The sequence below is a fragment of the Hibiscus syriacus genome, unplaced genomic scaffold (assembly GCF_006381635.1).
Source record: "Hibiscus syriacus cultivar Baekdansim isolate YM2019G1 unplaced genomic scaffold, ASM638163v2 tig00111210_pilon, whole genome shotgun sequence".
In the NCBI taxonomy this organism is placed as follows: Eukaryota; Viridiplantae; Streptophyta; class Magnoliopsida; order Malvales; family Malvaceae; genus Hibiscus; species Hibiscus syriacus.
The window spans coordinates 1103069-1175157 of record NW_024063021.1 but is presented as its reverse complement, the minus strand read 5'-3'; the positions used below and the strand labels follow the sequence as shown (position 1 = coordinate 1175157).

Below are 72089 nucleotides of genomic sequence, written 5' to 3'. Positions count from 1 at the left end.
AATATAGCCTTTTCATGGAGTTATCAATATCCTTGCTTTAGATTTTGCGGGAAGATTAATATCGACACATAGAGACTAGTGTCATGATCTTAATGTAATCATATTCATAAAGTTAGGGCTATTTACATGGCCCATTACTTTAGAGAATACTCTTAATTAAAGGATTCAAGTGTTAAAAAGTCTTTAACTTGACAACTTGAACGAACTCACTTCATAAAGCTCGGACATTACCTCCATATCTTCTTCAGACATTACCTTCGAAGATTAACAGCTTACTACTTTCAACGGAGTGCCCGAAAAATGTTAAAATTAGCTTTAACTAATATCATATTATTCCTCGATTCTTTGATTTCAAGATTTTCTAAGTTTTTCAAGAAGAATATGTTATAATCTGAGTGTCAGTAAAAGTCAAGAAACTTAATCCTTATAGATCAATTTCCCAGCAACTATCTAAGCCAAATTTGTCTATTCCACCATTCCATTTGTGAAGATTGTATATAGCCGTGGAACACCATTAACAAATATGTAAGATAATCAGTCTTGCATTTTCATACATCAAAGTTTCCCCATTTTGTCCGGTTTCACTCTTACCTGAGTATCTGATGACTTCATTGTGTGTGAGAATGTTTCTTTGGGTCAATGGTAATTGAATCTTGTTTTTTTCGGAGTTTTTATCTTGTCATATGTCAAAAGGATATAACATCGATTCCAAAATGTGTTTCATTATATTTGATATTCACTAAATTTCAGAAATGTTTTAGTTCTCATTAAAATGTTCATATAAATAGACAACTTTAAACAATACAAATTATTCTTTCGGGTATGACAACACTATGGTGAGTTGGCGAATACCTCTTTTTGTCTCGTTCAAGATGTCTCATTCTTCGATTACCATATTAACTCTGTAGGAGTCCTCCTCCCCTTTAACAATTTTTATCCGGTCTTCCAATTGTCTTATTTTCTTCTCCAACTTTCGAGACTTGTCCTCCTCATCAAAGTCTGAAATGCGATGGTCATTTGGATTTGTTATCGAAGCTTGTACTTTCATGGCATAAGAGTCTCTCGGGTACCCTTGAAAGTTTTTGGGTGTGATTACCAGTTTTGATGGTGGTAGCGAAGCCACTATTTATTATAATCCTTCTATCCCAAGGACGTTTACAAAGTTTAAGCTTGTCACCATGGCCACAATCTGATCAACCAGGCTAATTTGGTTCTTCGTGATGATGTCCTTGTGGTTCTGGCTAATTTTGTTTTCCATATCCTTTTGGCAAAATTTTCCTCGATCTCCTTTATTATAGTTTCCATTTGCTTCGATTTGATTCGAGTATTATATGTTCAAGATGGGTCCAATTATTTTCTTTCTTCGACGGATCAAATACTTTTTAGCAGTTACTTATGTTTTAATAATGGATGCATGTTAGTACGCTTGTTAAATTAAAGTGTAAGAATGTAAAAATGCATGAAGATTTGGAAGCATTTATCCAAAAATTGTATGTCATGATAAAATGACCTTCATTAAGACAAAAGTGTTATTAGAATGAGGCCAAAAACATTTTGAGGTACACTTGCTAGATTGTTCGGACTTTAGATAGCTTCTAGCACGTCGATAAGCCTTCATACTTTGTTGGTCATTAGTTGGGTGCCATATCTTACTGCTTTAGTGTCTCTCGTTAAACCCTACAAGTAATAGGTGGTGTACTTCTAGGAACTCCCAGAATATTGCTTCACTTTTTTTAAGTATGTTCCCTGCTAAATTCCTCCATTTGGTGCTCACACATTTTCTTGTCTCTTCCCACGACATTTTGTGCTTTTTTGGGGCTCCAATTTTAATGATTTCTTCACGCTTGGGAGACTGTCCTAATTTCCTTTGACTTGATGCATTCCTACAATCTTTGATAGATTTTAAAAAGACTCAACCTATTCAAGTTCACTCGTAAAGTCATGCATCATGTCTTCTATTGTAACCACAAATTTCAGAACCATTTTAGGGCTGCAAAAATGTAATAGCACTTCCTCTTATTTGCCCCACATGTTTCAAAGTTCATGGACTTCATTATGCTCGATCTAACGTGGTCGCCTTGCATCATGCATAATCACTAACGTAGTCGCCTTGCATTTTGTCTCTTTAATCAAGTCTTCTTATATCACAATCGTACCCATGCATTTTTAGCCTCTTGAGTCACAACCCCTTTGTCCATTAATGAAAGCTATTTGGAGTTTGACGAACACTTAGTGGATCAAAACCTCTTATGAAATGATACATATAACCGTACATAAAAAGGGAAAGAAAAAACAAAAGAAAATAAATTAGTACGGTAATTAATAATTATAGCAAAAAAATCAAAACAGATCATAACCCTCATGATATCTAACCCACATGTTTTTTTCCTACCCGATCATGATTTTCTATCCCGCGTGCTTTTCAATAGACAATAATCTAACCATATGAATTTCTATTTCGCATGCTTTGAAAAGTAAAATAAAGGCAATAAATAAAGCAACAATATCCTAGGGTTTGTATGAGGTTTAGGGGTAGGCTCTAATTCCTGTAGCAACATGGTTTGGGTTTTAAAAACGGGATTTGAGTACTCCTTGTTGGTGGCCCCTTGGGCCTACCAGATCCTCGATCCTAAACCTATCATAGGCTTATACGGACTGAGTTAAACTCGATCAGACACATTGCCCTATGTCTGACACGAGGAAAAAATTCTTACAAAGATATAAGGTATATGAATCCCGAGGGCTAATTGCTAGGCCTGACACGAAGAATAAATTCTCATGAATATTTCACTTTCACCCCCACTTAAACGGGTTTAGAGCTTGGGTTTGGAGCATGGAATGAATATTTTTGAAGAATCTGAAAACAATGTAAGAAAACGTCAATACAACTATTTATTTGAAAAAAAATAATCAAAGGTAAGTAAAAGGGATCAAAAATAAATTAAAATTTAAACTTACAATTTTTTTCCTAAAGAGATAATTGGGTAATCGATTTTTCGCATTACTCTATTGTGTCCCTAGCGAATTCGCCAAGTTGTCGCAACGGTTCTTCGGGTTGTCTCGGGTTCATGCTTTGACTTGGAATCATGTGATGGAGTCGCCACCAATCACTTTCGAGTTAGGTGGATCGGATACCTCATTTTTGCCCATTTACCAGATCAATGGCTTAATTAAAGTTTCCCCTTCAATACCACACAATTATCGAGGACGGATGAGCACCCCCAAGTTTTCGTTTCAATACCACACGATTATTGAGGTGTCTTAATTATGAAAATTCAAGTTTAAAAAAATTTAAAAATTGATCTGAATCATTTACCTTTGACGATGATTTTAGGACTTTAAGAAATTCCTTAAAAATAAAATGGTTGTAAAAAGTAAATAAATAAATAGAAATAATTAAATACTGCAAAATAAAAAAAACAAGTCAATGTATAAAAATATAATAAAATAAAGTGAAAGAATGATTAAAATGAATGAAATTAAAATTCAAGGGTAAAATTACAAATGGTGACCAAAATGAATTAAGCTTCAAAGCTAAAAGGACTGCGAAAATAATTTTAAAAACATGTAATTGCAAACAAGTCCCTCATATATAAATCCCCTTTAACCCACTTTTTTCTCATTTGTAACCTTTCTCTAAAACTCCATCTTCTTTGTCTCTCAAGTTCTCTACCAACTAGCCCTCTCACTGGCTACAAGTTCTCCCCAACCATTGTATCGTCGTCAATCAACTGCCGCTCTTATCGCCACCCACGGTGGCCGAAGCACTCTAAAGCTACCCAAAATAGCGCCCTCTTCATCCTAAACCCAAAACCCACTATCAAATAGTCGTACAAAACCCTAGTGGCGTGGATCTAGGCAGAAAGTGTTCGATTCCTCAGCTTCACCAATGTCTGTTCTCCTGCCCGGTGACGATTCTCCTCTCCAAAAGCTGAGCCTTTTCTTGTTCTTTTTTTCATGAGTTTTTTAGTGTCTAATGCCTCCCTCACTGATGCTTTCTTCAATCTTTGCAAGGGTCTTTCTAGGCGGTTCAAATGAGACAAAATCCATTTCAATCCAGCGATCTGCTTCCATCTTTGGTCCGAAAATAAAGGGATTATTCCATTGTTGCTTCGGGTTTGATTCTGCTACCTTTTTCATGTTTAAGGAAAAATATTTCCTTTTCGGGGCGATTCTTGTTGCCATTTGTGTTTTTGGGTTACCATTTTGTTCGATATGTGGGATTCTTGGATGATTTTATCTTGATTTGGTTTCGATTTGATTTCCTAAAAATACTTGAAGATCTTCTATTCGATGTCTTCTTTGGCGCGTGGTACTCACACACTGCTATCTAACCAGTGAGTGACCCTTCGGTTCCCTTAAAGCGTTCCGAAATGTTCTGGGACTTTTAATCTTGGTCGTTGTATCATCAAGCAGATCCAATAGCTTGCGCAATGCGACGCCTGAAACATAATGTAAAAACCCTAATTTGCATGTGGGTTGGGTCAGGCCCTCTTGCTTGGCTTGCATTTGGTCATCTGCTAAATCTGGACTAGACTACTTCGCCCGACTGCTTGCTCATTGGGTCTAGTGAGCTTGTTGTTGGGCTTCCCAAACTTGGATCCCCTTGGACTTTTATTGGACCTAAAAACAAAAATAAAATAATAATAATAATTAATAACTGCTAATGAATATAATATATATTTTATATATAATTTTTCAAAAAATATATTTATAATATATATTATGATATATATATATATATTATAATTTTAAAAACAATATATATATTGTATAATAATATACTATACTATATATTATATAAATGTTTTCAAAAACTATATGTATAACATATAATATATATACTATTTATATTTTCGAAAACTATACATATATATATATATAATGAGTAAAATTCGAAATAAAACCTCGGACGAAAATAATTAATGTTATTCCTTCTCTGCTAGTTCTAATGACAAGTTGTGTGTTGCGTGTCAACTTGGAAAATGTCACAATTTACCTTTCAACAATTCTCATTCTAAGTACAATGAGCCATTTGAATTAATATTCAGCGATTTGTTAGCTCCAGCTCTTGTTGCTTCTAATGGATATCGGTACTATATAGCGTTTGTTGATTCATGTTATCGGTACACATGGGTATACCTGTTGAAAGAGAAGTGTTAAGTTTTACAAGCTTTTCGTCTGTTTCAATAATTGGTAAAGAATCAGTTTGGGAAGACTCTCAAAGCCATTCAAAGCGATTGGGGTGGTGAATTTCGACCCTTCGCCAAACATCTCCTTGAAGAATGAGTGCATCATCGTCTCACATGTCCTTACACTTCACATTAGAACGGAGTGGTTGAGCGTAAGCATCGCAATGTCATTGATATTGCCTTAACGCTTCTAGCTCAAGCTTAGTTATCGTTTAAATATTGGTTGTATGTTCGGGTTACAGCTACTTACCTGATAAATCGCCTACCCATAGTGTTCTTAATCGCAGCAGCCCGTTTGAGAAGATGTTTGGTGAGCAGCCTGATAAAAGGTATTTGTTAATGAATCCCCGCAAACTGTCAATGAGTCTGTAATGGAAAAATAGGCACAAGAATTTTTGAAATTTTTGAAACATAACGAATATAGTGTAGTTGAACAGCTACATAAGCAGCAAGCGCGAATTTCAATTCTTGACCTGTTGATGAATTCAGAAGTACACAGAAATGCCTTGATGAAAATGCTTAATCAAACATTTATCCTTGAAGATATATCTCTCAACAAGCTTGACAGGATTGTGGGGCATATAGCCGCTGATAATTACATAACGTTCAATGATGATGAAATACCTGAAGGTGGAATGGGATCAGTGAAAGCTTTGAATATTACCACGCATTGTCACGACCATGTGTTGCTATGAGTACTAATTGATAATGGATTTTCTCTTAACCTGATGCTATTGGTTACACTGCAAAGGATGCCAGTAGATAAATCGCACATGAAGAATTATCAGAATATAGTGCGAGCTTTTGATGGCACTAAAAAAGAAGTAATGGGAAAAAATTGAAATACCATTATTGATCGGACCAATAATGTACAATATTGACTTTATGATAATGGATATCCACCGTACATATAATTGTTTATTAGAGAGGCCATGGATTCATTCTGCATGAGCTGTTCCTTCTTCGTTGCATCAGAAACTGAAGTTCGTTGTTGACGGTCAACTGATATGTGTTCGAGCTGAGGAAGAAATCATTTCTTCTGTAACAAGTGATGCTCCGTATATTGAAACAAATGATGATGCTCTCGAGTGCTCTTTCTGAGCTTTGGAATTTGTTAATACAACCTTTATTGTTGATGGAAGCAAAATTTCACATCCCAGATTGTATGATTGTACTAAAATGATTGTATGACAGACTTTAGGCATAGGAACTAAAACTGGGAAAGGTTTGGTAAAGAATCTTTAGGGAAGCTCAGTTCCTGTAAGTGTGAAGATGAAAAAATATCGTTTTGGTCTTGGATTTAAGCCCAACTTTCAACAAAGGAACAAAGAGATGAAAAGAAGAGGTGAAGATAGAAAGGCAAGAATAAAAGGAGAATAAATTCCTTGGGAACACGTGTCTTTCCCTCATCTGAAGTCCACATTCAAATCCCGAGGAATAATTAATGTAGAACAACAGCTGGTTGATGCTCTTAAAGAAGAAAAGTTGACAAAATTTCAAAACATAGTTGAAGAAGCTATGGAAGGGTTATTTATCAACATGATGACCACAAGATTGGAAAATACTTGGCTGGAATTCGCCCTTGCCTTCCTGGGGAGAAACACTCAACAATTATACTGATGAAGATCTCCCTGTAGTTTTTAGTATTAACTCAGAGTAATACTTAGAACTAATCTTTATGCATCAGCCCAAGAATATAAAAAGTTTTTTATCTTGTAAGAGCAATTATGTTAAGTTCACTTAATATCAAATATAAGAAGTTTTCTTAAAATTCTCAAATGGCAATCATTCTTTATACCTTACATTCTTTACATTTTTACATTCATTATTTCTCATTCTTTATATTTATTTCATAAATTTACTATATCCTTTCGGAAATATGTTCGACTTAAATTTGCAGGTGTCATAATGTTAATAGCATGATTATTCCTAAATTTAGTCATGAGATAAATTTAGAGTGGCCTATATGTTTGGAGAAAATCAATGAGTGTGAGGATGAAGTAGAATGTGATGTTCCTACCGAATTGTTAAGGCTGGTAGAAAAAGAAGATAAACAAATCTTACCTCGCAAAGAAGATATCGAGACTGTAAATCTGGGAACCAATGACGAAATGAAAGAAGTGAAAATTGGTACTACTTTGTCAGCCCAGATAAAACAAGAATTAATAAATCTCATCCAATAATTAAAGATATCTTCGCCAGGTCTTATCAAGATATGTCTGTTTTGAGTATGGATATGGTGGTCCATAAACTTCCAATCAATCCATAATATAAGCCTGTTTAACAAAAGCTCAGACGAATGAGGCCAGAAATGGTGTGGCAGATTAAAGAAGAAGTGATGAAGCAGATTAATGCATGTTTCCTACAGGCAGCCAAATACCCAGAATGGGTAGCCAACATAGTTCCAGTACCAAAGAAGAATGGGAAAGTTCGAATGTGTGTGGATTACAGAGATCTCAACAAAGCTAGTCCAAAAGATAGCTTTACGTTACCTCACATAGACACAGTGGTGGACAAGACTGCAGGACATGCATGGTTTTCATTTATGGATGGCTTTTCAGGATATAATCAGATAAAAATGAATGTCAAGAAACTTTGAATATTATTAAGAAATATTTATCCAATGCCCCCATTTTAGTATCACCAGTCCCTGATAGACCATTAATTCTCTACTTGACAGTCTTTGAAAATTCGATGGGATGCGTACTGGGACAGCATGATGAATCTGGAAGAAAAGAGAAAGCCTTTTATTATCTGAGTAAGAAATTTACTGATTGTGAAATTCGATACCCACCAATACAAAAATTATATTGTGCTTTGATGTGGGCTACTCGAAGACTTAGACAATATATGTTATATCATACCACTTGGCTGATATCTAGACTAGATCCTTTAAAGTTCTTAATAGAATCACCAGCTTTGACAGGCAAATGGCTAGATGAAAGATGTTATTATCCGAGTTTGATATCGTATATGTCAATCAAAAAGCAATAAAAAGAAGTTTCATAGCTAATTTTCTGGCCAGTCGTGTATCAGACGATTATCAGTTTCTGAGTTTTAATTTTCCATATGAATTTGTTGTGTATATCCATGAATGATGAAGTCTGAACAAATGATGAATCCTGGAAGCTTTATTTTGATGGAGCATCCAACGCCTTGGGACGAGGAACTGAAGCAGTATTAATTTCTCCAGAAAATATATATTATCCTTTTACAAGCATGTTGTAGTTCTTTTGCACCAATAACATGGCAGAATATGAAGCTTGTGTCATGGGATTGAAGGCAGCCATAGAAAAGAAAATTAAATCTCTTAAAATATATGGAGATTCATCGTTAGTGGTGTATCAATTACGAGGAGAATGGGAAATGAAAGATCCCAAATTGCTGGAATATCGAGATTTTACCCTCGAATTAGTGAAAGAATTTGAAAATGTCAAATTCAATTATCTCCATCGAGAGGAAAATCAGATGGCAGATGCTTTGGCTATATTAGCTGCTATGTTTCAGGCAAATAAAAAAGTTGATATTATGCCAATCAAAATGCAAGTATATGAAATTCATGTACATTGCTACAGTGTGGAAGAAGAGGCATATGGCAAGCCATGGTATTATGATATCTTGCAATATATCAAGTATCAAAGTTATCTACCAAATGCATCTGAGATTGATAAAAGAACATTAAGAAGAATGATTACTGGATACTTTCTTGATGGTGAGACTTTGTATAGAAGAAGCAATGATCAAATGCTATTGAGATGTGTAAATACTAGCGAAGCCAGAATCATCATGGAGGAAGTACACAGTGGGATATGTGGAACACATGCAAATGGTCTTTCCATGGCTAGAAACATAATGAGATATGGGTATTATTGGGCTACCATTCATACAGATTGCATTGATTATGCAAGGAGATGTCATAAATGCCATATATATGCAGATAAAATTCATGTACCTCCATCACCATTACATGTAATGACTGCAACTTGGCCATTTTCTATTTGGAGAATAGACGTCATTGGGGCAATCACACTAAAGGCATCAAATGGACATTGTTTCATCCTAGTGGCAATTGACTATTTTACCAAGTGGGTTGAAGCTGCTTCATATGTCAATATTAAGAGGTCTACAGTTTACAAATTTATAAAGAAAGAAATAATCTACCGGTATGGGCTACCAGAGAGAATCATTACAGATAATGCTCTGAATTTAAACAACAAAATGATGACTAAACTTTGTGCACAGTTTAAGATCAAGCATGGAAACTCAGTGGCGTATCGTCCTAAGATAAATGGGGAATTGGATGAGTCTGAATGGATCCAAGCTCGATTTGATCAATTGAACCTTATTGAAGAGAAGATATTGAAAGCTATTTGCCATGAGCAGATGTATCAGAAATGGATGATGAAGTCTCAGGACAAGAAAGTACATCTAAGAGAATTCCAAGAGGGTGATCTAGTGCTGAAAAAGATCTTGCCTATACATAAAGATTTTCATGGGAAATGGATGCCTAATTGGGAAGTGTCATATGTTGTAAAAAAGGTCTTTTCCAGAGGAGCGTTGATCTTGGCAGAAATGGTTGGAAAAGTTCTGAGAAACCCAATAAACTCAGATTCTGTCAAGAAATATTATGCTTGAAAAAGAAGAAAATGAAAATAAAAAGAATGAAAAATAATAATAAATAAAAAAAAAAAAAAGAAGAAGAAAAATAGAAATGAGGGTCAAGATGAAAACCTACAAAGGGCGTCTTGCAACCAAATGAAGGATTTGAGTTGAAAACCTGAAAGGGTTGCTCAAATGCATGTTGATATTAGGCATCTGGAAATTAAAACCTCTTAAGAGTTTGATATTTTGGGAGGAACTTTACACCTACAAGCATTTTGGAAACGTTTGAGATCTTCTAGACATAAGCTTACCTCAGTGCTCTAAATTATATCAAGTTGATTAGTTTAGAAATACTTATGCTAATAATTTGTTGAGTCATTTGATTTTTATCATTTCTATGTTTGCCATGACTTTGAATACATTTCTATCTATTTATTAATAGATTCCAAGTTTATCTTTTCGAAATTCAATTTATTCTTTTATATAAACATCTTGCAAATAGATTAACATAATTTCGATATAAGCAAAAGATTTTTGGTTATCACTTTATTTTAATACTTTTAAATGCATGAAATTCAAAGTAAGTCTTATCAACATTTGCAATCATTGTTGAAAAGCGAGCAAGTTATTACTATCATAGAGTCATTTGGAAGCAAGTAAAATAGAAAAATAGAAAAGAAATTCTGAGCAGAAGCCACAGGAAAGGATGAATGTGTTGTCAAGTGTTTTACAAACCAATAATTATGGTGTTGAACCAATGTTGCGATCATATGGTGTTTTCATTTATTGATCCAAAATGAAGTTTGTTTTCTTCAACACCAAGCTTTGAAGTGAGATATGATGAAGATTTTTTCCACAAAAGGGGAGTTGACATTTTAACAACAAGAAACTAGTGGAGCCAACTAAGATTGAACAACAGATTGTTGTTAAGCATCTCGACATAATATGGTCTGAATGGCTTTGTTCAAGATCTAATTAGATGTGGAGACATGAAATGAATTAAGATAAATCCTCCTTATGATGTGTTTCAAGAGTCAAATCAGAACATAATGATATCTTAATTTATATCTACTAAGTTTGGCATATCTACATCTACACTCTTCAAAGATGATATATTATCTCTTCAAAGATGATAGATTATCTCTTCAAAGATGATAGATTTTATCTTCAAAGATGATAGATTCTCTTTTCAAAGAAGAAAGATTTATTGGATTTCTACGCAAGTTCAGAAAAAGAAAGTTAGTTTTATCAAAGACCAAAAGGGCATCAAGGTCATAGTTCTAACTATGACGAGAGTTCCAGTTTGAAATAATTTTAAGTGAAAGAAAACAGAGTTCGCCACTTTGAGATCAAATAAAAATGAACTTAACATTTATGCATCATATTTAGACATTTGCAAAATAGGGGCATTTACATTCATTTTATCCATGTTGAATATTTGACATAAATTTCAAAGATTTTAGCAAAGATTCGAATCCATCATTCAATGGATCAACATTTCCGGAAGAGTTCATAATGAGAATAACTTATCTGAAGAAGAAGAAAAAGTTCATAATGAGAAGAACTTGTTCAACCTTTTGCTCGAATTCATCACTCGATGGATCAACATTGCCAGGTAGAGTTCATAATGAGAAGAACTCATCTAAAGAAGGGAGAAGAATTTGTTCAACCTTTTGCTCGATTCTATCACAGAAGGAGATAGATCAGCATCAACATTTACAGAAGAAGCTCATAATGAGAAGAACTCATCTGAAGAAGAAATAAGAAGTTCATAATGAGAAGAATTTGTTCAACATTTTGCTCGATTCTATCACAGAAGGAGATATATCAGCATCAACATTTCCAGAAGAAGTACATAATGAGAAGAATTCATCTGAAGAGGAAGAAGAAATTCATAATGAGAAGAATTTGTTCAACCTTTTAGTCGATTCTATCACAGAAGGAATTAGATCAACATCAACATTTCCAGAAAAAGTTCATAATGAGAAGAACTCATCTGAAGAGGAAGAAGAAATTCATAATGAGAAGAATTTGTTCAACCTTTTGCTCGATTCTATCAAAGAAGGAGATAGATCAGCATCAACATTTACAGAAGAAGTTCATAATGAGAAGAACTCATCTGAAGAGGAAGAAGAAGTTCATAATAAGAAGAGCTTGTTCAACCTTTTGCATGACTCTATCACAAATAGAGATAGATCAGCACCAACATTTCCAGAAGTGTTCATAATGAGAAAAACCCATCTGAAGAAGAAGAAGGAGTTCATAGTAAGAATAACTAACTTGAAGAAGGAGAAGAAGTTAATAATAAGATGAATTTGTTCAACCTTTTGCTATATTTCATCATAGAAGGAGATGGATTATCATCCCTAGTGGAAGAGTTCATAATGAAGAACTAATCCAAAAGAAGAACTTGTTCAACATTTTAATCTTAATCAAGAAAAGTCAAATGAAAAAAACTCATTGTCTTCTTTCGTCTTTGTCATATTCTTGTTAACACAAGAAAAAGCAAAGAGGGGCAGCTGTAGACATTAGTTTTTTTTTCATTTCATTTTTTTTATTATTTATTATATTATTTATTATTTATTATTATTATTAATAATAAAAAATATTATTACAAACAGGCCCAACCAAAATCGGACCGGCCCAGTTACAAGAGTCCAACCCAGACCAGCCTAATAAGAAACCTTAAACCTATTTAGGGTTTTCATCTAACCCACCATCACAGATCCTCAACCGTTGGATCTAACCTTGATCCAACGGTCTAGATGGTCCCAGCAGAAACCCTAGGGCTATAAAACCCTAGGGCCACATGGCGCCATTCGTCAGCCAGCCGCTACCACCGCCTCGATCTCTACTGCCACGACGCCAATAGAAAATGCCGTCCACGTCGCAGCTATGGAATGAGTCACCGCATAGTTTGGTGACTCACCAAAAACCGTACTATTATCTGATCCGATGAGAGCCTCATCGAGGCCTATAAAACCACCGAACCTGCGAAACGAGGGGGGAAGGAAAGCAACCAGAACATAGAAAAAAAAAGCAACCAACAAATACAACCAGCAACAACCATTCGAAAAAAAAGAAAAGAAAAAGGAGAGAATACTTACAGCGTTCATCGGAGTCTTCACGTGAAGCCAGAAAACCAAAAACATCGAAGGTAAAAACCTTTAGTTTTTTTTATCTAGGGTGATCTAGGGATTTTTAGGTAAAAAAAGAGGCCATATTCGAGATAAGGGAAAAACCGGGTTCGATTTAGAAAAATATTTAGTTCCAGCCACCATGTACGGTGGCCGGCGACGGAGGTTGGCGGCGACGTAAGGCTGCCGGCCGATGATCGGATTCCCTCCGGTGAGGGAATTCTAGAGAGAGGCGAGAGAGTTTTAAATCTCTCTCAGTTAGAGAGAAAACGAAAAGGGAAGAAATGAGAAATAAGGCCCCACGGCCGGCTATATTAGGGTTTAAATACCCTTTCCCAAATGACACCGTTTTAGGGAGGGGTATATGCGTAATTTTAAATTGGTAAATTATACCCGTTGTCATCCTATATTTGTAAACTTCTATTTTAGCCATTGAATCAAATTTAAGATCCTTTTAATTCGGTCTATGAATTATAATTTATTATAATTTAGTCCTTTACATAATTATATATATTTTAGGTAAAATAACCGAGTTATCCATTATAATTTTATTAATTAATATTTTAACCCCGAAATAGATTTTAATTTGATATTCAAATTTGATATAAGTTTATTTTAGTCACTAAACTAATAATTGGTAAAATAGCATGTTTAGCCAATGTAATTTTAAATAATTAATTACAAATTAGGGTATTTTAATTTTAATATGTTATAATTTAATCACTAGTACTTTCATTATTTTTATATTTTTAATAATATAGTTTTAATTTTACTTATTTTAGTCATTGTTTAGTTATATTTTAATTTTATGTATTTATTTTCAATATATTTAATTATTATTATTATTATTTAATCATATAAATATATATATATAATAATATTTATTTAAATATTTAATTTTTTATAATAAAAATCCTATTTATAAATTTAATTTTATATAAATTAATTTTAGGAAAAATAATCATATTTTAATCTATATTTTTAATATTAAGAAAAATGTTGTCTTAAAGCAACTATAAGTCCTTTTCTGATATTCTTAAATAAACAAATATCCTATTTTTATAAATTATATATTAATCTATTTTTTATTAGTTTTTGAGAAATGTTTTATTAATATTTATTTTTATATTAAGAAAGGGGTTGTCTTAAAGCACCTAGAAGTCATTTTCTGATATTTCTAAGTAAATAAATATTTTATTTATAATATTATAAAAAATATATATTTATAAAAATTAATATATTTTCTTAAAATTATACTAATAAATTTGAAATAACAGGATTATGAATTAAATATATTTTTGAATTTTTAAAATTTCCAATAATAGAGACAATTTATAATTAATGAGTACCAATTTTGGGCGTTATAGGGGTGTTAATCATTCCCTAAACGTAACTGACCACGAAACCCTTCTTTACTATTTTTTTTGTTATACGCAGATCGGTTTATCTTTTAAATTATGATTTCTTAAAATCTATTTTAAAATATTGTTTTTAGGTATTTAACCTACCTAACCCAAAAAGGTCAATGGCGACTCCCAAAATATTTTTTAAAATCAAAATCATTTATTTATTCATTCTATTTTTCCCGCTAAGTAAAAATTCGTGCCCAGACAAAAACGGGTTTTCACCTTAGCCACCTGCAAGCCGCCTTCGCTCACTCCCAAATCTTATTACCGTCGTCGCCGCTGTTTGATTCAATTATAAAGTTGTCACTGTAGATGATTAGCCGATTCAACAACCTCATCATCATCATCTCAACAAAACAGTAGAAATGAGGGAGATCTACCAAACCAAATCAAAGCAAAGCAAAGCAAAACCCCATTAAAAAAAGGAAAAATCCTGAAAAATCTAGAGCATTGAATATGAGTTTAGGGAAATCATTCCTTCTACCATAGCTACATCAGATCATCACCAAATGCCTAAGAAATTCAGAGATATAACATTCAGCAGAGCCATTTAGAGCGGGATGCTTTTCAGAAAAAAAAAGAAAAAAAAAGGAGAGAATAAGAGAAAAAACGAAAAAAGAAAAGAGAGAAATCGAACGAAAAACCAAGAGAGAAGGGAGGGCTTTGTAATAGTTTTCTCTGGGCTTGTAACATCTTCATTGGAAATATATAAAAAAAATTGAAATGTATATTTTTTTCAAACTTCTTCATTAGTTCTGTTGCATTTTGTGGACATATTCAAGTAGAGAACTAAAAGAGGAATAAAAAAAAGTTAATTTTTCTCTTTGAAACTACCATCGACAACGGCAGTCGTCATCGATTAGTGGTGGTCCGCACGATGGTTGTTCACCGGAAACTTATTTTTTTTAGAACCGGATGAACATGAAGAACATATGAAGAACAATTGAGAGAATTTTGGGATTAGGGTTTTTAATCTAAAAAATTTTAGAATGAAAAATGAAACGTATTTTTTGAAAGAGAAAATAACCTCAGTGACCGGAAATGCCTTATAATATACGATTTTAATCAACGTTTTTTGGATTTGCGAAAATGACAAACAAATTCGCAACGCGAACTCTAATTTCACAACCCAGTTTACAAATTTGCAACGAGAATATGTAAATCGCATTGCGAACTCCAATTTCGCAACCCAATTTCCAAATTCGCAATGCGAATATGTAAATCGCATTGCGATTTTCCAAATTCACAACGCGAATTTAGAAACTGGGTTGCGAAATTGGAGTTCGCGTTGCGAATTTGTTGGTCATTTTTGCAAATCGCAACACAGAAGTCAAATTCGCAACGCGATTTCCAAATTTGCAACACTGAATTTCAAATTCACAACTCGATTTTCGAATTCGCAACACGAATTTAATTTCGCAACAGGTTTTAGTTTCGCAACACAAATGTTTTGGGTATATAACTACGCAGCAGCAACAACTCATAACTTAATTCCCTAAATCACAACTCATTTCATCTCTATCTATCACTCTCTCCGACGACATTCGTTCCTATATCCAACGACATCCTTCCCCATCTCTAATTTTTTTTACATAATTTTATTTCTATATAATTTTTTCAATGATTTTTCTCCCAAATTATCAACTATCAACTTAATAAAGGTATGTTTTTCTCTAAGTTAGTGATGATAACTAGTTTATAGCTCATTTGTTTAGTAAATTAATTTACAATTTGTAGAATGAAATCATCTAATGTTGATCATGTTTGGATAGATTTGTGTTTTGGAGGGTCATTGGAGAATGTTCATGGTGTTTTACAATATGTGCCTTTACCCATGAATCTTCAACTAAAACTGTCATTAAAAAAGTTAACTTATGAAACTCTAATGTTACTTGTTGCAAAGAAATTGAATTTAGAGCCTCTAAGTGGATTTAGGCTATCTTATCAGAGAAAATGTAAAGTTTATTTGTTAACCGACAATGAAGATGTTGAACGATTCATTGCTTACATTAGTTTTTCGCAAGAAGATGATGTTTCATTGTATGTTGTTGAACCTAGAAGTAGTGAAGTTAGGTCAGTAGCGGTTAGTAATCAACTAAGTTCTTCAACCCCAGTTTATGGTGCTCACAATGTACAACGTTGTTATCAACCTCAAAATTTAATGGTTCCACCACAATTTCATCACCAATAAAATTTTGTTTCACCACATTTCAATACCAAACACAATATCAAACACAATCTCGAAACCCACAACCTTTTCCTAATCCAAATCCCAATCAACTTTCAGCACCAAATTCCAGTTTTCGTATTGACCAGTTAGACGATTATGAGCCAACAAAAAAATTGTGAGTACTAGTCAGTATTCGAAATTTGATCTTGGTCAAAACCCGGACTTTGATCTTGGTCAATACTTGGATTTTGATGATGTTTCAGAAGAAGAAATAGACCCTGCATGTAATGATTTTGATATTGGTCAATACCCGAATTTTGATGATGAAACAGCCGCTGCCGAGAAAGATGTTGTTGATGATAATGAGGAGGAAGTTATGACTGTGAATGAACATGTTGAACATTCCATTCTGTAATTCATATAACCCTGAAGAATAAAAAGAAGAAGAAGAAGTCCCCAAAGAAAAGAAAAAGAAGAAAATACCACGGGAGTATAACTAGAATATGCCAGAATTACTTCAGATACCGGAAGAAGAGTTGGTAAAGATAGCAGTTGATTGTTACACAAAAGTTATTCGTATCAAGAAAGATGATTGTTTTGATACAAAGGAAGACTTGAAGATAGCTTTGTATACGAAATGTGTGGAAGATGGCTATCAACTAAAAGTTAATAAATCAAGCAAAGATCGTTTCGAAACAAGGTGTATGATTGAAAAAAACTGTACGTGGTGTATGATTGCAAAGAGGATAAAAGATTGTGAAATGTTTCAAGTTAGGACTTTTATTGATAAACATACATGTTCAAGAACCCAAGTTTTTCCTCACCATAGACAGACAAACAAAAAGGTGTTGGGTAGTTTTCTGGCTGAGTTAATGTTTTTGAATGGCAGGGTATATCGGGGACATGAAATTATGACTTACATGAATGCTCGGTTCAAGATTAGTATCTCATATTCTCAAGCTTGGAGAGCCAAATGTTATGCCTTGGAATTATTGAGGGGGTCGCTAGAAGCATCGTTTGCCCAATTGCCAGCTTATTGTCACAATTTAAAGCTGAAAAATCCTGGGTCGGTAACTCATATCAAAACAGATAGAGATGGACGCTTTGAGTTGCTGTTTATCGCCATTGGTGCTGCGGTTAGTAAATCATTATCATTTTGTTGACCTCATTTTTGTTAATTGCATGCATTTCACATTTAAATGATTATATTTCTTGTGTATATTATTTTGTAGATTCGTTCGTTTACTACTTGCATGCGCCCAGTTATTATAGTTGACGGAGCACATTTGAAAGGTCGATACCTTAGAGTAAACTTATTAGCAGTAGCCATGGATGCTAATAATGGGATACTACCAATAGCTTACGGGTTGGCAAATCTGAAACCTTTGATTCATGGACATGGTTTATGGGGCATCTTAGGGATTGCATAGGTCCTATTAACAATCTGACAATCATATCCGATAGGGCAAACTCAATTGACAACGATGTTAGCAGGTGTTTCCCAGATGCTTTTCATGGAGTTTGTGGTGTTCATTTGTACAGAAATCTAAAATCAAGGTCTGCTGGTATAAAAAATCACAAATGGACATACTGGAAGGCTGTAAAAGCTTATCGGGAAGTGGACCTTCACGTTACGAATTTGACTTTCGCGTTGCGAAAGTGTACCTTCAACAGGTAGTTTTTACCTTCAACATAATGCAGATTGAAAATTAAACAACAAATCAATTAAATATTATTGTGGGTACATTATTTGAACATTTTTATGGGTACATTATTTGGAAAATAATGTTCCGGACTTCGTTAGAAATAACCCTTTTTCATCGGATTAATTTCGTTGTTGTGGGTACATTATTTGAACATTATTATGTATAAATTTGTTGTGTATGTATGTTTTGGTTTGATTATATTGTATATATGTATATTTTCATTCAGATGGTATGGGTTGTGTATAACAAAACAATCTATCTCTTCCATGTGAGTACTTGATTCCAACCATGTGACAAGTATGACAACCCCATCAACTCACAACTCAACTTTGAACTCAATCAATATTTTCTTTTAGCTTGATGGTTCATAAAGCATGTTACTTGAACAATATGAATCAATTATGCAATTTCCATGTTAAATTTAACACTGCATTTCAAATTCATTTTATATGTAATTGGAGTTTGAATTTAAATTTCAATTTGAGTTTGAATTTCAATATATATAAATTTCGGCTCCACTATAAATATTAGCCCAAGCCTTTGTTCCATCCAAACAACAACTTACTCAATGGAATAACTTAGCCAATATGCATGTTATCATTGATTATTCCTAATTTCCATTGTTTTTTTCCAACTTTAAATGCGATGGAAATCCCGACCATCGTAATTTTTGGTTAACAAGCAGGAATATTGGATATCCGAAGAATGCCTTTCGGATATTATCCATTTCAGTCAGCTCACTGAGGTAGGTTAACCCTAAACCGAAACTGTCTTAGCTAAACATACTTGATGTAAAAGCAGTTGCAGATTTAAAATCTCAATGGTGATGCATTTGGTTCTCAAACAGTTAAAGTGTCATAAACGTTTCGGACGTATAATCTGGGTGGTATACGAGAAATTCAACAAATGGCAACTAAAAATCTCGATAATTGAGGGCTACAACTTGTAATAATAACAAAAATAATAAGTCTGAAATGTTTCCGAGTACCACCCAAATCATAAGTCCGAAATATTTCCGATGCTTTAAATGTTTGAGAACCAAATGGATCGCCTTTGAGGTTTTATAAATATGCAGTTGCTTCTACATCAGCTATGTTTCTCTCAGACTGTTTCGGTTAACGGTTATCCTATCTTCATGAGATGGATGAAATGGATAATATTCGGAAGGTATTTTTTTTACATAATTTTATTTCTATATAATTTTTCAATGATTTCTCTCCCAAATTATCAACTATCAACTTAATAAAGGTATGTTATTCTCTAAGTTAGTGATGATATATAGTTTATAGCTCGTTTGTTTAGTAAATTAATTTACAATTTGTAGAATGAAATCATATAATGTTGATCATGTTTGGACAGATTTGTGTTTTGGAGGGTCATGGGAGAATTTTCATATGGTGCCAAGCAAAAGGAAATCAAAATCGCAATAAATCTCAATCAAAACCGGCTTCACCTTTTGGGACTTATTAACTTAGGTGATTTTTAAATGCAAACGTTGTATTATGTGTATTTTATGTGTGAATGCATTAGACATTCATTAGTAACTTGAGTTTGAACATTGCTATGATATGTTCAGTTGTTATCACTTATCAGATTTTTTGTTGCAATTATTGCAAAAGTCAAATAAGAAACGTGAAATCGCAACATGAAAATCGCAATGCCAATTTGACTTTCACGTTGCGAATTTGACTTTCACGTTGCTAATTTGACTTTCGCGTTGCGAATTTGACTATCGCAACTCAAAAATCGCAACGCGAATTTGACTTTCACGTTGCGAATTTGACTTTCGCGATGCGAAAATCGCAACGCAAATTTAACTTTCGCGTTGCGAAAGTGTACCTTCAAGAGGTCTTTTTTGCCTTCAACATAATGCATATTGAAATTTAAAACAACAAATCAACTTTTACAAATCAATTAAACAAGCAAAAAATAATTCTTATTTACACATCAATTAAACAAATCAACTTTTACAAATCAATTAAACAAGCAAAAAATAATTCTTATTTCCTCATCAAATTAAACAAATCAACTTTTACAAATCAATGTAAAATTCAATTAAACAAGCAAAAAAAGTGTACCCAGACAGTTTGTTTATGCACAAATATATCAATTTCACGCAGCTTACTTCAGGATTAACCTGCAGAAACCAAACATTTGCTCAAACAACACTTTCTACACATCTAAAACAAACAAACAACAAATTATTGAATTCTAGGTATTTAATCAAACATTTTCAAACCAACAAAGAGTATATATGTTAACAACACTTGCTCAAACTTATCAATTGTTTATGCACACTTTCAGCACGCAGATGCAGGTAGGCAACGTCTCGCATATATCGCTCGAGCCATAAAATGACGAAACCACAACCCTACTGCACCTCTATCTCTATTTGTGGGAGGTAGAAACTGTTTACTTCTTGTCATCAAACCAAGCACATGCATACAAGAGGACCACAATCCCCTCTGGCTCCCTCCGTTTGTTGTGGAGCGGTATCGTCTCTGATCATTGTAACTTTGAACTTTTCTGGCTTCTTGTTTCCAGAATTGGTCCAATAATCAATCACGTCCAAGTATTTCGCCAAATGAGTGCTCCATCCCTTACAAATAATATCTCTCAAATCAGACAATGGTATGTAATTCAACATGCTGTCATATACTATTGTCTTCAGGGATGGGAGTTGAATCTCGATGAGAAGCCAATGACAACGTTCCAAAACAAGGATAAACACCTGCAATCATAAATAATTGTGCACATCAAATAAAATTTATGAACACCTTTAATATTAAATATTCAAAAAATAAAATACTAACCTTATCGACCTCCCACCACGCAGGATAAAGTTTAGCTTTTCCATTACCCAATATATATGAAGAATCTCTTGGATCCTTCAAGTGAGCTACGTGAAAAGACGTCGGCATAATAGTCCATCAAGTATTTTTTATTTTCTTCAATTTTCTTATTATTAGAAGACGTGACATCCATGCATCAATATGCTTTTTTATAATAAAAAATACATATATTAGTGAATTTATTAATAAATTTAAAAAAAATAATCAAAATGTAATATAAGAAGAATATAAGACTTACCCCCCTTCGAAATAGCCATTATCTTCAACCCCTAATAAAATACCCCACCAAGACCGATCAAGAAACAAATGCATAACATCTTCGAGTTTGCATATGTCAGAATAACACCTCTGGCTCCGCTCATGTAGATAAAAATCAACTGCGGTCTTAGCCCAAAGGTTATTATTCGTAATTGTGTCCGGTAGTGTTCCCCTCTCCTGCTGAGGAATGGTACTGGCCGGTAACTCATACGAAAGCCAACTCACATCCATCATATCGGGCACGGGAGGGGGTTTATCAATATGTCGACATATGACGCCATGTGAATCGGTCTCTTAATCGATGAGAGGGGCCTCTTGAACGATGACAGAGGCCTCTTGAACGATAGGAGGCGCCTCTTGAACGATGACAGGTGAATCGGGATTCTTCTTACGGAGTCTTGGCACTAATGGGGTGAAAAGAGACATAATGGCACGTGCATGACATCTGATGCGTGAACCTTGTCGTGTAAGAAAAAGCCGATGTAAAGCATCTACCTTATTGGGTCGCTGAAAATAAATTAATACATAAATCAGTAAATAAATAAATAAATAATGCCGAAAAAAGGTTTACAGTATGAACCTTATTCTGCAACGATGAAACAATCTCACGTAGAGCGACTACCTCATCACATAAAGTGGATACCTCACGTAGCGCACCATTGTCATCGCGTAAAACATCCACCTCACCACGTAAAGACCATACCTCATCACGCCATGCACCATTATCTTCACGTAAAGTACCGACCTCATGGCGCAAAACACCGACCTCATCACGTAACTCCCCTAACTCATCCCGTGGAGGTGGAGAACAGGGAGATAAATGTCATGGCCTCTTTGTCGGTCGCCTATCATGAGGTGATGGTGGAGAAGAGGCTCGATGATGTGATGGAATAGGTGATGGTGGAGGTGGAGAAGAGGCTCGATCAGGTGATGTCTCCGGGTGTCGAGCTGTAAAATCGGCCCGATCAGGTAATGGCTCTCGAAGTGGGGGTTGCTCATCATTCGTCCCATCAAAAAACCGCTTACTAGCTTGCCACCAATCAATGGCAAGCTCAGCCTCTGTGGGTGTCAGCCTCTGTAATGGATAGTTGACCTCCTAACAATATAAAAGCTCAAACAAAGTTAAACATGTACTAGTAATAACTTGTTTATATATGGTAGTATTTGTGTGTTAACTTACATCATTCATCATCGTATATGGTAGTAACTCTTCCCAATCCAACAGGCGTATCCTCCTCCAGGTAATAACCCTAGGAATATCATTTGAATTTTTTATCGCATATGTCTGCATGCTGGGAAAAGCCTCAAATATCCAAATCTACAAACAATATAATACACAAACATCATTAATTGTTATATAATAAATTATAAATTTGGAAAAATTATATAGAAATTCTTACCTTAAAGGCCCTAATAAAGCCTACCAAAGTGTATTTAGAACCATCGCCCCGCAAACTTTTTCGGTCCTCAAAAGCAGACGACAACTTCTTCCAGGTAGCTTTCCATAGATATAAACCCCACGGAAACAGGTTCCATGCATTTAGGTCCTCTACCAATAATATTAGGTCCTCAGAAATAGGTTGTCTGCCCTCTTTGCCTAAAAAGCTGGCATGCAAAAGTAATAATTGGCATACTCGGACAACATCAAGGTCATCCATCCGAGTAAACCATCTTTAACAAATAATCTCTTCAAATTGTCGACGTGTAAACTCGGCTTCGACTTTGTCAGCTCGGGAAAAACCCTAGATAACCATGATGGGCGGGAGATATGACTAGTGTACCAGGTTACTTCATTGTGTCCGAAGCGTAGACTAGTGATTAAGCAAAACTCCTCCTGCCCAAAACAAGTATACGCCGGAGGAAAATGAAACCATATCTCTTCGTCACCACGTTTTATCCTCTCGGGTAGATCGTTAGTCATGGTTTGAAGAAACAAGTGTGCCAACATAGCATCTCCACCCGGATGTTGTACTTTAAGCCATGGCCCGAAGCAAGTATCCTCAAACAATTTTCTTTGTAGAGGTGTAAGCGTCGACGCAATTTTAGTGGCTAGGCTTAATTTATTCCATAAGGTCAATTGAGCAAAAAAAATTTCTACAAAAATAATAAACATACCAAGTTAGATATACCAAAAACTAAAAATTATACACTATAAACAAACATGATATTAAACAGTGAAAACAAAGCCAAATATATTTCAAACTAGCACGGTATTCACCCAAGTCATTATTCCATCATAGTTCACAAAATGCATCAGATAACATTCCAGAAGTAAGCACTTATATAAACATTTAAAAGGATAACATATAGGTTTAGTTCAGATTCAAGGATAACATAAAGAGTAGTAGTTTATTCTTGAAACTTAAATTTGCAACACTGTGAAGTTAGTATTTGTCTTTGTTTTTTGGTTGAAGTAATGCAATTTATTCAAGTTTCAATTTGTAGAATAAGAGTAGTTTCTGAAACTTAAATTCGCAACGCGAAAATGAAAATCGCAACGAGAAAATCACAACGCGAAAATGAAAATCGCAACGCGAAACTAAAATCGCGTTGCGATTTTCATTTTCGCGTTGCGATTTTGGTGTTGCGATTTTCATTTTCGTGTTGAACTATTCTTCTGCAAATTGAAACTTGAATGTATTGCATTTCTTCAACAAAAAGACAAAACAAAGACAAATACTAACTTCACAGGGTTAAAGACTAAACAGTTTAGCAGTATTGGCAGCAACCAAATGAATTTACTAAGCAATCTCAGTGAAATGGTTAATCTATATATATTGAAATTACCAATAAATTTATCATCAATATAAGAAAAATCTAATAATAATACAAAAATTTCAAATTAAAAAAAAGAGATTAAAAAATCTAACCCTCGGTGGTTGATTTTCCATTTTTGACCGTGAATGGTTGTGAGGGTTGCTCTGAGAGATGGAGATAGACGGATTTCACGGAGATGGGGACAGATGTCATCGTAGAGAGTGAGAGATGGAGATGGGACTGAGTTGTGATTTAGGGTTTTAGGTTATGATTTGCAATAATATTGTTTACATTTGTGTTGCGAAATTAATATTGTGTTTCGAATTCGAAAATAAATTTGCACTGCGAAAATAAACGTGCTTTGCCAATTTGACTTCTGTGTTGCGAATTTGACTTCTATGTTGCGAATTTGACTTCTGTGTTGCGATTTACATATTCGCGTTGCAAATTTGGAAACTAGGTTGCGAAATTGGAGTTTGCGTTGTGAATTTGTTGGTCATTTTCGCAAATCCAAAAAAAAGTTGGTTAAAATCGTATATTATAAAGCATTTTCGGTCACTGAGGTTATTTTCTCTTTTTGAAAAGCTGATTATATACCTCGTTAAATCAGTCTGTTAAACACTAGGTTTAGCCGTATTTTTAAAAGTGGAGTAATAATACCAGCAGTCCTACAACTTTCATGGAAATTTGCTTTTCAGCCTTTATTTCATCTTTTAACTTTCATGTTTTAGCATCCCTAAATTCATTCCTCTTGCATTTTCATCCCCTTTTAACTCTTGAAATAATTTTACATTTTTAAATGGTATTATTGGCGTTTTATTTTCTTTTTAGGTTTGCTCCTTTTTATTTTGATAATGTGGTCACTTAAATTCTTCACTTATTTTGTTTTATTTATTGTTACACCTTCAAATGTGTCGTAACAGTCCTTCAGGTGGGCCCAAAATCGGGCTTCGACTTAAATAAAACATATTAGAGCCGCCACCGATCATTTATTTTTTAGAAAAAATTTAGGTTGATCGGACACCTTAATTTACCCTCTTATCTGATCTGTGTTTTACCAGAAGTATGTCGGATTCGGGAGACAATTACAGTCAATGAAGGATTAGCACACATGTTCTACCCTTAAGGTACCAATTTAATTTCTCAGTTGTCTTAATGGCGAAAATTAAAATTAAAATTCAAATTTAAAAAGTTCGATCTGAATTACTTACCATTGAAGAATTTAAAATTAACCTAAAAATAAATTGAATCAATGTTAAACATTAAAGTAAAACAAAATTAAGTTAAATATAAAATAAAAACTTTAAACTAAAAGGATTTAACTGTGAAAATTTTAAAATTGAGGATCAAATTGATATTATTTGAAAGTTGCAAGAAAAATAAAAGTTAGGAGGGGTTAATTTGCAAAATATAAAAAATTTAAACATGAATTAAATTGAATAAATTTGAAATTTAAGGGCAAATTTACAATAGGTGACAAAAATGAATTATGCATCAAAACTACAGGGACTGCGAAAATAATTTAAGTATTTGCTAATTACACCAAAGTCCTCCTATAAATAGCCTTTAACACACCCAAAAATATCATTTTCACCCAAATTCAAAAAAAAACACTCCACAAACTCTCTCAACTCTCTCAACCTTTCCCCTCAATCGTCCATGGGTCGGCCACACTCCGACGAAGCTCCCACCATCCCGGCTACCGCCTCTCCAGCCACTACCACCGGTGGCCGAAAAAAAACCAAACTCACCCAAAATGTTCCCCTCGTCCCCCTAAGTTTAAACCCGAAGCCTAAATTCCCTAAAAATACCCCCACCGGCATAGATCTAAATGCAAAGATCAAGGCTTTACCTTTTTCGATGAGACCTTTTTGTTTTCTCAGTGACCTTTCACCTTCCGATGAAGCTCCTCCGCATCCCCAGTGTTCTCCCATGAAACAAAGTTTTAAACTTTGTTTTTCTTCACTTTCGGTTTCGAAAGTTTTCGCCTTTTGGTTTCGAACGTTTACCGAATGCTTTTTTGTTGTTGTTAATGGTTTTGTTGCTCGTATGTTTCTTGTTTGTGTTTATTGTTGGTATTTAGCTGCTTGGTTTTCTTGGTATATTTCCATTGTGTTTCCTCTGTAGTTGTTGTGGTATTTATATAGCCGTCGGTCGGGGCTGTTTCTGGCTATTTCAGGGGTCGTTCTCCCGGTTTTGATTTACTCGGGCCATTCGGCTGTTCGTGTGACCTGAAATCCCGGGATGGTTCAGTCTCGGGTTGCTTGGCCGAGAATCTCGACCGGTAACTAGCGCGTGGCCTCCACACGCGCTATTTGCTTCTTCGTGCGACGCCCTTCCTTTGATACAAAACCCTAACCGGTTGGGCTAGGTCAAGCCCACTAACCGGGTATGCTTTGTTGGGTCAGGCTAGTTTGGCTTGGTAGGGTCCCTTTACTGGTCTGGACTGGACTCTTTAGACTTGAAAATATATATATATATATATATATATATATATATATATATATATATAATAATAATAATAATAATAATATAATAATAATAATAATATAATATATAAGGTAATGAAAATATATGAACATATAATATATAACTATATAACTATATAAATATATAATATATATTGTGTTTTCAAAAAATCGTTTTTAAAAAAAATCCATATATATATGTTTTCAAAATACGTTTTCAAAATTATATTATATACGTTTTCAAAAAGGTTTTAAAAACTATATATTATATATGTTTTCAAAAATGTTTTCAAAACCATATATTATACGTTTTCAAACATGTTTTCAAAACCATATAATATACGTTTTCAAAAATGTTTTCAAAACCATATGTTTTTAAAAATGTTTTCAAAACTATATATTATATACGTTTTCAAAAACCTTTTTTTAAACTATACATTATATGTTTTTTTTAATTATTTCCAAAAACTATATATCATATATTTTTAAAAACCATATTTAAGACCCCAGACGGAAATAAGTGTCTACAAAATGTTAATTGTTTTTTACATAACCATGTATTTGCTTCCTCTTTTTTATAGATTTTTATTAGTTCTGGCTGTTAGCTTAATTTAGATTTTTTGTTTAGAAATTTAGATTAGACTCTTTAATTTAGTAAACTTTCAGTTTAGCTACTTTTCAGGTCCTATTTTAAGTAATTTTACTTATTTATTTTAGCCACTGTTTGACTTTAGTTTAGTAAATCTTAACTATCACTCATTTAACCAAATCAGAATTACAAATCCCATTAGTTTAGTTATTGTGTAGATTTTAACTGAAAATGTTTTAGTTTAGCATTGTCCTTTCATTAAATTTTTGTGAATTACCTTAGTTAATAGTTTGTTGATATATATAGTATACTTATAAGTTCCTTTTCCTACTAAATAATACGGGGATATTTTTAGCATTATTTATCATATTTTATGCAAGTATAATCTATATAATACACTTGTAATGCGAAATAAATTTAATATATTTACCTTTGAAGTACTATACTTATGAACTTTTTAATATATTTATTAATGCTATTCCATTTTAATAGATTACATACGTTTCTTTTCAAAATGCGAAATATTAATTAACCGATGAGAATTTTTCTTATCTTAGATGTTAGGCGTCAAAAACCCTCAATTTTATCCGTATTCCGGATTAAATATCAAATTTTAACTTTTATTATTTAACAAGTATTCGAGGAGAATGTGGTAGTCTTAGATGTTAGGCAAACCGAAGTCTTTCGAATTTATTTTATTATAAATAATAAACTTATACTAATATTAATTTTTTTCATCATTCTTTTTTTTTAAAAATAGAATCGTTGTTATTCGAGGTGAATTTTTCTTGCTTTAGAAATTAAGCAAATTAAATTCTTCCGAATTAGTTATAATTTGAATTTTATTTTTGTATACACCTTTACTTGCTCCGTCATAATTATTTAAGGTTTAGAGACTTATTTAGATAATTTAGCACTTGAAGTTAGGATTAGAGAATATTTGTTTTTTAGAATCTAGAATGGTTAGTTTTTAGAATCTAGGATAGTTAGTGGCCTCTTTTTTATGTTATATTTCTTCACATTTAGATCAAAGAAACATGTCATATATATCTAATGTCTTTGTCATGCTTTTCAAACGGGGTATGTTCTCGAATTAATTGGATATTCGATATCTTCTAGATGTTGTAGGATTTCGAGGTTATTTAACGAGAGAATATACTTTTGATTTTTTTCTTTCTTTCATAAAAAAGTAATCATGGAATTTTCGACTTTGAGGAATATTTCTAAATTTTCTTAGATGTTAGAAGATTTCGAGATGTTTTAAAGAGTGGTTGATTTCAGTTTTTTAGCGTAATTCATAGAAAATAATACATTAACTGTATTCATAGTCCAAACAAAATATTGTGATCAAGTGAGCACCGTTTTTGCGAGCGTTATTAGGGTATTAGCCCTTCCTCACACGTAACTGTGCCCCAGAAATTAACTTTGGTTTTTTACAGACCTTTTGTGATCCAATTACACCTAAACTAATTGGTGGCGACTCCCAACATTTTTTAAAGTAAGTAAATAAAAAAAATTTATTCGTAAAAAAATAGTGCGTACGATAGGCATTCTAAATAAATGACATGAAAATTTTGACTACATTTAATATGATCTTTAAATTCAAATATATATTCCAATTATAATTTTAACTTTTTTGTTGGTTCATTATATAAATTTCAACTTTTTAAAACCTTTTTGTGTAAGGCAGCATTTTAACTTCTTTTAGAACCTTTTGCCCAATGCAACAAGAAGTAAATCACTAATGGAATTGAACACCCCATCTGGGACCACTTTTACAATTATTGCTAGAAGCAAATGATGGATGAAGATTTTATATTCGAGAATAATTTTGTAAAATTTTAGGGGATAAAAATAAAAAAAATTTAAAATATATAAAAATTTAAAATTTACACGAAGACTATCATTCCCCCAACCCCAATCCGACCCCACCTGGTCCAGCCCTGCTAAGTCTTATTCAACTCCTACTGTAAACTTCAAAACTATGGTAAAAGGGCAGTCTCATCAAAGGACATTGTAGTGTACGAGTGGCTCAATTCTCTAGGTCAATGCTCCATCAATTTTGTGCCCAAAGTACTCCATTCATAGTTGACCAAACACACGGCCCTTAACCTTCAATGGTCCCCCCCCCCAAATTTTACATTATTTATTCCGAGCAAAACTGGACAATAATGCAGTCTATCACATGATTTGCTGGTTACTCCCCGACAACTATATCTTGAGGGCTGCCATCATCTCTGTAGTTTTATATGACATGCCTTGAAGTTAAAACCAAACAAAACCCACTTCTTTAACAGAGGGTATATTCATGAATTATTCCGGACTCGACTTGTCAGAAATTCCCGGGTTTTACTTTGGATCGATTAAGTTTAGCAAAGGTGAGGCGGCATGAAAAAATATGCAACTAAAATGCATGCAAAACAATGTTAAAAGCAGAATAAGACATCATACAAGTATCATTACCAGCACACAATAGTTGATACAATCAAGGTTTACAGATAATGTGGAGGTCTTTCACCATAGAGAACACACGACTTGGTCCGGACTCTAAATCAATTGAATCGTAAAACCACTCACAAACATTTTCTTGATGGTTTTATATATATATAATTTCAGTAGGAATCCCCTCGGCAAACAAAGATATATGTTGCAACATATAGATAAATGGGATCTCCAATCCGCGCCAGCATCCTCTCATCTGATCGGAAAGAATCTTTTTTCCATGAAGGCTGCTGCAGTGGATAGCAAAATCAACTATGGTGCAAGCTAGCTCTGATTCCTGCATTTTTTTTCATGGAATTACATTCAGACAGCATTAGTGTTTCTTAATTCTTCAAAATCTGAACACTCCACTATAATTTACATGTCATGAAACACTGCCAAGATTTTAAGTGAAAGTTTAGTACATTAGATGAAAAATTTATAGTTTGAAGGCACAAAAAAATGTTTTTGTAAACATTAGAAGAATAGGAGAATTCTCGACACTACCGTCATGTATATCTAGGCATTTCTAATTCTTCAAAATCTGAACACTCCACTAAATTTACATGTCATGAAACCTGCCAAGATTTTAAGTGAAAGTTTAGTACATTAGATGACAAACTTATAGTTTGAAGGCACAAAAAAATGTTTTTGTAAACATTAGAAGAATAGGAGAATTCTCGACACTACCGTCATGTATATCTAGGCATTTCACATAACAATATCTAAATTATAAAAAAAATGGCTTCAATACTAGCTGATACCAAGAAAAACAGTTGATGTTTAAACATATAAAAATAATTACCAAGTCCAATGGCATCGGAGCTTTTCATGATCCTCAGCCTTTTGCAGGTATCTATAAACATCCTGAAACAGGTACCAAATTTGAATTAGGCAGCAGTTGACTGTCATTGTTCCAGTTGAAATTTGGGAAATAAATATTAATAACATGAATTTCCTAATGCAGCAACATGTTCTGACTTGGATTAAGGCAGACAAAGGGTAACATAACTGGACCATTAAAAGTTCAAGAGAAGAAAAATTGGAATCTATTTCCAAAAATTTTTGCAGATCAAGCAACATGAATTTTAATTTTTCCCATCTTGAGATAAGCTAAGCATACATGTCTGATTGATGCAATGGTTTTAAGATCCCTTTTCTGGAAGATGGTTAACTAAATAAAGGGGGCACACAAATTGTCCAACAAATGATACATGTATGCATAGCTAATGAACAAGGGTTCCTTTCTGTTTAAAAGGGCGGGCTCCCTCAAAAATCTTATAGATAATATATGGAGCAGATCTTGCACTTTGTACTCATCCTAACTGATTCAGAAATGTTCTTACATCTTAGCATTTCTTTACAAGCTCAACACAGACCCAAAAGCTTGACAGTAGATTGCTAAGCGGCAGAAACAATTTTTGTTGTCGATTCTTATGAGTGCGTTTTGTATGATCACACCATCAGTTAGCATGTTTTTACTTTATCAGATGTAAAATGCTGACATTTCCCTGATAACCTAAAAATAGATTCTTTTAACAGTGACTAGATGTTTCTAAAGTATCAATATTGTGATAATTATTGGTTTGATAGGAAGGACACAACTAGAAGCAAAACTATGAAAAGGGAATTAAAGCTCACTCCCACGGGACATCACCCACAAGCATCCAGTCACCATCTTTATCCTCATAAGTAAGAACATATTCTGATCTATGCAGCAGATCCTCCATCTTGCTTTCACTCAGCAGCTCCCTACCCGGGGTTCCATGAGATCCACATTGATCTGAAATCATAGTAAAATAGTAGTAACTGGGTCCATGCAAACCAAAACTACTGTCTTTGTATCAAACTATCAATCACAGTTGCAGAGCACAACGTACATATGAAGTCCACAACCTAAAATATTTATATTGAAATAACTCACCTAGGGTAAAACATCTGAACATCTTCTCGAGTGCAGAAGACAACTCCTGATATTTATAGTAATTTCTCAAATCCACTTTCCTTAAATAAGGAGCACCGTCCATGCTGACCTTAACAAACAGAGCACCTGGCCCTACCTTTCCATCTACTTCATCAGTGTTCTTGGAATTAGAGGCCAATGAGTTCTTCCTGAATGATCTAATAGGAGGCCAACCCACAACCTGTGCCCTGCAAACGAAAGATGATCATATAATCTTATAAATGTTAAACCCAAATTTATAACAGAAAACCAAGCATGCGTACTTGCTAACTGGTGCTTCACTGTTATTGTTTGAAGTCACATTAGGATCAGGCATGATATTCTTAGCAGCATGGGGTCTATCATGTACCACATTCCGGTTCGTGATCTCTTTGGCTTTTGTTGATTGAGGCCCAAGGTTCTCAAGCACATAACCTGATTTCAGTCCCAACTTTGAAGAAGGCCTGGATGATGGCATCACACTTACTTTTGAATTTGAAAGAAAATCCCCCTGCAACATAGATTATACTTTGCATGTTATATTTGTTAACATTAGTCTCGGTATTCATAAATCGCAATAGTTGCTACCTCGGGGAACTCATCCATTGCATCGGAGAACCTTCTTTTGTTGCCTGAAACAATAGTCTTATGCAATGCAGTGCAGTGACCATCACTAGAAGGATGCAAAGGGAAAAGTGGTTTCTCATCGAGTTGAGCTGTGCTTAGCAAGCAAAGATCCTGATTTATTTCGAGCATCTGGGATCCAGGAAGCCCAAGACTAAGCTCGGTTGCCTTCAGATTCAAACTAGACTTGCTTTGTTCGGATGCAAGGGAGACAATAGAGATATCCATAGGAGTACAATCAGACAAGCCCATGTAGTTGCGTTCCTTCAATTCAGCATTATTCTGACACACGCTATCCACGGAGCCTGAAGAATCCAGTGAAGTTATTTTAGTCAGACCCCCTTCATCCTCCACACTGAGCAGTGGCGGAGACATCGGAATTAACACAATCAACAGTTGACAGCCTGCTTGATTCAAAGATAACAGAAATTATTATTTGAAGATGTAAAGAAGCTAGAGCTGCATATTTAAAGCAATATCTGGCAACGGGAACCTATGAGTAATTATAAACTATCCTCAAACAGATTAAACAACAGAATTTTAAGTAGATCTTTATGAAATTAGAGAAATTAGGGGGAAAGATCAAATAAAACAGCGTGGATCAAAGTACGAGAAACATCACCTTTTCAAATTAAAAAAAAAAAAACTCCCATGAAATTATTGAGCGAAGAAAACAACTATATATACAAATTGTAATTACCATACAAAATATCAGACAAATTGTTTCACTTGAAATTATAGAGGTGCATTTAAAGTATTTTCTGCTTGGCAAATGTAAATGCATGCAATGATGCAAGAAAAAAGAAGAAGCAATAAACCAGCACGCGCCAAAAGAAGGGGGTAAAAGCAAAATGATAATACATAAAAGACTCAAATAGTTGTAGCATGTTTGCCTACTGAGAAAATGGTGAGAAAATTGGTTTTTAAACTACAGCTCCTAAAGCTCAAGACCAAAACTCAAGAGCTGAGCTTGAATCTTCAACTTACGAAGAAGAAAACTAACTCAAGGGAGATTCCTGCACTTTTTACATTTTCCCCTTTAATTTTTCGTCAGCTTCCCACGAAACAAACATCACTAACTAAAAGAAACCAAACATTAGCTAAAATAACAAAAAAGAAAGAAAAAAGCTGAAACAAATTTTTCCCTTAGAAACATGAAAAGGAAAAAAGAAAGATTACCCGATGGGATTGGTGGATCGGACAGTAAGGAGAAGATCAAAATCAAATTAAAATTCCTTCGTATTTTGGTTTGATTTTCACTTAGAACTCAGGGGCAAGCAAAAGAAGAGGAAAAAGTATAATACTTTTTTTTAGAGAGAGAGAGAGAGAGAGAGGAACCTAAGGACCCTCCATTGCACACACAAAGTAACAAATGCTTGTTTCCTTCAGACGTGAAACTCTATGCATTAAATTAAATACACTTCTCCAACAATTCATTGGTCTAACAGACTAGAAGTTAAGTCTTTTTAATTAAAATTATAGAATCAATATTAATTTATGAAAAGAATAAAATAAAATTTTACAATATTTTATTTAAATTAATTGATTAATAAATCAAATATTAATAAATAAAATAAAAACAATTCAATATATTGCAAAATTAAAATATATATTACTCTTTAAAATGATTTTTTTACAAAGTACAATCAATTAAATCATGATTTAATTTATAAATAAATTTATTTGTAAACATACCTTAATTTGATACAATGCAATTTATTCCTTTTATTTTATTATCGGCTTATTTAATTTTCGAGTTTCAATTTTTTTTAAGAAAAATAAAGAAACAAAAAGAAATGGGATTTTACAAAATTCAAAACCATAATGAGAAGAAATGTGAGAACTTGTTTAGCCAAATATAGCCAATTCAACAACCCTACACTACACTCAGTGCTTATCTTATTATATATACTTTCTATTTTAACAAAGAGAGATTCCCTACATTAATGCATTAAAAAAAAAGTAAAATAGCTTCCTTTTTTTCTCAAAGAAAATACCCTATTATGTTTTTATTTAATTTTTTAAACAATTTGTTTATTTCTCAAAGGCATATTTCTTAGTGAAATGTAGGGTACTTATTATTTTTTGTTTTTATTTTCTTAATGATATAAAACATTACAGAAAACATGTTTGATGTAAAAAAAATGAAAATGATTTTTAAAAGATATAAATAAAAACAACTGAAAATAGAAAAATAGTAAAAATGTTGTTTTCATTGATTTCAACAAAAAAAGTTATGTGAATCGAAAAAAAAAATTTGAAAGCATTGATCTTTTAACTTAACAAATTTACCTAGATTCGAATTTAAGTAAACACAAAATTACTTAATTTTTGACATATTATAAATATTAAATTTATAACTCTTATTCTAATTTATATAAATACATACATTTTATCATCTTTTTATTGTAAGAAAACATGTAATCAAAAAATAATAAACGACTTAGTTTAATTTTTTTTATTAAGTTAAAATGATTACAAATTAATATATGTTCTAAATATTCTCAATCATTTGCCAATCAACACCTCAGCCTAATTATTTAAAGAAATAAACAACAAAGGAAGAAGAGAAAATAGGGAACCAGAAATAGTGTAAAACACATATGGAGGTCATCATGTAGGTTTGGTTGTGGGATGATTGCGAATAATATATTTATATTTTTTAATATTTAAATCATTATTTAAAAACTAAATTTATTTACTATCACATAAAAGTAAAACCACAATTTCTCTTTGAAATGAATTATAAAAAAAATAATCATATATCTGTATTCACTGAATAATCGACTTTAGCAAATAAAAATTGATTTAACAAAAAAATGTTTAAAATAAAACAAATATTATATCATAATTGCACAAACCAAATTATTTTATTGGTTAAAGGAATGATTATCATTTTTAAAGGTCTCAAATTCGAGTATCAACGACTACAATATGAACGATTAAGAATTTATTACCAAATAATTAAGAATATTTAGAATATATATATTTTATAATCATCTTAACTTAATCAAAGAAAATGATAGCACAAATCAAAATAATTATTTATATTAAAAAACATATTTGAATATTTAAATACGAACGCAGATGGTAATGAGTGGAGTGGAACAACTCCCAATTCAAGAAATTTACATTAGTCATTCAAAAGTTATAAAATAAAATCAGGTCCTCAATTTATAGAAATTAAAATTAAGCCCCAAAACTTTTGTCTATTTTCAATTGGTCTGAATTTTTTTGAGAATTCTTATTACTCTCATAACATTTATGAGTTTTTTTAATTTAAACCCATATCCTTATTTAAAAAAAACCTTCTTGGGTCATTTATGGGTGTGCTTTGTTTTTTGACTCAGTTTATCTCGAGATTATTACTTCTGTTGTATCAAACGATATTATTTTTGGGTAATATATCTTTATTGGTACTCTTTTCCCCTTATAGGTTCTAGAAGGGCTTTTAATGAGGCCCATTTTTTTCAAAAAGAAAAAAATTATTGGCATAAACTACATCCATGACCATTTAACTATTAGGAGATTTCAATGATATCATCGATCTTTTAAATTTTATCAATAAAATCATTTAATTATTTAAAAGATATCAATCAAGTCACATGCTTAACATTTGACGAAGGAGCTTACGTGAAGTTAATAAAATTGATATAATTATATATTTAGTTCTCATTACTTACGTATTCTATCAATTTAGTAATTAAACTAATTTTATTAACTATCACACCAACTCTTCTGTCAAATGTTAACGATAAGCGACTTGATTGACAAAATTAAAAGATTCATAGTTAGATTGACAAAATTAAAAAACCACTGATCAGATTAAAATATTCGAATAATTAGATGATTATAGGTATAGTTTACCCAGAATATGATTAGAAAATGCAAAATCACACAATTAATGGAGAGGGGACAAAGAAAAACAGAAATGAAGATATATATGCAAACGGGGTGGGTTGGGGGACAAGAAAGCGGCTTTTCATTTTAGTTTGCCGGCATTTAACTAACTCACGCCCATGTTTTTCTTTCCCCGCATCCCACTTTCACGCGCCTTTGTATCGCACCCGTAAACACGCACCAATCAATGAACAGAATGCATGGGGAATGTGTGACTGAAACTGAGATTGTTGTGGGCTCCCCCTGCCTTCGACCGAGTTTTATGATAGTGTCCGAAGAGGACGGCACGCGCGTTCATGTGTTTATTTTAAATAATTAGATAGGACATAGGGTTCAAAGCAAAATAACACGTGTCAATACACAGTTAAAATTGTTTACATTTGTGTTCTTTTACATTTCAAGTATTTATACCAACACCGATTAAATTATTTCGGTAATAAAAGAATTATTGTTATTTTTTAAAATTTTGAAATTAAGCATAATTCAGACTTATAAGTATTTAATGTCTAATTGTTAAAAATTATATTTAAATAAATATTATCTATTATTTACTCTAGATTAATAAAAAAAATTATTTATAACATGAGATAAAGAAATTATTTATAGCACGAACCAAATATTTAAATGGGTTAAAAAGATATTTGTTCTATAAGAATTTTAAGTTCGAACATGATATATGTAGTGATATTTAAATGTTTATTATCAATTTATAGATACATTTAAACACATCATTTTTGTAATTATCTTATATTAATAAAAAAATTATATAAATACAAGTTAAGATTAGTACGAATAAAGTGTATTTATGTTTCTTTTATTTATAGTGGTTTAGGGTCAAAACATGTATTAAGAATCTTTTACTAAATAAATGTAAATAAAACAATAATGATACTTTAGATTTTCATTACAAAATAGAAATATTTAATTACTTTTGAAATTCATGATTATCACTCTAAGCAATGTTGTCGTTTAAATCTAGATTATTTCTTTTTAGAATATAATATATATATTATCACTATATCAAATATTTGTTGGAATTTAACAATTATATTTAATTTAAGTATATATCAATTTTGTACGAACCAAATGAACTTAATAATAAAGGAATTGTTGTTATTTCTTGAGGTATCGGGTTCGAGCATAATGAATGTAAGGGTTACGAGCATTCAATGACAAATGATTAAGAATTATCTTAGAACATATATTATTTTATACTTACCATATATTAATATATATATATATATATCAACCGTATGAATTTAATAAATTGTTTTTATTTGAATTTGATTAATTACCATTATCTCTAAGGTTAATAAGAATAAATTTATTAAAATATCAAACTAAATAAATAAAAGTAAAAAATAAATAATCTCAAAACTAATATATATTATTAAAATTAATTTTAAAATATTTAACTTTTATTTGCATAAAAATATTAAAATATAGATAATGCAGATATGTTTAACATGCTATAAGAGAAGTCTCGAAATGACGAAACATTATCAATATCACAACTCATTAAGAGTCTGCAGGAAAAACAATGGGAGCTTACTATTACTAAAACTGTTAGGTCCACAGGGTACCATCGGATAAAATAAGAATAATAAAATACAAGATAAAAGTATTTAGTTTAGCTCAGAAGATTTATTTCATTCTTTATAAAAATAATATTAGAACATAAAGGGAAAAAAAGAAAAAAAATTATCATGGTAATTTTCTAAAGGCTTAATTGGGTAATTCTGTTATTACAGTATTTCAAAATTAGTAATATTTTTACTTTTTTTAAGGGTAAAGTATAGTAATGGTCACTGAACTTTTCTAAATCTTTCATTTAGGTTCTCCAACTTTTAAAACTTGCAATACAGTCCCCAACATTTAGTCCATTTGCAAAATGGTCCCCCAACATTTAGTCTGTTTGCAATATGGTCCCCAACAATTTGACGCAGTTACACTGCAGTTAACACGTTTGCAATATTGTCACTGAACTTTTCAGGTGCTTGCATTTAGGTCCCCCAACTTTAAAAACTTGCAACATAGTCCTAAATTTCATTCTAAACCCCAAATTCCTTTTCGGTCTCAAATTTCCTTTTTCGCTTCTCTCTTCTCATTTCCAGCGTAACTTTTCAGTCGATGATGCATGGAAAATTCTAATCTAACTTTGAATTATATGGAGGTGTTGACTCGAATAAGGGTCAATTGAGAGAAGACCCGACCAAGGGACTATCGGGACCATCAACGATTCAAGGTGTAATGTTAGATACATGTCATCTCAAGTGAAGCATAGATATTCGATGAAATACTTGTGACAAGAAAAATGGGGTTAGAAATGCAGAGTTGAAAAATACTACTAAGATGAACTAAGTATCATTGTTGAAAGTCACCAACAAAGCTGGAATTATTTTGTATAAATGACATATAATAATTTCTTCATTTAATCCTTGTACTTAAAGATTTTCCAATAGATGATCAAATATAATGAAATCCCAAACAGCGCATTCACCTCTCAATTGGTTTTTGATTCTTCAATTTTCCGCTATGTAAAATTTTAAACCCAAGTAGTGTTCTGTCTTTCAGCTTTTTATTTACGAAGAAAAAATAGAGGAAGAATTGCTTGAACGCAACACCGATTGCGTTTATTTCTTAGCCTCTCCCCTTACTTGTAAGAAGGTATTTATTTTCTCTTTTGGGCTATCCGGAAGTAAGCTTTTCCTCTTTCGCACTTTCCCATTTTCAGCTCGCATTATGTGTTTTTTGTTGAAATTTTTATGTTTCTGGAATTGTATGTCAATGATCTGGATATTCAGTGTTAGTTTTGAACCAAAACCATCTAATTTTCTGTCTTTCTTCTTAATCAAAACTTTTAGTACTCCTTATGAAAGATATTCAGTTCATCAGAATAGAAGTGAAATAGTGAAATCGCTCTTTCTTCTTGTTTGGTTTTTCTTTAAATCAGGGAATTTATTGTGAGTATCGATATAGTGAAATCGCCAGGCTCAATCCGAGAGACTACTGGTACTAGTTTACTGGGAATTGTATTGATCCGACCTATGGTTTTCAGCGTCCTGTGATATCGTATTCTTTTTAATAAGTTCATGTTGATTATGGGACTGATATACCGTGAACGAATTAATTTTTTACATGTTTTGGAAATTTTACAATTGAATTGTATTGAATTATAGCTTTAGAAGATAACTCTGCATGCACGCAACTTGAAAGACATCATGACAGCGTAGTATATTTGGAGCAGCTACTTGACTCTATCATGATGCCTTTCGAGTTGCAAAATAGAATGAGAGGTGAATGCGCTGTTTGGGATTTCATTATATTTGAACGTATGTTAGAAAATCTTTAAGCACAAGGATTAAATGAAGAAATTATTATATGACATTTATACAAAATAATTCCAGCTTTGTTGATGACTTTCAACAATGATACTTACTTCATCTTAGTAGTATTTGTCAACTTTGCATTTCTAACCCCATTTTTTCTCACAAGCATTTCATCGAAAATCTATGCTTCACCTAAGATGACTGTATCTAACATTACACCTTGAATCGTTGATGGTCCGACAGTCCCTTGGTCGGGTCTTTTCTCAATGGACCCTTATTCAAGTCAACACCTCCACATAATTCAAAGTTAGATTAGAATATCCCATGCATCCCCGACTGAAATTTACGCTATTCAAAGTTGAATAAGGGTCTTTTCTCAATGGACCCTTATTCAAGTCAACACCTCCATATAATGAAAAGTTACGCTAGAAATGAGAAGAGAGAAGCGAAAAAAGAAATTCGAAATCGAAAAGGAATTTGGGATTTAGAATGAAATTTAGGACTGTGTTGCAAGTTTTAAAAGTTGGGGGACCTAAATGCAAGTGCCTGAAAAGTTCAATGACCATATTGCAAACGTACTAACGGCAGTGTAACGACGTCAAACGGTCGGGGACCATATTGCAAATAAACTAAATGTTGGGGGATCATATTGCAAACGGACTAATTATTGAGGGACTGTATTACAAGTTTTAAAAGTTGAGGGACCTAAATGAAAGCTTTAAAAGTTCAGTGACCATTACTATACTTTACCCTTTTTAATTGTACCAATTTTAAATTCATACTCTTCGAATGACATCAATGTCTTTTTTTTATCAAAGGAAAATTAGCATTGATCATTACATACTGACATGTTAGTTAATTATGCTAACATGACTAACGACTGTGTTAACGTGATAATCTATGCGTGAATAATTGTTTGATAAAAGAATTTAATTATTTTTTAATCGAATGACCATTGAAAACAAATCAAGAAATTAAGTACTTAAGTTATTTAAAACTTAAATAAATATTTTACTTAAATCAAATACATGTCACATTAAATATATTTTTATCTCAAAAATCAAATTTTAAACTTTAAAAATTGAAATTTATTTCATTTAATCAAGCTCAAGCCGGACTTGAAGACTCGATCTTTCAATAAAGCTCAACGGTTCACGGTTTAAATCCGATTCAGTTCAATTCAACTCAAATAAAAAATACATTCTTAGTACAATGCACATTCTGGCGTATAAATTGATGTTGTAGTTGCATTTTTGGTTATATCTATTGCGATTGTAGACATAATGAATGTTATTATGGTCATTACGGATACCACAATCATATAATAATGGTTTCAAACGATATCATTACCATTATACAAAGGCCGCTATTTCGACAACATATTACTATTTAAATCCTTTATGTGAAGGGTCTCATACCCATGCGGATGCCACCGGGAACCATAGCAGACACATCCCCTGGAACAGTGTTTTTATTGGCTACAATATGAACTAATTCCAGCACCTTCTCAACTATTGAGCCATCTATATATAGACTCTAATTACCAGTTAAATAGTTTAAAAGCGTTGTTAAAAAATTAACCCTAACGTTTACTAAATTTGTTATTTTGGCTCTTTTATTTTTACTCCAACATTTTATTTTAGGGAAAAAAGCCACTTAATATTTGATTAGATATTCACTTTAACCTTTATTTTTTTTAGCATTTTGACCCCAATCGTTTTATTTAAAGGTACCCAATCTGTTTTGGAGTGTTAACCTAATTGACAATATCCATCCAAAATCGAAAAAAATTCAAGTCAACTTCGAGTTATAAAATTTTCATAAATATTGGGGCTGATTTTGACATTATGCCAATACAACATATTTATGGATTCTGGTCCGTTAAAGGGTTGGACAAATTTGTAGAACTAGTTACCATGAGGTTATTCTATAGGCGTTGTCATATGACCATAACCTGCAATTACTGGGAGTGCCCAGAGCAATCATTTTTATCTCTGTAATTAGGGTCCTCATTTTTTTTATCTTTATAATTAAGTTCTTAATTTTTAAATCTTATTTTTACCTTTATAATTGATGTTCTAATTTTATTCAATCTCACTTGTTATCTTTATAATTACAGTCTCTAATTTTTCAAATTTTTAATTTTTATAATTGAGGACTCTAATTTTTTAATCTCACTTTTTAACATTATAATTGAGGCTCTTAAGTTTTTCAATCTCAATTTCTACCTTTATAATTGAGGCCCCTAATTTTTTAATCTCACTTTTTTAAGTTTATAATTGAGACCCTAAAATTTTTCAATCTCACTTTCTACCTTTATAATTGAGACCCCTAAGTTTTTTCAATCTCAATTATACCTTTATAATTGAGATCCCTAATTTTTTTTCGATCTCAATTTCTATCTTTATAATTAAAGCCTCTAATGTTTTTTTTTTCATTTTCATAAAATTCTCCATTTCTCTATCTCTCTTGTTTGTTCATTTAATTTTGAATAAAATATAATCATTGTCTCATTTTTCTACAAATCTTATTTTTCAATTTACCAAATATTATTTAACTCGTAATCTTCTCCAATCTGAATCTAACAATAACATAATACATTATTCTTTTTTTTTTTAAATTTATTATTCAAAATCAAGCTTCATATCATAATTCATACCCACATTTGATTTTTTATTCTCTTAGTCGTATTTAAAGTATTTTCTTAACTAAACAATGAAACTAATGTTTGAAAAAGTTTAATCATTTTTTACGACATTAAATAATTGTTTAAAGTAATAGAATATACTTTTGATATATAATGGCCTATTTTTTAGTTTTCGTTCAGGGGACTAAAAATGCTCGAGACGGCTCTGGTCATGACAACATAAAATGCAGGATAATTTTTGGTAAATTGGTTTGAAAGGGCCAAGTCAAGAATCACATACCTTGTTTCGCAAATTGACCAAGACTAAATGGTTCTCAGTCCCACCAGATACAAAAAAACATAGAATTGCGACCATCAATGATGCTGTCAAAATGGTGCACATGAGCAAAGTACTAATAGTGAACTTGAATCAATAAAAGTTGGATCATTCAGTTCACCTACTGAGAACTTGCTATTGGTAAGCCTTCTACTCGAGCGCATATGTCAAACTCAAGAGGCCTAAAACTCTTGGCTAACTTGTGTCAAAATACTATATGGCCTGGGCTTGCTTTTCGTATTCACGTGCATAAACCATTTTTTCATGCATAATGTCAAAATTTTAGTCCATATTCTTTTTTAATATTTTAGTCTTTAACGTTTTATTTTAGGATAAAAAAGACACATAATATTTATTTTTTAGGGCGAAACATAATAAAAATTAGTGGGTTCATGTCCCCCAAAGTTAAAAAAATTATAATTTTAACCCTTAAATTAAAAACAATTAATTTAGCCTCATAAAATTTTTAGGAATTCAAATTAAGCTTTTAAAATTTTTAATGTTCTTAATTAAATCTCTTCCATAATTTTAAAAATTCTCATTAAATATCTCAAAATTTCAAAAATCTTAGTAGCACAGGATATAAGTTCACTGTACTTATTGGTCATGACAAAGCCTATAGCTTGCATCACTAAGACGGACATAAAATTCTCGGATGGTATAAGTTCTAGTCCCTATTACACATAAAAAAAGAACAAATAAAATGAAACAACAAATTTGACCTCTCAATCAATCAATCAACAAAATTAAAAAAGGTTAAGAGAATAAAATTTAATTAAAATACCTTCCATTGAGTTCGATTATGTTAGCAATTTGGGGATCGATTCCCTAAAGCGGCATTCAGCTGATGTATCCACTACAAAACAAATCACAATTAGAAGATGAACGTTTTGAAGTCCAAAATCTAAACCTGGTATGAAACACACAATAATTGTTGGAAAATGTGATAAATTGAGAACTTTGAGGCTTATTTTTTAAGTGTAAAGATGGAGAATCGAAGAATGAATTTACGGATTCATATTCTGCTCCGTAAGATCTTTACAATGATATCTCATATGCTCAAAATAGTTGAGTTAAAAATGAGAAATTGATGCTCAAAGTGAGTAAATGTGAATTATGTTGTGTAATTAAAATGATAAAACTCATATCCCACGTTGATGAGACATCAAAGAAATGATTTATATACACGGACTCACATGCTAGTTATTGAATGACTTGAAAAAATGATATTATACGATTTCTTTTTAATCAGAATATTACTATGGTATGACTTGAAGTTTACAAACATATTCTAGTTAAAGTGGTATTAATTGATTACTTTCTCCAATGTGAAACAGTATAAATACCATGTAAACCTATTAGGTTTTACACAATTCAAACCAAATTCTTTTCCTCTTTTCTTGTTTTCAATGATAGAATCTAGCAAGATTCGGTTTGTGATCTCGCAAGTTGTGTTGTTGTGCGCTGATTATATCGTTGTTGTATCTAGGGAGACAAACGACCAAAACATCTCGTGCACCAAGGAGTGAAAGGAAATCTGTCCTAAGGAAACTACATAGTTGCAGGCCTCAACTCGTTTCTAGCTTATTATTCGGGTTCTATACTCTAAATTGTATCTCTTCTATTACTTATAAAATTTTTATTTTATTTTATTGTTGTCTAGGATTTTTATTTGTAACAATAATAAATAAGGCTTTTACGTTTGCACGAGGTTTCTCTTTCTGAGACGCGGATGTTGGCTGCAGCAAATGGAATAAGAATGAGAAGATTAAGTAAAAGATTAGAGAAAGCAGAGAGGTTGAGATTTAGGGACCTATATGATAGGAGGAAAAGAGAGGTCTGATCGGAGAGTGTACGAAAGCTCATTGCCACCGCCGTTGCTGGGCGTTTCAGCCGTTAGAAAAATACAATGGGAATGTTTCTGGGTTGGTGAAGGGCTGCAACTGTTTGTTTTTTGAATTATTATTAGACAAGTGCTGGGTGTCAGTGTCCAAGTTTGTTGGGGTGCAAAGTAACGTCACTCGCTGAGACTGTCAAGTAGTAATCTAATGATAATTTTTGATAAATTAGAGAATGTACAAGGCAATATTGGTTGAAAGAGTCTTAATCATTTGACAATTAACGTTGACTTGGGCCCTCAAATGATACCAACAAGGGTTTTTTTGGTCTATTATCGCAGCCCGCTAAAAAAATTTGGGAATTATGACTGTCAGATATTTATTTTGAGATCTACGACATTTTCTATAGTATAGGGGAACTTGTCACCTCGTGGGATAATATTATTATATTCCTTGCTTATTATTTTAATATATTTTTAAAGAAACTCGTGACCTTGAGGTGACGAGTTTTATTAAAATAATATTATTTTTTTAGATTTTTATTTTGATTTGAAAATTAAAAAAATATTGGAACTCATCACTTCGAAGATACGAGTACCTTAAAAATGATATTTTTGGTGTGGTTTTTTTGGGTAATGGTCTTATTTAAAAAAGAAAGACGTAATGTTAAGGTAATGTGATTTGAGTAGTTATATTCAATTGTTTTTATCTTCTTAGTGTGAGGAGTCCGAACGGGCATACTGGTATATGACAGAAAAATTAATTAGATTGTAATAGATTTTGTTCAAAACAACAACGAACTATGAACATTAAATTAGATCATTAAATAGTAAATAGGACTAACCTTACAATCATCTTAAACAGTAAATAAAATTATAAACATAACAATATTCATTATGATGTTTTAATCTTCGTAATCAATAGACTCGTCATAAGTAATATTAAGTTCTTCAATTCTCTATTATTTTTGTTGTTGTCGTTCACGTACAAATTGGAACCATGCTTCTGGGTCTCCATCATCTATGCTTGTTTCTTGGTCATTTATCTGAGTTGGTGGGATATTCGAGCTGGAAGCAGTATCCTCAACCACACGAGCAAGGTCGGATCAACAAACTCTACAAACAAATAGACATTAGACAAACAATGAAAGAAATATGTCTCAATCATGCCAGCAAGGTTGAATTCATCGCTTAGATGAAACCTCATGCATGATAGTGACAATTTATAATATAACGAATATACTCTTCTACTTCTTCCAAGTTGAACCCTTGTTTTTATATTTAACTTCAACTAGTCTAGTTGAATATTTTTTCCGAAACATATGGTTAAAGATTTGCAATCGTAAAAAAAGTCGTATGCATAGTGTCCATGTTTGAAAAAAACTCAACCTTTGGAAGTGAAAGACTAAAGTTGTTTTAGTTTTTTTTTGCTTCAAATGAGTAAAATAGTTTTCAACTCACACATATTAATAATTGTTGAAGATAATTAAATGTCAACTGAAAAGTTGGTGAAATGATGCATTACTTAGCCTATGAGAAATTCACGCTTTTCTGATATAAAGTGATAATGCAACATTGAAAAGTTTTCTGAAATAAGTTTGTAATTACAAATTTTGTCCGGGCCCAATACTTAGACCCATATCTTTTACACAACCAAAACCCAAAGGAAAATCCTAGCCTATTTTATTCAAAAAATAAAAATAGAAAATAACAGAGTTCCTCTCCTAGAGGACTCTGCCACTATGACATTTTTAAAATAACAACTACCTTATCCCATCAAATCCCATGTCCCACTTGATACAATCCCATTTCTGCTCACATTGCCCCTTTGCATTACAACACTTCCATAGTTCAAGGCTGAGGGAGTTTTCTTAATCTTTACATTCTTTTACATCTTATACTTAATAATTATTTCATTTATTATAATCAAATGCATTATGTTACAATACATGTTGAATTAGTATGTTATACATTTCATACTTAAAGTATTGATTATGCATTATATCATGACAATACATTAATCATATAATGAGATAGTAGCCCCACATTCTTATACTTAGGTTTAAGTATGCATATTACCTTCATTTCTAGCTTAAACACAATGTTTATGGCATTTGAAAGCTCATCCATATTCACACTTAGCTTATGTTATGATTATGATAGCTCTTGCATTTATACATAACTTATTATAGCTCAAACACATGATTAACATAAGTTGTAGCATGTATTTGATTGATTTCTAGCTTGCACATTATTCATTTAATTATTTTATTAACTCTTATAGGTAAACACATTGGTGAGTCATTACATAACAACTTGGTGGAGCTTAAAGACAAGTATGGCAGCTCAAAGAAAGCTCAGAAGATGGATTCATAACTTATACAACTCAAGAAAGCTAAATGGAGCTTAAGGGCTAGCTAAAGAATCTGGGAAGAAGCTAAGTAACTGAAGGATAACTGAGGACTTGGTAGCTAAGCTGAGGACTAAAGGAAACTGGAGTGAAGCTAAGATGGTAACTAAGCAGCTGGAGTGTTACTAGCTAGCTAGCTTGAGTGCACCGACCTAAGTTACCTAAGCATTCAAAGAGGACCATGACAGTAACCTAAAATTTCCTTAAGGGTGGAGAATCATGTGAACAAGGCCTAGCATGCATCCTAATGCGTGGAAATCATGTGCCAAGCAAGGGAGCTATTTTTGAAGCATTCATCAAGCATGTGCACTCAACTAGGCGCCAAACTCCAAGAGGTGCACACCATTTGACTAAAGTCTTACTTCCCTTCACTTAGGTGCCAATATAAAGAGACACAAGCATTATTCTGCCAAGACCATGTCCCCTCATCAAGGTCGAACCATCCTATCTCTTTCTCCCCTTCGTATTCAATAAATTATGTCTTTAGGAAAGGAACAAGGGTTGGACGAAACACCTATAAGCATTCAACCATGCCCCTTAAGTTCCTATAAATATTTATAACATTTTCTTTGTATTCATTCAATCCTCATCAATAAAAATCCTTGTGAGTATTAACTCCTTTATATTAATCCTTTTGTGACTCTATCGACTTATCAAGTAGTCCTTAATTATGACGTTAACCCCTTTTATTTCCATTGATACTTTCAGTTCCTAAATATTTATATCTAGTGTGTCAAAGTCCTATTCTACCACCTCTTATTAAAAGCATATAAAGTTTGGGTCTATACTATTTAGTATAGGTTCTTCTACGAGTCTTTCCATAAGATACTATCGCCATAACTCCATCACCATATTCCATTTCTCTCATAACCATAAACCATGCTCATATCACTATAACCAACCTTCACTTTGAACAAATCATCCCTTCGTACTTCCCTACATCAATCGTCCTAGCCCATCTCTTTTGTGGCCATTTATGCACTTACTACGCAGGTTATTTGCTTCATTCTTAGATCCATAATCAAGTAGCTACGCTATAACTACATCAAGTGGTATTTAGAGGTGAAGAAGAAAAAGGTACAAAAACATTAACAAAGTGAATCCCAACAAAGAAAATAAATTGAAGAAAAGTGCAACAAGAAAAGTGAAAAAAATGTAGTTAAAAGACTCCAACAACAAAAAGAGTACAAAAGAAAGAAAGAAAATTTCAAAAAAAGTAAGCACTATAACAAAAAAGGAATGGTTCAAAAAGGCTTAAATAACATCATCTTCAACCATCAAGCAAAGTAAGAAACATTCAAGATTTAGTTGTGGTGATAGTGAGGTTGTAAGTGACTTGTTCTATAATTAACACATTTCTTTCTATTCTCTCTATTTCTAAGCCACCCTTTGCATTAAATTTTTTTCCTACCCTACTAACCTTTGTAGTTGATGTACAACAAGAAGAATACTTGAGGAAGTCTTGAGTGAGTCTACACAAGGACTTTGCATAAGGGAGTTCGAGTGGAAAAACGCTTGAGAGTGGTGAGACTAGAAGAGGACGTGTAAAAGCCAAAAGTCCTAGAGTGCAAACACGAGTCGATTGAGCGCCATTCAAGTTTCTTTGGAGTGAACTTGTGAGTCTTTGTGTGGGCATTCCTGGTAAGGTCCTTATACACATTATTTTCTTATTTTTCACTAACTATATTTCAATAATCAGGTCAATCGCCCTGAGATGAAGCACCAAACTTGAAAACACAAACAATTATGCGTGAGATGGCAAGATTAATAAGATTAGAGATAGAGCCTTTACATGAAAGAATAGACCAAGTTGAAGCATCCTTAGGACATAGAAGACAACAATGCCCAAGGTAAGAAGAGGCAGAGTATGAAGATAAAGAACAAGTTGAAATGGACCAGGTTTCTCAAGGATCAAGGATAAATGTACCAAGGAACCAAGGTGGAAGATATTACTTTGATGACAACTTATACAACATCAAGGTGTCATTTCCTCCATTCCAAGTAAAGATTGCTCTGGAAGCATATCTTGATTGGGAAACAATGTTCATCATGTATTCGAGTGTTATAATTACTTAGAAGAGGAAAAGTTAGGATGACAGCTATAAAGTTCAATGACTATGCTCTTATTTGGTAGGACCAATTGGTGAGCACGAGATGAAGAAATGGTGAACTCCCTTTCAACACTTGGAATGAAATGAAGGCCATCATGAGGAAAAGATTTATCCTGGTGCACTATCATAGAGATTTATTCAACAAAATCCAGAATCTTAAGCAAGGAAATATAAGTGTTGAAGACTACTTTAAAGAAATGAAGATAACAATGATCTGAGCCAATGTTGACGAATATAGACAAGCAACAATGGTAAGGTTCTTATATATAATTAACCCTAAAATTACTAACCTTGTTAAACTACAACACTATGTAGAGTTGGAAGAGATGGTTCATATGGCCATGAAGATTGAGTATCAAATCAAAAGAAGAGTTACTAACTGAGCCAATACTTCTTCAAATTGGATACAATAATCTAACAAATTTAGGAAGCAAACTCCTTTGCAAATTAAAGAAAATATGGAGATTAAGAAGCCAAATAAAAAATTGGAGACTAATTGAGGCAAGGAGAAACAACAAAGAAGTTCAGAAAAAGCCCAAGACATCAAGTGTTTCAAATGCCTAGGAAGGGGACATGTTGCAAACCAATGGCCTAATCGAAACACCATGTTACTCTTAGATGATGTAGAGGTGGTTTCTAATTTTGAAGATAAAGAACCTGAAGAGCAACAAAAAGAAACGATTGAAGAAGAAACACAAGAACCAGGCGATAGACGAGAACTTATGGTAGTAAATAGACTTCTAAACACACAAATAACCCAATAAGATCAACAACGTGAAAACGTCTTCCATACGAGATGCAAGATCAAAGATAAGGTGTGTTACATGATAATTGATGGCGGAAGTTGCACAAATGTGGTAAGCACTCTCATGATTAACAGGTTGGGACTAGAAACCCTAAAGCACCTACCCCATATAAGTTATAGTGGTTAAATGAATGAGGAAAGTTAAAGGTAACAAAGCAAGTTCTCGTATCATTCTCCATAGGGAAATAAAAGGACGAGGTACTTTGTGATGTGGTGCCCATGCATGCAAGCCATGTCCTACTTGGGAGACCATGGCAGTATGATAGACGAGTCATTCATGACTTTTACTCTAACCAATATGCATTCAAACTTGACGAGAAAAATGTGACATTGCTTCCATTATCTCCAAATGAAGTTAAGCAAAATCAAACCCATATGAATAAGAACATTGAAGCCTTGAAGAATTTACCAACCACTTATATTCTAAAGGATGATGAAGCCACAAAATCTAATATTTTAACAAAAAAATGTGATAAACCAATCAAAGAACATGAAGAGATTAGAACTTTTTTGAATGATTGTGTCAATTGGTGCCAAGGGACACAAGTAGACGTGAGAAAGCATGATGAATCAACCTTAGGACTCCAAGAGGTAAGTACCTTTCCAACCCAAACAATACAACGTTCCATTCTACAGGAAGTTACGCATGGAGAAACACTTCCAAAGGTCATGTCTTTTAATGATAACTTATCCCAAAAGGTACTTGTTGGTATACACCTATCCAAAGAAAGATGTGAGAAAGGTTTTTGAGAAAAGGTAACTTTTTAAAGGAGTTATGTTGAAAAGGCACAAATGAAAGGATGCAACTCTTTGAAGACTCCTACAACATGGAAAACAAGTCAAGGTGAAGACCATTGGGAAGAAATAATAAGTGCCCTCAAGGAGGAAGAAGTTGAGCATAATAGGGACCTCGATTTAGGGACAAATCACCTCAAAATAGGGGGTGATAAAATCCCATTTTTTCCCACATTGCTCTTTTGCATTACAACACTTCCATGGTTAAAGACCGAGGGAGTTTTCTTATTCTTTACATTTCTTTTACATCTTATACTTAATAATTATTTCATTTATAATGATCACATAAATTATGTTGCAATACATGTTGAATTAGTAACATGTGTTATACATTTCATACTTAAGATATTGGTAATGCATTATAACATGACCAAACAATAATCATATAATGAGATAGTAGCCTCACATTCTTACACTTAGGTTTAAGAATGCATACTACCTTAATTTCTAGCTTAAACACAATGCTTATGACATTTCAAAGTTCATGCATATTCATACTTAGCTTATGTTATGATTATGATAGCTCTTGCATTCATACATAACTTATTCTAGCTCAAACACGTGATTAACATAAGTGGCAGAATGCATTTGATTGATTTCTAGTTTGCACATTATTCATTTAATTATTTTATTAACTCTCATAGGTAAACACATTGGTGAGGCATTACATGACAACTTGGTGGAGCTTAAAGACAAGTGTGGCAACTCAAAGAAAGCTCAGAAGATGGATTCATAGATCACATAACTCAAGGAAGCTAAATAGAGCTTAAGGGCTAGTTAAAGAAGCTGGGAATGAGCTGAAATCAACTAAAGGATAGCCGAGGACTTGGTAGCTAAGCTGAGGACTAAAGGCAGTTGAAGTGAAGCTGAGATGGTAGATGAGTAGCTGGAGTGTCACTAGCTATCTAGATTGAGTGTACGTAGCTCTAACTCACCTAGCTACCTACTTGATACCTACTTAAGTTAGCTAAGCATCCAATGAGCACCATGGCAGCAATCTACACTTACCTTAAGGGGTGGAGAATCATGTGCAACAAGGCCTAGCATGCATCATAAGGGGTGTAGACCATGTGCCAAGCAAGGGGTTATTTTTGAAGCATTCATCAAGTACGTGCACATCATGTGCACTCAGCTAGGCGTCAAACTCCAAGTTGTGAACACCATTCAGCCAAAGGCTTGTTTCCCTTAACTTATGCGCCAATATGAGGAGACACAAGCATTATTTAGCCAAGCATCATGTCCCCACATCAAGGCTGAACCATCCTATCTCTTTATCCCCTTTGTATTCAATAAATTATGTTTTTAGGAAAGGAAACAAGGCCTGGTAGAATCATCATGTAACCATTTGGCCATGCCCCTTCAGTTCTAATAAATACTTAGAACATTTGATTTGTATTCATTCAATCCTCATCAATACAAATCCTTGTGAGTTTTAACTTCTTTATATTAGTCCTTTTGTGACTCTATTAACTTATCAAGTAGTTTTCACTTATGGTGTTAGCCCCTTTGATTTCCATTGATACTTTTGGTTCCTAGATTTTTATGTCTAGTGTGTCAAAGTCCTATTCTACCACACTGGTTGAAAGCATATAAGGTTTGGGTCTGTACTTTTTAGTATAGGTTCTTATTTAAGACTTTCCTCAAGATAATATCACCATAACTCCATCACCATCTTCTATTTCTCTCATAAACCATAAACCATACTCATATCACTATAACTAGCCTTCACTTTGAACAAGTCAACCCTCCATACTTCCCTACATCAACTGTCCTAACCCATCTCTTTTGTGGCCATTCATTTACTGTGCAGGTTATTTGCTTCCTTCCTAGATCCACAATCAAGTAGCTACGCTACTACTACATCGCCACTACAACTTAACCTCCCCAATAATCCCATAAAATTTAGACTCTTACCATCAGCAATTTTAGATCCCTATTTAAACCCATCTTCACACCTTGCAAGCAGAGAAAGTTCCAAAAAAAGAAGTAGAAGAAAAAGCACGAATTTTTAAGAAGAGAAATCTATGAAAAGAGAAGCGAAAAAGTTTTGTCAATTAATAAATGTAAAACGCCAAAGCATCAAGATGGTAAACGAACCTTCAAATCTCGGGCAAACAAACGTTCAACGACGAATTTCCAGACTTGAAGAAGGTCATATGCGTGGCTTCCTTTCTATGCTTGAGTAGGATGATTAAATTTTGTGTTGGCTTTGTTTTTATGATATGATTGAAATAATTAAACACTTAATTATCTTTATTAAGTATGTCATGAAAATCGTGATATATGGTTTTGCATTCCCTGATTAATTTGTTTAGAATCAAACGTGATTTCATCTTTGTTTGGCTAGCATGATTGAATTTCATTTTCTTAATTTTGGTTTTCATGGTATTAATTGTTAATTAAAACATTAATCAAGCTTAATTAGTTTAATTTTACCAATAATCCTGATTTGATTTGGATTATTAATTGGTAATGAACGTGGTTTTTCTTCTTTGCATAATTGGTATGAAAATTCCATGGTTTAATGTGATTGAATTGACGAATAAGGTATTAATTAAATTAATTGAGGGGGTTAATTGAATTGGTTAGAGTCGTGTATGGTATTTGTTTACATATTCACTTCCATAGTTGATTAATAATTTGTTAGTTGATTAAATTGATTTAAATTAAAAAAATTAGTGTTATAAGTTCATATTTGATTATGTTATTAATTAGTTTAATTAGGTTAATCGACTCAATTGAATTATTAATTCACATAATTAAATTTTTTTCTTTTGGCATTAAGTTAGTTTCATTACGGTCATTTTTTTCGATTAATAAATTTTTAATAACTTATTGATTGGTTTTTTTGATAAATGATTAATGTAATGAAACTCATTATTTATTAAGTGGTTTTAATTGAACTTAATTTTGACACCTAGACACTCTCATTAATTATCCTTATTCATAATTGGACCTTAGGGAAATAATTTGGTGATTTGGTAATTATGTTTCCTTTCGCTTTAGTTATGAATTTGAACAATAATTTTGGTGTATGTTGTTGAAATTGAGTATGTTTGAACAAAATATTGATTGATGACGTGTTTAAGTCACTAATTAGTTTTTTTTCTTCGTTACTTACGATGTTCGATTATTTATTTATCTTTATTTCATTTTAACTTGTGAATATTAATTATGTGTGTTTTTGTTGCATTATTGTTGCAGTATTTAATCTTTTTAAAATGCATTTTATGAAAATTGTTTTTGTCTTTTGAAAATTGAGGCAATGTGGTTTTGTTATGTGGACTAAAAGAGGTAGTGTCCTAAGTAGTGGATTGCAACCTTTTAGTTGTATGTAATAGAGTGACATCATTTTCAAATGATGTGGGCCTCCTTCTTAAATGGGTGCAAAAATAAATTGTTGATTTCAAACGAGGTCCACTATATTTTTATAAAATTGCATTCATATGTGATGTTAAAACTAGGCTAAATTCGTATTCGCAATTCTTTTAAAAAATGAACATATTGTATTTTCAAAAGGTACCAATTTTTTTAGCGTTGTGGGGGTGTTCTAACCTACCCCACTTGTAACCGACTCCCGAATTCATTTTAATTATGTTTTAAACGCATACCCATTTTAAAGTAATTCATTCATACCTAGTCCAAAACGACTAATGGCCACTCCCGTTTTCAAAAACGTTTATCTTTGCCATGACTATTTCGAACCACCCAAAAATGATTTCGACAGCTGGGGATTTTTTTTAGAGTCAAGCCACAAATAAAATTACACGATGTTCATTTTTCAAAGAATTGCGAATATGAATTTAATTTTAATTTGAAGTTCACATTTAAAAAAATGTTTTGTAATGTTTTCAAAGTGTTTTTAAAATAAAATGGGTAGTTTTTGTCTTTAAGGCATTTGACCAACGAATGACATGTGAAAATAAAAGGTTTTCATAATATAGAAATTGTGAAGGTTGTTTTATTAAAAGTTATTTCTCTTGTCAATGTCTCGCCACGATTATATTTTCATAACTTGAGCTTTCTACCCAAGCTCCGCCTCTTTTTAGTGGGAGCAAACACTACACCTTCAGGAGTAATCCTTCGTGTAGGCTTGGTAATTTCTTTCGGAGTGCATATGTCTTGTCTTTGTGAGTAATCCTCCATGTAGACATAGGAAAATGTATCCTCTTAGGTTGAACCTGATCCTTTTGGAGCCTATAATGGATGAGGATCAGGTAGGCATGTAAATGAATTGAACGTTCAACGAACCGTTCATGAACAGTACGGCGGGAAGTTCGTTTATGTTAGTTATTTATTAAATGAACGAACATGAACAAGATTTTGCGTTCGTTTAATTAAATGAACGAACATGAACAAAGGGCTCGTTCGTTCATTTACGTTCGTGAACGTTCGATTATATGTTCGTTCATTTATGTTCATTTATGTTCGTTCATTTATGTTCGAACAGAGGGCAAGTTGAATATGTTACGAAGATTATTGAAGTTGTTTGGATTTCAAGAAGATTGTTTTGTTGAACAAATTAACTTAGCTTATTTATGATTTATGTACGTTTTTGTCGTATTTGAACAAATTAACTCTAAAGTTGCAGGTTATATTAATGAATTTTAAGTTGTTATTCTTGTTTTTTTACTCTTTTTTTACATTCGTTTGTTGTGTTCGAATAAGTTTTTTGTGTGTTTGTGTTGTTCGTTTATGTTCGTTCGTTCGTGTTCGTTTATTATTTAAATGAACGAACGTGAACAAACTATATTCCTTAATGAACAAAAAAAATTTGTTCGTTTATGTTCGTGTTCGTTTATGTTCGTTTATTTATTAAATGAACGCACATGAACATACCTCCATTCGTGTGCGTTCGGTTCGTTTACAGGCCTAGGATCAGGGGCTTTACAAGCCTTAGTAGGCGATAATAAAGACAACTTGGGTACCTTTTTAGAACCAAACCTCATGAATAAACTATAGAAACCAACCTGATTAGAGCCATAAACCTTAGGTATTATCGTGGTAAGTGTGAAGATTTACTTGCTTATGCATTCGCAGTCGAGGTAAGTTAAATTTTAATGATGAATAAGGTTTATTTGTTTCTGCCTTATGTTTACAATTTGATTTCCATTAATACTGACTTTTTTCTTGTTTCCTCTTATTATACATACATACATACATTATTTGCATAATAAAGGTATTGGTCCAAAACTGATTTCAGAAGTAAAGGGTTTTTGTCATGAAGAAAAGGTATCAAAAAAAGGTTGATGAAAATCCTGATGTGCGAAAGTGGTCCGAGGTAACCCATAAAAACAGAGGGATAACATAATGGCGGGCTATGAGTCAGACCTGGCTGACTACACTTGTGTCAATGTTAATAGGAAAGACTTGCAAGAGTTACGAGAGATACGGGACAAGTGGGACTTCAAGATGGGACAATTTTTCTATCAAACTTATGGTGATATATCTTATTTACTCTATGTGCAGGTGGATGAGGACTTGATATGGGCTCTTACATAGTTTTGGAACCCCGTTTACTGTTGTTTAACATTCAATCGGGAAGATATGACTGACTATTGAGGAGTACACTGCCTTACTCCATTTGAAGAAAATCTAGGTAGATTGTATCTACACAAAGTCTAATAAATATGTCTCCCTCAAAGGAAAGCTCAAGAAGTTAACCGGGATGGGTGCACTGTGGGCTGTAAGTCATATCAAACGCAAAGAAAGTAGAGATATGGTGGCTTGGATGGGTCTGCAAGAGATGATTCACAAGCATCCTGACAAGAAAATAAAAGTGAATATCTTTGCTTTGGGATTTATGGTTTGATCATTTCCCCTAAAACCTTAGGGTATGTATATGTTGCAGTTGTTGATTTGTTCGGACAGCTTGGTAGAGAGCTCAATCTTGCACCGAAAATATTAGAAAAAACATTTCAGTCATTGAGTGTATGTCGGAAGCATGGTGGAGGATGATTTAAGGGATGCGCTCAGCTTCTTACAGTGTGGCTCTAAAGTCATTTTGGAAGGTGGAGAAGGTGTCAACTCAAGTGTTCACTCAAGCCTGTTCATCATTAAAAGAATACTTAAACTAGGAATGGCCTAAAAATATCTAAGAAGAGAGATGGATTACCATATTCAAAGACCTAAGGACTGAAGATAAAGTTTGGCGGGTCTTGTGGTTGTCTCACGTCAACATTTTGTGCAAGTGTAGAAGTTATGATTGGGTGCCTTTAACAGGAATTTGGGGTAGAACTACATATGCCACATTGCTTGTTTTGAGGCAGTATGGAGCAAGACAATTTGTTCCAGTGACATCGAGATTAGTTAACAAGAATTTTTCGTACCAAGAGGATAATTATAAGAAGAAGATTCGAGAGTTTATTGATGCTTGGAGTCAACCATTTCGTACTAAAGTAGTGGCGGCTCAACAAATGCTCACACTTGACTATGTGCTTTGGAGGGCTAAGAGGGTAAATGATAATCTTCCTCCACCTAGCTGGGGATAAACTTTACAGCTAGAGGAACTCTTAAAAGAGGTTCTAATGAAGTTGAGATAGTTCGACAAAAATGTGAGGCGGAGAAAGCTGAACTTTACAAAGTAGTCTCCAAGTTAGAAGAAGAAAAGTCTGAGTTAGAACACCACCTCATTGTTCAAGAAGGCCAAATAAGCATATTCAAGAAAGAACGGGAAGATCAAGGAAGGGATTTCAAAGACTTACAGGCTGCTTACCAAAAGCTTCAAGTGAAATTGAGAAACACAAACTTGTACAAATCACCACAAGAATGGGAGCAGGAAGTTAATGAACAAACATGCGAAGCTGAGCGTTGGTGGGGGAAGTTCAAAGCAAGCAATGTCTAGGTGGATACATTATCTCGAAACTTATAAGAAATACAAGGCCAACATAGCACTGCCCAAAATGAGCTAATGGAGAGTTGCGCTGAGAACCAGGCGCTAAGGGATAACATGGTGATGATGGAAGAACTTATTCAGAATTTCCAAATGCTTGACACTATTAACATGTTAGAAACTAGTCAAGAAGAGAATGAAACGTTGAAACAACTGGTTGAAGAACTTGAGAACTCTCTGGAAGAGCATAAAGAACTCATTGACGAACTTCGTAAAACCTCAAAGCGAGTAATGAGCAGTGAGATTTGAATGGAAGCTCACCTGAGGAGAAGTTCAGGTTAGGAATAACCTTATGGAACAAGCTCTCATGCGAATAAGTAAAATGACATTAGAGGTGGTTGATCTGGCTAAGGAAGCAAGTCTGCTAAGCTACTGGGTAGATTGTGGCGCTCCCTTCGGAGGGAGGATGACTCGTCTCTTATATGAAGTGATGAAGTTAGGCGATAGAGCTTGCCATTTTATATAGTCTTGTTTTGTTTTTAGCATTTCAGTATTTTAGCTTTGTAATAAGACTATATTCTTTTTAGGGAAAAGGTTGTTTTATATAATCAGTTTTATTTGGACCAATACATTCTCTTTTGCATACATATTTACATTTTTGCATATCACATATCATATTTCATTTTTTTCACAATACAGACATCATTGATATTCAGTAATAATCAAATAATAAAGAATAAATTATAGGGGTTTCGGTGACAATTATACTAGATTCTAAAGAAATCAAATCAGTCACCCACACAATACTAGACGCAAAGCGAGACAGATGGAAGAAAAAAATGAAAAAACTGGAGGTGTCTCAAGAACAACTCACGAAAGATGTTCAGAGTATGCAGAGCAACATTCATGCTATGAGGAATGACATCTCGAGCATGAGGGAAAACAAGAGGAAATCTCAGTTTGATTTCCTTGAAAAATGACGAGTTAAGTGTCAAGCATTGAAAAAGGCAAAACACAAGTTGAAATTTAGGATGAATACTCGATGCACTTCACATACTTTACTCCATCTCGAAAACAACATGATCCACACTTACAAGTGGTGATTTCCTCTGATGTCCAACAATCCAACATGTATCATCCTAGTAATATTCATGGGGTAACAAGCTCTAATCTAGGTGTAAGCCCTATCAAGCCTTTTGTCCCAGATTTATATGATCCTGCTGAGATTGAGAGGTGGAAGATAAAACAACATGGTGTGGAGGATGAGGTTAAGTCCTTGGAAGAAATGATTAAAGCGATGAAAGGTACTGATGTATTTTGTGGAGTTTATGCGAGAGAGCTTAGCCTTGTACCAGATTTGGTGATTCCACCAAAATTCAAAATGCCAGATTTTAATAATTTTGATGGCACAAGTTGTCCAGTGGCTCACCTTACTATGTTTTTCTGAAGGATGACAAGTCATGTAAATGATGACAAACTCTTGATCCATTGCTTACAAGATAGTTTGACCGAAGCTGCTATAAGGTGGAGGATGACAAGTCATGTAAATGATGACAAACTCTTGATCCATTGCTTACAAGATAGTTTGACCGAAGCTGCTATAAGGTGGTACAATCAACAGGGTAGCACATAAAGAGACTTGGACAAAGCCTTCAAATAACAATACAAGCACTGCACAGACATGGTCCCAGGTCATTTCTCATTTAACAGTTTAGAGAAAAAGCCTAATGAAAGTTTTAGGCAATGTGGACAGACAAGTCGTTTCTCATTACCGTCCTTTTTGTTAACTCCTTGAAGGGGCCTTATTATGACAAGTTGGTAGGAAGTAACACCAAAGACTTTGCAAATTTGATCCTTTCGGGTGAGATGATAGAGGCAAGTATCAAAGGTGGGAAGTTTGAGAATCTAGGAGCATCTAAGAAACCAATGTCTTCTAGTAAGAAAAGGGAGAATGAGGTGAACATGGTTGATGGATATGGACATGTTTATCATTCTTCCCCACAAGTCGTGTATGCTACTGGGTACCCGAAATCTAAAGCTATGATGTCAGGTGCAAAAAGTCAACAAAGGAATGAATCGAGAACTTCAAGGCCGAACAAGAGAAATTGCAATTCACGCCTATTCCAGTCCCTTATAAGGAGTTGTATCAGAAGTTACTAGAACAAAGATTGGTGTCTCTGATTTTCCTTACACTTTTCGAACCTTCATACCCATGGTGGTATGATGTATAAGCTCAATGTGAGTATCATGTAAGAATTTCTAGACATTCCATTGAAAATAATATTGCATTCAAAAAGAAGGTTCAGAATTTGATTGGTAGAAATGTCATCTCCTTTAACTCATCAGCAAGGCCTAATGTTGCTGATAACCCACTATCAGCTCACAGTGAGTCAAGGGTCATTATAGTAGAAGATGATGAAGGGAAGAAAGTTAAGATACATGTGTCAGAAGTGAAGACTCCATTGGGATGGGTTTGGGAATGGATTGTCGAAAGAGACATGATTAACTCGAGCTTGAAAACTGACAGTGATGGAGGATTATTTTGCAAATTTCATGGAAAGAAAGGACATGAGATTTAGGATTGCAAGGAGTTCAAAGATTTGATCTAACGAATTATGGATACCAAAGAGTTAGAGTTTTTAGAGGATGGTTGCGGTGAGAATGACATGTGTGCATCACAAGAACAATCATCAAAAGGGTGTTTTTCTAAGTGTTCATTTGTCATTAATTACCAGCCGAAAAAGAAAGAGGTCAAGCTAGCACCTAAACTAATAATAGAGACTCCGACCCCGTTCGTATATAAAGACAACAAGCAAGTACTGTGGAGGTATGGTTGCAACTTGATGACTCTTGGAAGTGTTAAAATTGCATCAGCAGGGGTAACCAGAGTTAGAAACTTTACCCAAAACAGGAGATATTTCTCCCCTGATACTTCCAACCCTATAGAAGTAAGATATACAAGCCAAAAAGGGAAGACCCCTATGCAAGAGCTAACAAAAGATGAGGGCATGAAAGAAGTTAATGATCGCCTAAAAGAAAAAGAGGCGCGAGAATTTCTAAAATTTCTCAAGCACAATAAGTACAACGTAGTTAAACAATTACACAAACAACCTGCATGAGTCTCAGTGTTAACCCTCTTATTAAACTCAGAACCACAAAGAAATGCATATCACTACCCATTGCAAGGGGTATATTATGCCTACCGTTTTGATTGATAATGGGCCAACATTGAACATCTTGCCTGAGACAACCTTATCTATACTCCCAATAGACAAGACACTTATGAAACCATTCCACACCACAGTATGAGCCTTTGATTGGACAAGGCGTGAAGTTTTAGGTAAGATTGACATACATTTTCTGATTAGCCCATGTACATTCGAGGTTGAGTTTGTTGTCATGGATATTGCACCCACTTACAATTGTCTATTGAGGAGACCAATGATCCACTCTGTAGGGGTAGTACCCTCGACACTCCACCAGAAACTGAAATATTTGACAGACGGGTGTTTGGTCAGTGTAGGAGCTAAATAAGATATAATTGCATCCATGACCACTAATGCACCATATGTGGGAGAGAATACAGTTGAATGTTCCTTTCGATCCTTTGAGTTTGATAATGTAACATTCATTCTTGAGGGGATTAAGTTTCCTAGGCCGAGACTATCAAAGAATACTATGATGGGGGTGAAGCTCACTATTGGAAATGGAGCTAAACCTATAAGTGGTCTGGAAATCTATCTACAAGGAATGTTAGAACCCTTGCAGTCAGTTGAAAAAAGAGATTAGTATGGTTTAGGATTTAAGCCCGAAGCAAAGCAGAAGATGGATAAGATGAAGAATAGAAAACTAAAAAAAAAAAAAAAAGATTGCCTGGCAAGATAACTCTAGGGAAGCCAATGACCTTTCCTCATATTTCTGAAAGTTTTGTGTCCAAGGGATACGTCCATTGTAGTCTGAAGAATAAACAACTGAAGGATATCATGGTGGTTCCTATTAAAGCCTTGAAAGATTTAAACATTAATGTCATCAAAGAAGAAGATGGAGTATCCAGAAGTCAATCCTTGATCCGCCAGTGCCTTCCAGGCTTTGTGCTAAATAATTGGACTGTCGTGGACGTCCCTATTATATTTAGGTTTTTAACCGAGTAATGTTCTAATCCTAACTCTTTGCTTGAGCCCGAAAGCATTAGAGATTTCTTGTAAGGGCCTCATGTATGGAAATTATTGGTTAAATAAATTTGCATATTTTCCCTTTTTTTAATCATTTTTCCCTTTCCTCTCTTTTTCTTTCTTTATACCACGAAGACAGACTGCATGTGCATTATTCATTTGTTTTTTCCTTCCATAGATTTCTTTTCTTATCCTTTGCAGGTCTCCGGATACCAATTATACGAATAACACTGTAACAAGTTCAAGAGTTGACTTTGAACATAATATATGCCAAAGAGAGCTTAAACTCGATGAAGACCATGAAGATTGTGAGTTCTCTTCAGATCTATTAGATTAGTAGAAAAAGAAAAACGTCAAATCTTTCTTCACCAAGAGTCCATAAAAACAGTGAATTTGGGAACTGAATAAGATGTACGAGAAGTACAAATTGGCACCTTAATCTCTCATGATATGAGGGAAAATCTCATTTTTCTATTACGAGAGTTTAAGTGCCCGGGTTGAATACATATATTGAAATGCACAAGTTACCATTGAAAGAAGATTGTAAGCTTGTGCATAAAAAGATTAGATAATGAGACCCGATATGCTCTTACAAATAAAGGAGGAAGTGATGAAACAACTTGACGCTGGATTTTTACAGGTGGCTAAGTATCTAGAATGTGTGGCCAATGTTGTTCTTGTCCTGAAAAAGAATGGAAAGGTACGGATGTGTGTAGATTTTCACTACCTCAATCATGCTAGTCCAAAGGATAGCTTCTCGCTACCGCACATCGACACATTGGTAGACAACACAACACAACAAAACATATCTTATTCTCTTTTATGGATGGCTATTCCAGTTACAATCAAGATGGCTCCTGAAGATATATAGAAAACTAACTTTGTAACAATATAGGGAACCTTTTGTTATAAAGTGATGCCATTCGGATTGAAGAATGTTGAGACAACATATCAGAGAGCCATAGTGATTATGTTCCATGATATGATGCACAAAGAAATGGAAGTTTATGTGGATGACATGATTGTAAAATATCAATCGGAAGAAGAACACCTTGCTAACCTTAGAAAACTCTTCGAAATGTTGAGAAAGTTTTAATTGAGACTTAACTCAGCAAAATGCACATTTAGAGTGGCTTCAGAAAATTTGTTGGGTTTTGTTGTCAGTGAAAGAGGAATTTAGGTAGACCCAGATAAGATTAAGGCTATCCAAGAACTTTCTCCTCCTAGTACACAGAAGGAGGTCCAAGGTTTTTTGGGAAGATTGAACTACATCGCCTAATTTATTTCACAATTAACAAATAACTGTGACCAATCTTTCGTCTGTTAAGGAAGCGCAATCCTAACGAGTAGGGTCCTGAATGCCAAGAAGCCTTTGACAAGGTCAAGTAATACTTATCCAATCCACCTCTATTAGTGCCACCCACTGCTGGAAAACTTTTGATCTTGTACATGGCCTTCGTTACTTACCATGTTCAATTATTTACTTATCTATATTTTCATTTTAACTTGTGAATATTAATTATGTGTGTTTTTTGTGCAGTATTAATATTTTTAAAATGCATTTCATGAAAATTGCTTTAGTCTTTTGAAAATTGAGGCAATGTGGGTTTGTTATGCCGAGTAAAAGAGGTAGTGTCCTAAGTAGCTGGATTACGACCTTTTTAGTTGTATGTAACAGGGTGACATCCTTTTTAAATGACGTGAGCTTCCTTTTTAAATGGTGCAAGCACAAATTATTGCTTCCAAACGAGGCCCACTATATTTCTTTAAAATTGTTTTCATATGTGATGTTAAAATTAGGCTAAATTCATATTCACAATTCTTTTAAAAATGAACATTGTGTATTTTCAAAAGGTACCAATATTTTGGCTGTTGTGGGGGTGTTCTAACATTCCCCACATGTAACCGACTCCCGAACTCATTTTAATCTGATTTTAAACGCATGCCCAATTTAAAGGTATTCGGTCATACCTAGTCCAAAATGACTAATAGTGACTTCCATTTTCAAAAACATTTATCTTAGCCATGACTATTTTCAAACCCCCCAAAAATGGTTTCGACTAGAAAGTTGCTGAAGATGCTTAATTGTGTACTAAAAAGTTTCTGCCAAGGTCCATTATTTGGCCAATGAGAAATACATGTTTTTCTGATATGAAGTGATAATACACCACTAAAACGTTTTCTGATTTGAGTTGATATATCACTAAAAAGTTACTGAAGATGATTAATTGTGTACTGGAAAGTTTCTGCCATGATTCGTTATTTGGCCTATGATAAATACATGTATTTCATATATGAAGTGATAATGCACCATTGAATATTTTCTGATTTGAGTTGATATATCAGTGAAAAGTTAATGAAGATGATTAATTATGTACTGAAAAGTTTCTTCCATGTTACATTATTTGGCCTATGAGAAATACACATTTTTCTAATATGAAGTGATGATGCACCACTAAAAACATTTCTGATTTGAGTTGATATATCCCACAAAAGTTGTTGAAGATGATTAATTGTGTACTAGAAAGTTTCTACCACAGTGCATTATTGGCCTATAAAAAAATAAACGTTTTTCTAATATGAAGTGATAACACACCACTAAAAAGTTTTCTGATTTGAGTTGATATGTCCCAAAAAAGTTGCTAAAGATGATTAATTGTGCGCTAGAAAGTTTCTGCCATGGTGCATTTGTTTGGCCTGTGCACCTATTTTCTAAAAGTTGTTTAAATGGTGCTTTAAATGACCACTGTAAAGTTACTGAAATAGTGCATTATGAGATGACATTTCACTGAAAAGCTGTTGAATGATCATTAGTGATAGCTCATCTTTCTTTTAATTACTTCATGTTAATCTTCACAAAACTTTTTATTTTTACAACTGCATCGAAAAAGCAAAAACCACACATTATCTCAAGCTATGGCTAACAAATTTTTCACAATAGTCCACTCAAATGGCCAAGTTATACAAACTGAAGATGGTGTTGTGGTCATGTTACTGTGGCTCATAAACATGTTCCATGTACATGTATCTCATCGAAAAATGAAGATGAAGATTGAAAGAAAACTTGGAGCTTCTATTTCATGTTTGAGGTATCGATACATAATTTCAAAGACTACTCAAATATGGAACAATCTAGCTTTATGATGATGTAGTTGTTATGGTTGGCCTTAATCAATCTTCAAATAATCAAATGATTGAGATATACACTAAAACTAGAGATGTTTCTACTTCCTCAACTGCTGTATTTATGACCGAAGAAGCATGACCATCAAAAGATCTAGATAACCTTGTCAGGCGATTCGGTGAAATCCTTGTTGATTTTAGTGAGGATGATAAAACTTTTGTTCCACTGATTGTGGACGATGACAGACAAATAGTTGATGATTCTGATATCACCGAGGCTACTTAAGAGGGACAAGGTTTTGTATAGAGGGTGTTGTCTGGGAGGCAGCGATTTCTCGTGGTCATGCACTGTAAAATGCTCCGTCAGTTTGGGCATATTCACCAACACCTAGTCAACCATAAATGTCGCAACCCCATATGCCTCAATATCATCATCTAGTTGTAATGCATGAGATAAATTATAATGCCATGAGAAATCCGGAGACTCTTGATATGTTAGAGATATGCCCACCCCACTAGGGTACTTGAGATGACAGATCAATGGAGTTGGCAGTTGGGTCACAGTTTGAAACTAAGAATGATGCCTAACTAGCAGTGAAGGAGTTTTGTCTCAAAGCTCATGTGGAATTCAATGTTGTGGAGTCTGCTAAAAAGACATATTTTGCCAGGTGTACAAACAACAATATTGGCTGTAAATGGATGATGAGTGTTCATGATCGGTAGTATTTGCTCGTTAATTCTTCGATCTTATGGAATTATTGTTGTTGATTTGGTTATGTTATGCTTGTTTTCGTGCAGGGCCTTACTTTCCAGAATTAATAGTAAAACGGGCGTATTATGCATTTTTTATTATTATTTGGTCACAGCTGGAGACATGGGCACGACTCTGGCATGACATGACAATTTTTAGAAGGTCCAGTCAGCAGCAGTTTCTAGAAGTTCTAGTCAGCGCGCCTTCTGGAAGATGGACGACGGGAAAAGTTGCATTATGAGACTTATTTTAAAAGTTTGAATTAGAAAAACAATTATCTTTAGGATTATTTTTATTTTAATTTATTTGTTTATCTCTAGGTTTTTAGAGGCTATAAATACCCTCTTGGGGTAAGCCTAAAGACACAACTCAGATTACAATTTTCTTTTCTTTCTAGTTTTATAAAAGTTCTCTCCTTTATTTTATTTTTCAAGTTTTTCGGTTTTTACTTTATTTTTTTAGCTTTGTTTTCAAATATGCTAAGTATGACTTTTGTCATGCTTAGCTAATTTTCTCATAAGTCGAGAGTTGAAGCGATGACTTAATTCCAACGAGAGAATTATAACAGGCCCTTAATAACTTCGGAATATCTCTATCAATCTTTGTGCTTATTTTTTCAAAATTAAAACAATTTTCAAAATCAAAGATTGACTTTGGTTAAGAGGCTGTTGCGATTAAATGTGTGGGAGAAAGGATCGGCTTATTGAAAGCACATTCGACTTCCCGGGAACACACTTGGCGAGATAGCTTCGCCAAGAGGGAATTGAGATCGGAATTAGTGACTATTGAAACAACAATCCGAGTTGGTCGCCATGAACTTAAACGGTAATTGATCTACGAAAATTGATGTTGATTAGATCAGTTTCCGAAGCTGGAATCAAAGATTGCATTGGGTATTCGGTATATAAAATAGAGTCATGGGGACTACCCTTGTAGACAAAGTAACCAATGTGAATCCCGAAGGGAAAATCTAATTCGATGATCTAAAGGGAATTGAGTCAAAGCGAGGCTTGAGGCTGTTTTTACCACATTCATTTTCAACGTTTAGTTCTTGAATTTCTTTATTCTTATTTTAAAACACTTTTTACTATTTAATATATTTTTACCAAACCCCCTATTTTACTACTTATCTCCTGGTAAAATCATTCAAACATTAATTTAGAATTTTCTAAGTCCTTGTGGAATCGACCCTTACTTCTCTATATTACATATTCCCTTTATTTTTTAATCAAGAAGAAGGAATTTATTTGACATCAAAATGACAATTGTCAAATTGGCGTCGTTACTCGGGACTTCGCCAAAGTTACTAATTTTTATTTTCTTTTGATATATGACAAGGACAAATCCGGGCGCATTAGTGGAGTACGACCCAGAAATCGAAGCCAGAGTTAGGAGACTTCATGCACAAACACTTTGGGAAAGAAGGAGACTGTAACACCCCCAACCCCCCGACCCGGATACGACTCCAAGATGTCACATTGACTTTTTAAAACAATATCCTTACAAAATAACAGAACATTTGGACTTATATTAAGAAAATACAATAATATACTATTGAATTATGTTTCATTATAAAATTTTAAGGAAAAAACATTTTAATGAACAGTACTATACGGTATGAATAGTATCATGAACAGTGCTTCAGTGTATCGATGTGCTGCTGCAGTGTATCGATGCACAAAAACATCGAATATAAATTGTGTATCGATGCACTGCTACAATGTACCGATGCACTACTAAAATGTACCGATGCACTTCTATAGTCTACTACAGCACTTAATTTAAATACTTTGTTTACATGCCAACCTATCTATCACATAACAATATATATTGTATAATTTACTTCTGATCGGATATTGTAGAAGTAATGTTGTCCCAACTGTCTAACCTTTCTTGTCTATCTTCTCTGATCCTACGTGTGAAACACTTACACGCTAAGTCATTGACTTAGTGAGGCATAATAATAATGACAATAAAATATAATGAAATTGTCATAATGAAATGCAATATCATGAAATCATATATTCAATCCATGCAAGTTACATAACCATGTATCTTACCCATGATCTTATCAAATTATCCATCATAAATTCACATCAATAAGTTCAATAGCCCATGATACAATACTGAGAACCTGAGGTATGTGAGTACTGTGAGGTTGTGCACTATGCTGTCACCACAACTCATATAAATTGCACCTAAGTGCCATGTAGAATTTGTCCCGGAGGACCGTGTAAAAAATGCACCGTAGTGCCATATAAAATTTGTCCATAAGGACCACATAGAAATTCCTTAAGAATCATATACCAAGGATCAAGTAGGTGTCTCAAAAGACCTCATACATGTTCCAAAGAATACATATATATCCTGAATGACCATGTAGAATTGTCCCGAAGGACCGCATAAACCCTCTACTCTTGGCATGCCAATTATACCTATAGTTCTCATCAACATAACATGAGCTTTCACCATTCACGTAGTATATCTCCTAAACATATAATTTCCTTACCTTTATCACATGGCTCATAAACTTTTCATGCATGTTCATTTCAAACATATCACATAATGATTATGTCATGAATTCATATAATGTTTCATAATATGGAATGAATCATGTATCAAGATATTAAATCTAGACTTATCACAAGTCTAGAACTGAATATACTAACATAATCATGCTATGCATATGCACTCACCTATGTCTCCTTGCCTTTCCTTTGATCAATCTTACTTGTCACTTGTTTCGAAACTTACTTAGGCTTAATATCTACATAAACCTAATTTCTCAGACAATTATCAGAAGCCTAAACCTTATAACTTGTTGTTAATAACTTAATCTAATTCAATTAACCAAAAATTCACTTTTCCTTTAGAAGTGTATCAATGCACTATGGGTGTATCGGTACATAAATTTGGCTCAAAAATTCCCATGCATCGATGCATCTTCAAAATTAGTCTTAGTGCATCATTACCCATTCATAGTGCACCGATGCACCTGTCCAGAATAAACTGGTTTCACCCCAAAATCATCTACACTACACCCAAATTTTCATGTATATTACCCTTATTATGCTACTAAACTCATCTATAACAACTTTAACTAATTTCTATCATTCTAATACTTTATAATCTCCCATATTTCATCCAAATTCTTAAAGCTACTAACCATACCAAATTTTCCATGTTATCCAAACTTAATTCTAACACTTATAACTTCTTATTCTCATAGATGACAAATCAAATTCAACCTCCAAATTCATTTAAACCCTCTTATTCAAAATTTCACTTATCCACTTCTTATCTTTAATCCTTCATAACTTACAAATCTTTGAGTTTCTATGACCTTTTTCATCTCCATCATGTTTCCTAAATCTTCCTTAATCAAAACCATACTTTAATCATAAGGATTAACCAAAAGAAGTCCAACTTACCTTAGTTTGGGTTGCTTCATGTTGGAGAAGAAGAAAGAAGATGAAGAAGATAAGTCTAGAAACTTGATTTCCCAAACATATGCTCCACATGGGTATTATAATATCCTCAACCAAATTTTTAATTATTTTCCTTGTTCAAAGACCCATTTACCCTTTTACTTCTCCTTCATTTGTTAAATCATCCTACACAATACATTTCAATTAATTCATTCAGTTTTTAATTTATCTAATCTGGTCATTGAATTTTAAAATCTTACACTTTAATCAATATCTCGGTATTGAGGATGTTACAGAGACAACAATCAAATCCAGAATTAGAATCAAATTCAGGTGAATCTGTTAATATATAACCAATTCCGATGGCCGATCCTACTATCAGAGAGTTAGCAGTGGCACCCACTGAACAAGAGCCTTTGTGTATTGATTTTCCCCAAGGCGAAACTCCATACCAGTTAAAAACTGGCCTTATTCATCTCCTCCCTACATTCCGTGGATTTTCAAACGAGAATCCACATAAACATCTCACATAATTTCACATGGTCTGCACCAGCATGAGACCACAGGGAGTAACCGAGGACCAAATCAAACTTAGAGTTTTTCCTTTTTCCTTCACTAATTCGAATAATTAAATCTAATATACTTTAAAAATGATTGTAAAATCTTAAAATTCAATAATACTTAATTTGTTATATCGAAACATCAAAATGTTTTCAATAATCTCCCACTTTTTTATATAACAAAACATTTAAGTAATTTTAAGATTTTCTTTGAAAAATCATTTTTGAAATCATTTTGAAAATTACTCTCTCTTACTATATTCTCCCCCCTTTTTGTTAAATCAAAAAGACTCTATAAATGTTTTTGAACAAGATTTTGTAAAATTAGGCAATTGATTTTAAATAAATATAGCTTAAGCTGCTAAGATCACAATCAAGAGAAATGTTAGCCATTAGTTTCATAAATCAATATTCATAAACAATGTGAAATGGTAAATTGTTTATATTGTAACTAATATATAAATGATGCAACAACGTAATAAACATTAAGCTCAAGTTAAAAATTCAACCAAACCAAATATATAAATATTAAGTTCAATCATCCAAAGCATTTAAGTTTAAACATCCAACATCCATAGCAAATTCAAACATTCAAACATCCAAACATCCAAACATAAAACAATCCATAATCATTCAAAATGTTTTAACAATGAGTCTTAAGTTCGATCCAAGAAAATTAAGCAAGGTAGGTCTAGTCATTGAAAGGAGGATCGGGAGGAGGAGGATAACATGCTCGTATCTCGAGTGTGAGCGCATCTAAATATTCGTTCATATCTCATTGTTGAGCCCCCATAGAAGTTAGATGGGACTCTATGGATGCAAACCTTAGATCAAATGACTCCAAAAATGATCGAAAATATGGAGGCATTTGATCCTCTTGCTGTACCGGCTCGTCCTCATGTGCTTCATCATCAATATCTTGCATAAGTTGTTGAAGCTCTGGATCATCATCATTTACCGGTGCCGGAGGAGGTGGAGCTCGTGAAGAACTAGCTCCCGGTGTTGGTTTAGTGGATCAAACCCAATGATCACCTTCCTTTTTTCATCTCGTTTTCTTTAAGGAAGTGAGATTGATTTGATTTTGGAGAGGGATGGGAATATCAAGCGACATACTAAGTATGAGTTTGATAAACATATTAGTAAGGAGACAATTGTAAACTAAAGTTTCTACATTTTTGGATGGGACAACGTTTACGGTATCTACTAGCTCACCAAAAATAATCTGTGGCAAATATATTTTCTTTCTATGTTGTATACAATGTATCCATCATAAATTATGACCCTAAGAGAGGAGTACCTACCTCTGGATGGTCTAAACCACCAAGAGATGATCAAGTGAATGAATTGCTCGTGATGAGTTTGTAAGGTACTAACACTACCCTTAGTTTGATAGGGTGTTGCCACAATATCTTTCTCATTATCTAAACCTTCATTGTCTAGTCCAAAGGTGTTTGCGATAGTTTCAGAGTCAATATAAATGGATTGACCCAAAAGATAGGATCGAATTCCTATGGTTGCATTTCGATGCTCGTTTTGGACACATATCGTATTAGAATAGATAATGCGGACTAATTGATGATAGACAATAGGTTTAACATGAAAAAGTTTATCGAACTTCCAGGAACAAAGGATAGGAAGATATTCGAAGTTCATATCGATCATTGCATGAAGTGAGGGAATACACTCTTCCCGAATTTTGTAAGACTCAAAACAATTATGGTACCTATGGTAGAGATCTTGTATACGACCAGGCACATTAAAACATGAATTTAGGATAGTTATATTTGGATCATCTGATTTGGGTTTGGATTGGGTGGAGGAATAGGAGGTCGGTTTTGAATTGAACGAATAGATAATGTCCTAGGGCGTTTAGACATGGTTCAAGAAATCAAAATAGATAGGGTAACCTGCAAATTTGAAACACATGTATGCAATATAATCAATCCCAAAACTCAATAAGAGTCTACAATATTCAGGGTTCTCTAAACCAAATCCTAATGGGCAAAGTTTTGAAAACTATTTGGAAACAATGTTTGAAAATCATAATATGTATAGTTTTCATGAAAACAACATAATTAAATCAAAAAAACTTAATTAAAACAATAATATTCACATTTTTTTATTTCAAATTTTTGAATTTTTTTGAAAAATCTTATGTTTTTGATGAAATTAGTTACAGAATCTAGTTGGTAAACATTATATAATCAATGCCCGATATATAGTTCAACCTAGAACTAATCAAAACTAGTCCTAAGTTAAAAAATAATAAAATAGGGGTTTTTGAAATATTACCTTGAAAATTTGGATTTTGTGAGAATGCGATGATTTTTGTATGAGTTTGTTGATGCAAGTAGGATTAGGGTGAGAGAGGTTTCGAACGGCGTGAGTGTGTTTTAGTTTGGTTTTTGAGAAAATGAGAATTTTAGGGATTTAGTACCCAAAACCCAACGGGTGTATCGATGCATAGTAGCGTGCATCGATGCATATTCAAGGAATGCATCGGTGTACCTTCATGGTGTATCGATGCACATTCAAGGGATGCATCGATGAACTATATAATGTATCGATGCATAGTGCACAAAAATGTCAAAAATCCGTTTTTAAACATTCAAAATACGAAATTAATAAGCTCTAGTGATATTGACAACTCATATCACGAAAAATAATAATGTTCAATCAATCGAATCTATCCTTAAACATAATTTGAACATATAATTAATTTTCTTTAAAGATCATACTCCCCCAACTAATAGCAAAGAATGCAATCAAAAACATTATTTTTATAATCATTTTTCAATTCTAATTAAAAATGCTAAAATTATTTTAAACACTAAGTCAAGGTAGGTTGGTCAAACCTAATTCTCTCCTAAGTGTCCAAAGTCTTTCTTT

At 33.3% G+C, this 72089-nt stretch overlaps 1 protein-coding gene across 1 annotated transcript; it reads right to left on the bottom strand.

Annotated features, from left to right (window-relative positions):
- Window positions 1-29563: 29563 nt before the first annotated feature.
- On the bottom strand, window positions 29564-33497 carry LOC120155987 (auxin-responsive protein IAA8-like). Its single transcript, XM_039167425.1, has 7 exons — window positions 33364-33497; window positions 32149-32588; window positions 31845-32071; window positions 31543-31769; window positions 31260-31401; window positions 30424-30485; window positions 29564-29916 (listed from the first exon to the last, which is right to left on the bottom strand). The coding sequence occupies exons 2-7, from the start codon at window positions 32557-32559 to the stop codon at window positions 29888-29890; spliced, it is 1098 nt and encodes a 365-aa protein (XP_039023356.1). The 5' UTR covers window positions 32560-32588; window positions 33364-33497; the 3' UTR covers window positions 29564-29887.
- Between the last annotated feature and the right edge of the window lie 38592 nt (window positions 33498-72089).

Coding starts and splice junctions, on each gene's coding strand:
- LOC120155987 (XM_039167425.1), bottom strand. CDS start 32,559: ATGTCTCCGCCACTGCTCAGTGTGGAGGATGAAGGGGGTCTGACTAAA. Junction 32,072..32,148: donor CAATGGATGAGTTCCCCGAG/GTAGCAACTATT, acceptor TCTATGTTGCAG/GGGGATTTTCTTTCAAATTC. Junction 30,486..31,259: donor GTGGGTGATGTCCCGTGGGA/GTGAGCTTTAAT, acceptor TACCTGTTTCAG/GATGTTTATAGATACCTGCA.